Here is a 72089-nt window from a genome sequence, read left to right on the forward strand (position 1 = left end):
AAGATGCAATTAGCAGCCAGGTGAGGCTGAACACATGGGAACAAGCTGCAATTACACAGACTCACCAGCGGCAGCAGACAAGAGTATTCTAAAACAGAGCAACGGGAAATCCTGGCATGCAAGACAACTTTATAAACATAAAATAGGAATGAACCACTACCTGTGGTTCATAACAGTATCCCCTCCTTAAGGGTGAGCTCCGAGCACCCCATGACACCCACGGGGAACATAAACAGAAGTATAACATAAAATACAGAACAAAAATGCAAAACAGGAATGAGCCACAGCCATGGCTCATAACACTTCCTATGTGAAGGCACAGGGGAAATGTCTGTCGATTGGCTGCATTAGGTCATACACTCATGATACTTTCTAAATATTGAATGAGCCGGCATGTCCGACCAATCGATATTATCGGATCAGTCATCCGCATACATGCCGAAATTATGTGCCCGATCCGCCAGATAATTGTAGATTGTATGCCCAGCATTAGAAGCATCTACAGATGATGGCAGAGGTGTCCATCAACTGGAGAGCTCCGTGTCCCGGTCAGTCCATTATCCACTCTGAGAGATTAAGAAGTCGTTTTCCAGCCTCATAAAAGGTCACAGCAGCAGTGTCAGCAGAGGTGTGGTGGGTGCTACCTAACTCTCTGAACCGTGCTGAACTATATTATAGTAAGCTTAAAGTTTACACCTTACTCTCCATGCAGCAGACACAGTTTCAACTGTGTAGGACAGACATGTCAAACTCGCGGCCCACAACGCATACTTTTGCGTCCCAAGTTTAATTTTTTTTTAAACAATGGAATGCGGCCCACCACCACTGAATGAGTTACTGTTGGAACGTCTGCCATGATAAGGAGCTTAGCAATGATCGGGCAGCATTCACCGTTCTGCACATGCACAAGAAGATAGTGATGCAGATGGGGAAATGTCCACGGGAGGAGCTGCTGGCACAGGAGGCACAGAGGGCTTGTGGCTGGAGAGGACAAAAGGAGCAAGAGAGGATTCCAGGGGACATGTGGCTGGACTGGGACAGAGGGGGCTAGAAGTGACACATTTACTAGTTCACACTGATATGTATTATACTGGAGAGGGGACTGAACAGTGATATATGAGGGAGAATAACACAGCTCCCAGCTCACACTTATTTATGGTAGTAGTAATATATAGAGGAGAGGGGACCACACAGTGATATATGAGGGGTTAATAGCACAGCTCCCAGCTCACACTGATATGTGGTAGTAGTAATATATAGAGGAGAGGGGAGCGCACAGTAATATATGAGGGGGAATAACACAGCTCCAGACGCACACTGATATGTGGTATTATTAATATACAGAGGAGAGGGGACTATACAGTGAAATATGAGGGGGAATAACACAGCTCCCAGCTCACAGTGATATGTGGTTGTAGTAATATACAGAGGAGAGGGGACTATACAGTGATATATGAGGGGTTAATAGCACAGCTCCCAGCTCACACTGATATGTGGTAGTAGTAATATATAGAAGAGAGGGGATCGAACAGTGATATATGAGGGGGAATAACACAGCTCCCAGCTCACACTGATTTATGGTAGTAGCAATATATAGAGCAGAGGGGATTGCACAGTGATATATGAGGGGGAATAACACAGCTCCCAGCTCACAGTGATATGTGGTTGTAGTAATATACAGAGGAGAGGGGACTATACAGTGATATATGAGGGGGAATAACACAGCTCCCAGCTCACACTGATTTATGGTGGTAGTAATATATAGAGCAGAGGGGACCGCACAGTGATATATGAGGGGTTGATCGCACAGCTCACAGCTCACACTGATATGTGGTAGTAGTAATATATAGAAGAGAGGGGATCGAACAGTGATATATGAGGGGGAATAACACAGCTCCCAGCTCACACTGATTTATGGTAGTAGCAATATATAGAGCAGAGGGGATTGCACAGTGATATATGAGGGATTAATAGCACAGCTCCCAGCTCACACTGATATGTGGTAGTAGTAATAGTAGTAGTAATATATAGAAGAGAGGGGATCGAACAGTGATATATGAGGGGGAATAACACAGCTCCCAGCTCACACTGATTTATGGTAGTAGTAATATATAGAGGAGAGGGGACCACACAGTGATATATGAGGGGTTAATAGCACAGCTCCCAGCTCACACTGATATGTGGTAGTAGTAATATATAGAGGAGAGGGGAGCGCACAGTAATATATGAGGGGGAATAACACAGCTCCAGACGCACACTGATATGTGGTATTATTAATATACAGAGGAGAGGGGACTATACAGTGAAATATGAGGGGGAATAACACAGCTCCCAGCTCACAGTGATATGTGGTTGTAGTAATATACAGAGGAGAGGGGACTATACAGTGAAATATGAGGGGGAATAACACAGCTCCAGACGCACACTGATATGTGGTATTATTAATATACAGAGGAGAGGGGACTATACAGTGAAATATGAGGGGGAATAACACAGCTCCCAGCTCACAGTGATATGTGGTTGTAGTAATATACAGAGGAGAGGGGACTATACAGTGATATATGAGGGGTTAATAGCACAGCTCCCAGCTCACACTGATATGTGGTAGTAGTAATATATAGAAGAGAGGGGATCGAACAGTGATATATGAGGGGGAATAACACAGCTCCCAGCTCACACTGATTTATGGTAGTAGCAATATATAGAGCAGAGGGGATTGCACAGTGATATATGAGGGGGAATAACACAGCTCCCAGCTCACAGTGATATGTGGTTGTAGTAATATACAGAGGAGAGGGGACTATACAGTGATATATGAGGGGGAATAACACAGCTCCCAGCTCACACTGATTTATGGTGGTAGTAATATATAGAGCAGAGGGGACCGCACAGTGATATATGAGGGGTTGATCGCACAGCTCACAGCTCACACTGATATGTGGTAGTAGTAATATATAGAAGAGAGGGGATCGAACAGTGATATATGAGGGGGAATAACACAGCTCCCAGCTCACACTGATTTATGGTAGTAGCAATATATAGAGCAGAGGGGATTGCACAGTGATATATGAGGGATTAATAGCACAGCTCCCAGCTCACACTGATATGTGGTAGTAGTAATATATAGAGGAGAGGGGAGCGCACAGTAATATATGAGGGGGAATAACACAGCTCCAGACGCACACTGATATGTGGTATTATTAATATACAGAGGAGAGGGGACTATACAGTGAAATGTGAGGGGGAATAACACAGCTCCCAGCTCACAGTGATATGTGGTTGTAGTAATATACAGAGGAGAGGGGACTATACAGTGAAATATGAGGGGGAATAACACAGCTCCAGACGCACACTGATATGTGGTATTATTAATATACAGAGGAGAGGGGACTATACAGTGAAATATGAGGGGGAATAACACAGCTCCCAGCTCACAGTGATATGTGGTTGTAGTAATATACAGAGGAGAGGGGGCTATACAGTGATATATGAGGGGTTAATAGCACAGCTCCCAGCTCACACTGATATGTGGTAGTAGTAATATATAGAAGAGAGGGGATCGAACAGTGATATATGAGGGGGAATAACACAGCTCCCAGCTCACACTGATTTATGGTAGTAGCAATATATAGAGCAGAGGGGATTGCACAGTGATATATGAGGGGGAATAACACAGCTCCCAGCTCACAGTGATATGTGGTTGTAGTAATATACAGAGGAGAGGGGACTATACAGTGATATATGAGGGGGAATAACACAGCTCCCAGCTCACACTGATTTATGGTGGTAGTAATATATAGAGCAGAGGGGACCGCACAGTGATATATGAGGGGTTGATCGCACAGCTCACAGCTCACACTGATATGTGGTAGTAGTAATATATAGAAGAGAGGGGATCGAACAGTGATATATGAGGGGGAATAACACAGCTCCCAGCTCACACTGATTTATGGTAGTAGCAATATATAGAGCAGAGGGGATTGCACAGTGATATATGAGGGATTAATAGCACAGCTCCCAGCTCACACTGATATGTTGTAGTAGTAATATATAGAAGAGAGGGGATCGAACAGTGATATATGAGGGGGAATAACACAGCTCCCAGCTCACACTGATTTATGGTAGTAGTAATATATAGAGGAGAGGGTACCACACAGTGATATATGAGGGGTTAATAGCACAGCTCCCAGCTCACACTGATATGTGGTAGTAGTAATATATAGAGGAGAGGGGAGCGCACAGTAATATATGAGGGGGAATAACACAGCTCCAGACGCACACTGATATGTGGTATTATTAATATACAGTGGAGAGGGGACTATACAGTGAAATATGAGGGGGAATAACACAGCTCCCAGCTCACAGTGATATGTGGTTATAGTAATATACAGAGGAGAGGGGACTATACAGTGAAATATGAGGGGGAATAACACAGCTCCAGACGCACACTGATATGTGGTATTATTAATATACAGAGGAGAGGGGACTATACAGTGATATATGAGGGGTTAATAGCACAGCTCCCAGCTCACACTGATATGTGGTAGTAGTAATATATAGAAGAGAGGGGATCGAACAGTGATATATGAGGGGGAATAACACAGCTCCCAGCTCACACTGATTTATGGTAGTAGCAATATATAGAGCAGAGGGGATTGCACAGTGATATATGAGGGGGAATAACACAGCTCCCAGCTCACAGTGATATGTGGTTGTAGTAATATACAGAGGAGAGGGGACTATACAGTGATATATGAGGGGGAATAACACAGCTCCCAGCTCACACTAATTTATGGTGGTAGTAATATATAGAGCAGAGGGGACCGCACAGTGATATATGAGGGGTTGATCGCACAGCTCACAGCTCACACTGATATGTGGTAGTAGTAATATATAGAAGAGAGGGGATCGAACAGTGATATATGAGGGGGAATAACACAGCTCCCAGCTCACACTGATTTATGGTAGTAGCAATATAAAGAGCAGAGGGGATTGCACAGTGATATATGAGGGATTAATAGCACAGCTCCCAGCTCACACTGATATGTGGTAGTAGTAATATATAGAGGAGAGGGGATCGAACAGTGATATATGAGGGGGAATAACACAGCTCCCAGCTCACACTGATTTATGGTGGTAGTAATATATAGAGCAGAGGGGACCGCACAGTGATATATGAGGGGTTGATCGCACAGCTCCCAGCTCACACTGATATGTGGTAGTAGTAATATATAGAGGAGAGGGGATCGAACAGTGATATATGAGGGGGAATAACACAGCTCCCAGCTCACACTGATTTATGGTAGTAGCAATATATAGAGCAGAGGGGATTGCACAGTGATATATGAGGGATTAATAGCACAGCTCACAGCTCACACTGATATGTGGTAGTAGTAATATATAGAGGAGAGGGGATCGAACAGTGATATATGAGGGGGAATAACACAGCTCCCAGCTCACACTTATTTATGGTAGTAGTAATATATAGAGGAGAGGGGACCGCACAGTGATATATGAGGGGTTGATAGCACAGCTCCCAGCTCACACTGATATGTGGTTGTAGTAATATACAGAGGAGAGGGGACTATACAGTGATATATGAGGGGGAATAACACAGCTCCCAGCTCACACTTATTTATGGTAGTAGTAATATATAGAGGAGAGGGGACCGCACAGTGATATATGAGGGGTTGATAGCACAGCTCCCAGCTCACACTGATATGTGGTAGTAGTAATATATAGAGGAGAGGGGAGCGCACAGTAATATATGAGGGGGAATAACACAGCTCCAGATGCACACTAGTATGTGGTATTATTAATATACAGAGGAGAGGGGACTATACAGTGAAATATGAGGGGGAATAACACAGCTCACAGCTCACAGTGATATGTGGTAGTAGTAATATATAGAAGAGAGGGGATCGAACAGTGATATATGAGGGGGAATAACACAGCTCCCAGCTCACACTTATTTATGGTAGTAGTAATATATAGAGGAGAGGGGACCGCACAGTGATATATGAGGGGTTGATAACACAGCTCCCAGCTCACAGTGATATGTGGTTGTAGTAATATACAGAGGAGAGGGGACTATACAGTGATATATGAGGGGGAATAACACAGCTCCCAGCTCACACTGATTTATGGTGGTAGTAATATATAGAGGAGAGGGGACCGCACAGTGATATATGAGGGATTAATAGCACAGCTCCCAGCTCACACTGATATGTGGTAGTAGTAATATATAGAGGAGAGGGGAGCGCACAGTAATATATGAGGGGGAATAACACAGCTCCAGATGCACACTGATATGTGGTATTATTAATATACAGAGGAGAGGGGACTATACAGTGAAATATGAGGGGGAATAACAGCTCCCAGCTCACACTGATATGTGGTTGTAGTAATATACAGAGGAGAGGGGACTATACAGTGATATATGAGGGGGAATAGCACAGTTCCCGACAAACACTGATATGTGGTAGTATTAATATATAGAGGAAAGGGGACTGCACAGTGGGCCTAATTCAGACCTGATCGTAGCCGTGCAAAATTTTGCACGGCTACGATCAGTTACGCAGACATGCGGGGGGATGCCCAGCACAGGGCTAGTCCACCCCGCATGTCAGGCCCCCCCACTCCCCCCACACAGGTACAAAAGCATTGCGCGGTGACGATGCTTTTGCACCTGAAGAGTAGCTCCCTACCAGCACAACTCCTGTGTGCTGGCAGGAAGATACCCGTCACTGTCCGGGTCACAGCAGCTGCATGTGACATCGTGCAGCCGCCGCGGCCCGCCCCCTGCATGGTCCGGGCATGCCTGCGTTTCCCGGATTGTGGCCCTAAAATGGCAGCCAAACACTGCCAGCCCGCCTCCTCTCGCCCAGCAAACGCCTCTGCCTGTCAATTAGGGCTAAGATGGTCATCGTCTGTCTGGCATGCACAGCTGCACTACGGTGTCAGCCCATGCGCAGTTAGGACCTGATCGACTGCTATGTGTAAAAGCCACAGCAGCGATCAGGTCTGAATTAGGACCAGCGATATCTGAGGGAGAATAACACAGCTCCCAGCTCACACTTTTAAAGTTGTTTTCTTCCCGATACTTGACATCTCTTTGATTATACTTTATTGTTGGTTTTTCTAATAAACCTTTCAAAATTGTATATAAAACTTTTTATTTTATTTTTTTGTGACCCACACAAGACTTAGACCTTGATTATTCGGCCCAGTTGGGATTTTGAGTTTGACATGTCTGGTGTAGGAGATGAAAGAAAAATAGTGGGGTGATAATTGTCCCACTTGTAGGAACACTCCCTAAGAAAGAAGGAAAAATTAGATAATACTGTAATAAATAGATCTGCAAAATAGAGTTATTCATCAACAAAGTCAACTCATACCAAAGATGGAGATAGCTAGAAAGATCAAATTGGAACTTTAAGTAATTAGTTACAGCTGCAGCTATCAAACCTAGAAACCATCTAATAGCTTAGTAATACATTGATATTCAGTAGCAACATCTTCCAGCTCAACTCAACGCAATTTACGCTATTTTTATAGTTCTCAACTGGCTATTGCTCTGCGACTGCTAAGAGGAAAAAAAAAAGTGCATCAACAAGCTCATAATTAAGGGTATATTTACTAAGGTGCAGGATTTTTAGAAGTGGAGATGTTACCCATAGCAACCATAGTTTCTTTGACATCATAAATTGAAGAGACGTTGGCTGCTCTCATAAAAAAGTTGTCTGGTTGGCTGGTCTGATGAAAAGTTGGTTAGGTGTGTGGAGAAGTGTTTTAGTTGGACAGACAAGTTGGACAGATGGTCAGTTGGATGGTTGGAGGAAAACTGGTCTGGTGTATGGCCAGCAATAGGCTGTGTGGCCTAAAGCTGGCCATACACATGACCAACTTTTATCCAACCATCCCTTGGAATAATAATCTGGTAATGTATGGGAGCAAATGATAATCAGCCTTATGCCCCCACATCCCAGAAAACAGGCAAGTTGTTTAAATCAGATTTAATCAGTTTTCCAGCATTTAGGAGCAAAGGCTTATTGTCATTTGCTCCCATACATTACCAGATTTTCATTCCAACCAACCATATAGTTGGATGAAAATTGGTCTAGTGTATGACCAGCTAATACTGTATACTCCTAGGGGTAAATGAACTAAGAATCATGTTTGGTCCGAGTTTAAACACAATCAGCATTGTTGGGATGGCTGCCTCACCTTTTGCATGCTCCTGATCATCTCCATAAAACAGCTGAAATTCACCACAACTGACCTATAAATCATCATAAATATCCAAGGACTTACCTTTAACTTGTACTACTCTACGCGGACATCTCATCAAAACCAACGGATTGCATTCCTGCGCTGAGATACACACTAGATTGAAACCTCTGCAACTCTCCACTGAGAAGCACTTCAGTTTGGAATCTACTGTGCTCTGCATTTGACATCCCAGATAAGGTACTGTGGACTACAACCTATATTTGGCTCCATCCAGCCCCTCACTTGACATCATTCACCTCTGTTCTCTGAGCAAAAAATAACTGACTTCTTGCATTAATCAACTAATATACAGCATATTCAGGCTCTGAATCACTGAAGGGTCACTGCTCATTTCAATTTGCAAGAGCCATTCCACAGGACACATGTTATTACTACCCCCACAAGAAATCTACTTCAAAGGCCTCTCACACTGAGATCTTTCACACCTACACAACAGGAATTGGATTCTAACACCTCTTGACAAGCCTGCTTTTGACTAAATCAGCAACAGAAAAAGCAGTTATTTTATTTACAGTATCACTTGTTTCAAATATACCCATTGTATTAAGGAGCAGCAATAGGTTACAGCAACAACAATTATAGCGATTACAATCTAAAATGGCGTCGCAGATGGCTGCCTCGGAGCTACGCAGCTCAGCCAAAATACCTGTTTCCCCTTGTTTTCCCGTGCCCTTGTCTACCCCACCGGTGACCAAATACAGCAGGGAAGCCCTCCTAAGTTGGAGCGCTCCCGAGGTGCTTACCACACATTCGGACCCGTCGGTGGGTGGATCAGCGGCCCTTGCAGCCCTCGCTGTCCTGTGTGGCAGGGATGCAGACGTCGTGGACACCGAAGTGGATGACCGAGCAGGCGCTCCCCCCCCCCCCCCGCAGCCCTGGTGGCGACTGGCGGGTGGATCGCCGGCCCCAGAAAGAGAATGACGGAGGCCCTCATGTCGGCCCTAGTAGAAGGTCCTGGGCTCAGAGGAGAGGCTGTCGCGCAGGCGCCCTAGTGAGGTGGCGGCGGCGAGGGCACCGGTCTGCACTTCCCGCGATCCTGCTTTCGAATGTACGCTCACTGGCAAACAAGTTTAACGAATTGTCCCTCCTTCTGGGCAACGCAGGGTCAGGCATTACAGGGTCGTCCATCCTTTGCTTTACGGAGACGTGGCTGGACGACCATATTGCGGACAACCCGATGTCTCTGCCGGGCTTCAGTCTATTAAGGGCCGATTGCTCCAAGGTTCTCTCAGGAAAAACAGATGGTGGTGGCATCTGCTTCTACATCAACGACGGATGGTGCACCAATGTCACGATCATAGGCAAATCATGTAGCCCTCACCTGGAGATGCTGAGTATCAACTGCAACCCCTTCTATTACCCCCGGGAATTTGCCTCAATTGTCCTTGTGGGTGTGTACACCCCCCCCTTCGCCTGCGCGAACGAAGCCCTGCACCACCTGGCCGTATGTATATCCGACATAGAACAAAAACACCCAGACTCTCTGCTTATAGTACTGGGCGACTTCAACAGAACTAACCTGAGCAAGGAGCTACCCAAGTACAAACAACAAGTCACGTGTCCCACTAGAGAAGGGCGCACCCTTGATCACTGCTACACTACCCTCAAGTCTGCCTTCCGGTCTGTCCCGCGTGCTGCACTCAGCCTATCTGACCACTGCCTCGTCCACCTACTCCCTACCTATACACAGAAGCTGAGAGCGGTTAAGCCTGTCGTCAAGACTGTTAAGAAATGGACCAATGAGGCCAAGATGAAGCTCCAGGCCTGCTTTGACTGCACGGAATGGGAGGTCTTCGAAGCCTCGGCAACCGACCTGAATGACCTGACAGACACTGTCACATCCTACATCAGCTACTGTGAGGACATGTGTGTACCTACCAAGACTTACCGCATTTACAACAACAACAAGCCCTGGTTCAATGCCCAGCTCAGGCAACTTCGTCGAGCCAAAGAGGAGGCCTATAGCAGCAGTGACAGAGCACTATACAACCGTACTAGGAACTCTCTGACTAAAGGAATCAGGCTAGCAAAAAAGCAGTTCTCGGACAAGCTGACAAACGATCTCTCCACCAATAACCCCATATCTGTATGGAAAGGAATGCAATCCATAATCAACTATAGGAAAACATCGACGTCCACCACCATGCACTAAGACCTAGCAGACGAACTGAACCACTTTTATTGCAGGTTCGCAAAAGAAGTCCCCTGCAACCCAAACAATCACCTCTATGATGCCCCGAACACCGACGGCCAACCCCAGGCACTGCAAGTCGCCCAAGAAGATGTGGAGGCATTGTTCAAAAGGGCCAAACCCTGGAAAGCTCCGGGTCCTGACGGAGTGTCACCATCTGCCCTAAGAGCATGTGCGGGTCAGCTCGCCCCCATATTCACCAAGATCTTCAACAAATCGCTGGAGCTACAGAAAGTCCCTTCCTGCCTCAAAAGGTGTACTATCATCCCTTTCCCCAAGAAACCCTCTATCACGAACCTAAACGAGTACAGGCCGATAGCACTAATGTCTGTGGTCATGAAAACGTTCGAGCGTCTGGTTTTGAATCACCTGAAAACTGTGACTGGCCCACAACTGGACCCCCTGCAGTTCGCCTACCGATCAATTCGGTGTGTCGAGGATGCAGTCAACCTGGGCCTGCACTACATTCTACAGCACCTAGACTTTCCTGGTACCTAAGCGAGGGTCCTGTTTGTCGATTTCAGCTCGGCCTTCAATACAATCGTCCCCAGCATCCTCCACCCCAAATTACTTCACCTAGGGGTCCCAGAAGCTACCTGTTCCTGGATAGTAGACTTCCTGACAGATAGGACACAGGTGGTGAAAGCGGGGGAATTCACTTCTCAAGCGCAGTCCATTAATACAGGGGCCCCTCAGGGCCGTGTCCTCTCACCCCTGCTCTTCTCCCTGTACACAAATGACTGTACCTCAGAGGCGCAATCAGTAAAGATCATCAAATTCGCCGATGACACCACCGTCATCGGCCTCATCAAGGATGGGGACGAATCGGCCTATAGACGGGAAGTAGACCTGTTGGCCCAGTGGTGCATCCACAACAACCTTGAGCTCAACCCCCTCAAAACTGTCGAGATGATAGTGGACTTCAGGAAGAAGTCATCTAGTGCACCTCGGCTAACGATTGCTGACAGTGTGGTATCGCTAGTGGACTCCTTCAAGTTTCTAAGGACCACAATCTCCCGGGACCTTAAATGGGGGTCCAACGCTGACACCACTGTTGGGAAAGTGCAGCAGAGGTTGTTCTTCCTCAGGCAACTAAGGAAGTTCAACATCCCACAGAAGCTTCTGCTCCTCTTCTACTCCGCGATTGTGGAGTCGGTACTGTGTTCCTTGATACTCGTATGGTACAGCTCTGCCAGCGCGAGGGACAGATGCAGGCTTTAAAAGGTGGTCAGAACCGCAGAGAAGATCATCAGGGCCAACCTTCCCTCAGTCCAGGACCTGTACCTGTCCAGAGCTACAAAGCGGGCAATGAAGATAGTAAAAGACCAGCTACACCCCGGCCACAGCATGTTTAACTTGCTTCCTTCAGGCAGGCGTTACAGGACCGTCCCTGCCTGGTCCACTAGAAGCCTCAAAAGTTTATTTCCCCAAGCGGTCCGGCTGCTGAACTCCTGAACATTGACTGACTAGACGTACATGTAACTAACTTGTGTCCCTACGGTATACCGATCTGTGTGACTTTACATTGGTGTGTCCCCCCACCACCACCACCACCTGCTTATCTGTTACCTACTTGGCTGTTGTATAGCAAACCGAAGACAAATTCCTAGTATACGCAAGTATACCTGGCCAATAAAGCTGATTCTGATTCTGATTCTGGGATACATAAGAATTCAAGATCAAACACTCAAATTTACTAAGAATCACGTGTGACAGAATTGTGTTTTCTGAAGGAATATGAAATCGTGTTTAATAGTGTGCATGTTCAATCATGTTTGTGCCCAATTTTGAGAAGCCTGCACAGATCAATAATGTGATCTGTGCAGTGCTTCTCTATGTATAAATGTAGAAAAAGTAATATTTAATGAACCAGAGCCATGCTCTTGAAGCCATCACTGGCTGAAGTGTGTTTTGTCCCGAATTTGCACTGTATTTAGAAACATGATTTATAGTTAATTTCCATGTTGTATTCTTTGCTATTGAAAGTACTTGTGAGTTTAGTCGATGGTGTATTGACTTCTATTTGCAGATTTGTCTGTGTGTTGCAGTTCAAATCGTGATTTTACTCCTGTGTTTGCCTTTAGGAAAACTCCACAATAAAAAAAAAAAAAGGCTAAGTATGCCCAAGAATGCAAACTTGAGCAAACCCAACTCTTATAGTCACCTACTGCAGAAGTGCCAATAACAAAGAGCAAAATATCTTACATACAGTACATAATTGTGGTGAAGTTCTATTACTATTTTATATGTGTTCCTATGTACTGTGATCAATAAATTGTTATATTTTATAAATTGTCATCAAATCCCATATACACTATGTTAATGTGAATGTTATTGGTTGTGCTCTCTTAGGAACAGTGAGTATCTGTACATATTATTTCTTGATATTCCCATTTCTGGCTGCCACTGCCAAGGCCAGTTATTCCTGAAATCCACCAAAATTTAGGGAAACACGGATCCCATTATATTAATAATTTAGAAGGTGTTTCTGAGGTTATAGTTCTCACCCACACCTAGTTACTGCAAACTAAAGTTTTTTGAAGTTTGACCATGAGAATTTCTAGTTCTTAAAACTCTAGAGGTTAGTTGAAGGTATCCATTTTAGCTCATGTAGCTCTCACTAAAAAAACTGATATTAATGAACATGTTAGTCCTCCTTGAGAGGAGCTAATGCCTTCCAAGTTTGGTATGTCAGCTAGGTATGGTAGTACATTGCTTTATGGATGCCCCTAAAGCCAGTTGTTCCAGACCTCCACCATATTTTAGAGGTGTGTTGAACCCTTTATACCACCAATGAGCTCTCAACTGCATCTTGGTACTGGTACTCAAAGTTTTTAAACTTTGACCTTGTGTATGTTTGGCTCCTGGAACCCTAGAGGCCAGCAGAATGAGTTTTCTAGACCTTTACTGGAAGAACTAGAGCCTTCCATCTGTGGAATGTCAGAATGACTCTACTAGCTAACTGGTTCCAGATCACTAGTAAGTTGATCCATTTTTATGGGGCCACTACCAAGGCCAGTGGTTCCCAAACTCTATATAATTTTAGGGGGCATAGGCTTATTTAATAGTATAATTTTTGAAACTTTGACCCTGAATATCACTTGTTCCTGGAACCTTAGAGAGTAGCTGAATGTACCCCTTTCAGGGTAAGTCCACCTACCAGACTCAGTTATTGCCATATTGTACATATGGCAATACATATATACATATACATTTGTACAATACATATGTACAAATACATTTGTACATATGTACAAATACAACCATATTGTATTTCTGGTTCCTGTAACTCTAGAGGCTAGTTAGCCACTGTATTACAAAAATGATTATATTCATTTATAGGAACAAAATGGCTTTGGTATACTACTCTTACATATACTTCTAATAGTTAATTACAAACTGCTAATTTTTTTAATGACAGTTAAGACAACTTGTGTCTTTTGTACTATTTATTTCGGTAATGGAGAGCAGGGTGACTATATATATCTGTATTTCTGTACATTCATATTAGCTCACTGAAGAGTAAATCCTCAAATAGCCAATCAATGGTGGACAACTAGTTAAGTCTTTTGTTCGTTATTAGTATCATCACTATTAGTTACAAAAGGGATCATGCAACCATGTAACATATTTGGCATATGGGTGGAGTCAATCGTTGTGTGAACATATTCCTTACAAAACTATGGGGGGAATTCAAATGTTTGAAAAGTCGGTTAGGTGTCTGTTTTCTCCTGTCTATTAGATAGGAAAAACAGACACCCAACTGACTTCAAACAATTGAATATCCCCCTATGTATTTGTCATAATGCACCTTCCAATTTTTTACTGGTGTGGCAGTGCTGGGACGATGATTCCCTGTAATCAGATTTCATGCAATCCTGAATCTTTTTACTCCCTTGGTTATGCGTGGTCAGAAGGACATATGCTGCAGCCAATGCCTAGTTTACTTAATTCCTAAATCTTAAAATAAAAGCAAATCGGTTAGTAGTCCCGAGTAAAAGATGGGACTATATGTCAGTATTCATAGATACTGGATATCAGTACATCATCCCCTATTTTGTTGTCTCATTCTATCTGTAGGTCAAGATACAGTAGTAGCCAGTCTTATAGAGGCTAATACATGAAGGTGGAAGTAGCTGTACCTGTCTTAATTCCTCCAGATCTGTCTCCCATTCTATTGTGTACATCTCTCATAGTTGTCATGCTGTGGTTTACAAATTGATGAGAACTCATTTTTGATGCTTGTTTCCAACACACCTGCTATTGCATTGATAGGTGCTATTGGTATCACCAGTGGCAAGGTTAAGTCAAGAAAAGTAACTTCATACTGTATATACTGCCTTATATGGCTTATACACGTCATGAAAATCATGTGGCTATTTGTGTCTTATACTGTGTCATTGCCTCATAGCACATTTGTACTATTCCTACTCCCATGAATCCATAATCAAGGCCAGAGACCATCATTATTTAAGCCATACTGTATGTATGTCCAGTAGTGTTTCAATGGCCTTGGTTTCTATATTATTTTTAGGACCGTCTATGTGGAATATTGGGCGTAAAAGCCTGAGTAAGGAAGGTACAGCAGATTGTGGACCCTATTCAGGTTTAGTCGCTAATCTTGCTAAAAAGCGATCAAATAGTTGCTGCCCAAAAATAGAGAAAAAATGCCCATTGCTGAAATTACGGATGTATTGCAATGTGCGTTCTGATCGCAAAACCATACGCAAATACCGGAACATCGAAGAGTTTTTCTATCTGTGCCAGAAAAGGTCGTCCACAATTAAGCATATGCACGAGGCTGGAAGTGATCATCACTGACGTTAGAGACCCACCCGAAAAACGCTTTGCCACACCTGCATTTTTTTAAACACACCCACAAAATGCCATGTTTCATCCCCTAAACGCTGGCTTCCTGTCAATCAAAATGCAATTGTGTTGAAGCACAATGCGTTCACATAAATAATTGATATTCACAGCTGCGCACGCACAATGCGAACGCTGGGTATACGCAGTCATAATCGCCCGGATTGTGATTCGCAACTTTTGCAATCCAACCTGAATAAGGTCCTGTGTGAGGAAAGTAAGCATGTGATATGAATCCAGGCAAGCCAGAGGCTCTGAGTAACACAGAAGATACGAGCAAGAAAAATAATCTGAGGGAGGAAGTTTAAGTAAAATTGTATTTAACCACTGCATTATTTAATAGTAGTGGAGATATAACAGTGTAGAGGGAGAGACTACACTTGTTAATTACATACGACGGTTGTCGAAAAAGTAATGCCTAAATGCTCATAACTCTGAAATAATATGCAACTTTTATTTGAAACTTTGTCAGTTAGTAGTTTAATATGTCTGCTAGCTATATATGTATTTTTGTTTAGGTAGTCCAAGAAATACCATAGAATCCAAGATGAAACAAAGAGCCATCATTGATTTTATGGAAAAAGAAGGCTGCAGTACTACAGAAATCCACAGAAGACTGAAAAAAGTGTATGGTGAGCATACAATTGACTATAGCAATGTCAGAAGGTGGATGAAGTATTTTCAATAGGGAGAATTGTCCATTTGCAACAAACCTCATGCTGGCAGACCATCAACTGCAGTGACAGCAGAGAACCGACACAAAGTCGATGTCATGATTCCGAAAGACCGTTGTGTGACCATCAGAGATATCAGTGATGAACTTGAATGCAGCCATGGCACTGTAGAAACACTAAGCAATGATTTGGGATATCGTAAAGTGTGTGCTAAATGGGTTCCAAGGCAATATACCAGGGATTATAAGGGCCAGAGGGTAAAAGTGTGCAATGACATTTGCAAAAACTGTCTCCAGGGTCAACATTTTGATGACATTCTTAAAAACGCTATACGTTACTGAGTCAAACACCAATCCCTGGAATTTTTCCAAAGTGGCTTCACAGTTTGGGTTGAGAGGTGGAGAAAATGTTTGAGGGCAGATGGTGTTTTATTTTAGTAGAGTCATTCTGTTACTAAGACTTCAAAGTATTTTACTGCAAATTTTCAAATCTGTATCTATAATACATTTTGAGTTATGAGCATTTAGGCATTACTTTTTGGACAACCCTCTTACATAGATATGGGTTGAGCATGAAAGAGAAAATAGCTGTTTTATGGAGGGTTAGTGTTCAGCAAACATCTGCTACTGTGGGAGGATATAAAGAGCTTAGAGTCTTCATATTTTGTGGGTGGTAAAGTAAACATTGTGGGCTGATTCTGCGTCGGAAGCACTGTTGATGTTGGAGGCAATTAAGCACTGCTCATGAGTACCAGTTGTGATCTCAGAAATATCTTAAAAATATATTTCTTGTTGCAGGGCAACGACAGGTAGGTAGATAAGTGGGTGCACGGAGATGGTCTGTCTTATGGGTGTGTTATGGGAGAGTCATCAGTGTGTAGCTGTAGTGGTTGTGAATTCAGATGCATAATTGTTCACATTGGAAGCCATACTCTGATTAAGAATCTGCACCTAGAATCGGGCTGGTGCAAGTTTCATTGGTGCAAAAGACACACCAAGTGGTATTTGAACATCTAAGTATGTTCAAAGTGGGCATGTCAGTCTTTGCATATTTGGATGCAGGGCTGAACACAATGGTAGGGCTTGTAGTGCCTGTGCAATTGGTAAAAGACACAGGCATAGCCAAATTAACGGGGAAAGGAAGGGAGGTGAGAGGGGGGCTTAGGGGATACTGTTCAATTTAACTATAAAGATAGTAAAGACATTAGAGAACTAGAGGGGTTTGGAGTATGAAGCAGTTATATGGATAATAGGGTTTGATGCAAAGGGAGTGTTGGATTCTGTAATGTTTATGTCTACATACTCTTCCAATGGATAGTCAGTCAAACATGTGTGCACAAGAAGTGACCCTTTATTTATACCCAGTAAGATTATAAACATTATGCAAGCAAATCATACCAACAGAACTTAATGTTCATGCTACAATTTGACATTGGATAGATGCTTTATTACAAATGACAAAGTGGCATAGAACTTCAACTTTCCAAGCAGTTGATCTACTAAAATAATCTACAAACCTCTTAAATAAAATACATATATTATAAAGAAATGCACTGTAGTCATATAATATCTCATCAGAAACAAAAACAAGGAAATAATATAGTTAGAGGACATTAATCATAGACATCAGTTAATGATTGATTGTAGATTATAAATGCTACTTCTTATTTACTGCATTATTTGGAATGCCTTTACCACTCAAATATACTGTAATGTAATAAAAAATAGTTTATCGTCTGTTTTATATACTATAGATAATAGAAGTTTCTGTGTCGTAAAATATGAATCATAATATGTCTATTCAAGAATCCAAACTGTGGAAATAGACATGAAATATGTTATATATTCATAGTCATATGCATGTTTCCAATACTCCTTTACATGGTAAATTTGCACCAGTGTGTCTACTGTTACCAAGCAAATTTGCATTGCTCAGTAAGAAATAGCGCACTAATGGGCCGTACACACAGCACGTTGTGCTGGGGGGGGGTGTGATGGGGGAGTGCAATTTCTTCACTCCCCCTATCACACGACTCCATAGCACTGCATGCTAATATGGACAAGATTGTCCATATTAGCTTGCACGTTTAAACGAGCCAGCAACAACGATGAACGAGCGCGGGGGCCGCGCATCGTTCATCGTTGGTCCCTACACACTGAAAGATATGAACGATATCTCATTCATTAATGAGCGAGATTGTTCATATCTTTCAGTGGTATGAGCCAGTGTTTAGGGCCTATAAGCCATGATTAATGTCAGTGTATAGCTCATATGTAATATTGTACAGATGTGTTACTGTATGTATGCGCTATATTATAATATTGCTTGACATTGTCAGACAGTTAAGGTACATACACACTAGGTGATTTTGAGTTCAAAGTAGCTCACATTTGGCATTTTGAGCTACTTTGAGCTCAAAATCTCCTAGTGTGTATGGCCGGGTGATGAGCAGTGAATGCTGATGCACGCTACCGCATAATCGCCGGCCGCCGCCAGCCATCTGCTTGTTTTACCGGCCAAGTGATCCACTTTCCACAGTCACCTTCTTTGGAAAGTGGTTCACCCCCGTGAAAATCGCTGGGCCAGGTGAAAATCGCTTAGTGTGTATGCACTGAGCGATTTTCCAGCCAGCGATTTTTACATCATCGCTCAGCATACACCCTGGGCAGTGTGTATGCACCTTTAATCTGCCAAAATTTGTGAAAATGTTTCTTACATCTTTTGTTTTATGCAACCTTTGAGCTTATGTAATAACCTGCAAGATGCAGAGTATGCCAAGACTCCAGGGAGGTTGCCCATATTTTTAAAGCAGCAACTATATAAAAGACATCAGTTTCCTGGTGTTATGTAAATGCAAGCTATTACATAAGCCCCCTTGAATGTAACCGAATTGCTTTATAAAATCTTAAAATAACATTAACTTCTAATTTCTAACATATGACAACAGTATTTTGCATAAAATAAAGTAAAATCTCTTTATATACCATTTAGTAAGGAAGAATAAGGCATCTTTTCAGTTATCATAAACATTAAAAAATAATTTTCGTCATTGAGATATAGCAACATTATTAGTTAGCACAGCTCTTGGAGAATCCATCAGGACCTAGCACAATGACTTCCTCGGTGGTGGTAGTAGTGGTTGTTGTGGTGGAAGATGATTTGTCTGAGAAACAGATGTCTTCAGCATTGGCAGATGTCTCTGTGACTGTGTTGATCTTTGCTGGTTTACTGCAGTAGTCCCCAGGATTAAAGTGTTCTTTGTTTGGTATTGTGATTTCACTAGTGGTAATCAAAGTATCTGTGTGGTCACTAAAGGTTTTAGGTTCTTCACCACCAACATGAACGAGGATTGAAGTGGGGGATATGGAGTTTGTGGTTTTAATGTATATTTCACTAGCGCAGATGGATATCATCTCAACATTAACAGTAGTGGTTTCATTTATTTCTAGGCTTTTTACCTCTATGTTATCTATTAATTGTGATGAAATACGGACACTTAGTATACTTGTGCTTTGTACTGTTGTGACAGTTATATTCTCTTCAGGGTGCATTGTTGTTGGTAATATCACATTTGTTTTTGTAGTAAATGGTGTGTCTGTGCTGTAAGGGGAAGTGGTTGTAATGCCTATAGAAGTTGGTGTTGTAGCAGTGGTGGTGGTTGGAGCAGCTGTGGTGGTTGGAGCAGCTGTGGTGGTTGGGGTGGTTGTAACAGCTGTGGTGGTTGTAAAAGCTGTGGTGGCGGGAGCAGTAGTAATTGTAGTGGTGGTGGTTGGAGCAGTAGAGGTGGTAGGGGTTGGTGTAGTGGTTGGAACACTGGTGGTGGGAGTAGGAGTAGATGTTGGTGGAGTGGTGGTTGTGGTTGGAGCAGCAGTGGTGGTTGTGGTTGTAGCAATAGAGGTGGTTGTGGTTGGAGCGGTGGTTGTGGTTGGAGTAGTTGTGGTTAGAGTGGTGGTTGTGATGGGTGGAGTGGTAGTTGGAGTAGTAGAGGTTGTGGTTAGAATGGTGGTTGGAGTGGTAGTGGTTGTAGTTGGAGGGGTGGTGGTTGGAGCAGTAGTGGTTGTAGTTGGACTGGGTGTGGTTGGAGTGGTTGTAGTTGGAGTGGTGGTGGTTGGAGTGGTAGTGGTTGTAGTTGGAGTGGTTGTAGTTGGAGGGGTGGTGGTTGGAGCAGTAGTGGTTGTAGTTGGACTGGGTGTGGTTGGAGTGGTTGTAGTTGGAGTAGTGGTGGTTGGAGTGGTAGTGGTTGGAGTGGTGGTGGTGGTGGTGGTTGGAGTGGTGGTGGTTGTAGCTGGAGTGGTGGTGGTTGGAGTAGTAGTGGTTGTAGTTGGAGTGGTGGTGGTTGGAGTTGTAGTGGTTGTAGTTGGAGTGGTGGTGGTTGGAGTTGTAGTGGTTGTAGTTGTAGTGGTGGTGGTTGGAGTTGTAGTGGTGGTGGTTGGAGTGGTAGTGGTTGTAGTTGGAGTGGTGGTGGTTGGAGTGGTAGTGGTTGTAGCTGGAGTGGTGGTGGTTGGAGTAGTAGTGGTAGTAGTTGGAGTGGTGGTGGTTGGAGTTGTAGTGGTTGTAGTTGGAGTGATGGTGGTTGGAGTGGTAGTGGTTGTAGTTGGAGTGGTTGTAGTTGGAGGGGTGGTGGTTGGAGCAGTAGTGGTTGTAGTTGGACTGGTTGTAGTTGGAGTGGTGGTGGTTGGAGTGGTAGTGGTTGTAGTTGGAGTGGTGGTGGTTGGAGTGGTAGTGGTTGTAGTTGGAGTGGTGGTGGTTGGAGTGGTAGTGGTTGTAGCTGGAGTGGTGGTGGTTGGAGTTGTAGTGGTTGTAGTTGGAGTGGTGGTGGTTGGAGTGGTAGTGGTTGTAGTTGGAGTAGTGGTGGTTGGAGTGGTGGTTGGAGTAGTTGTGGTTGGAGTTGTAGTGGTGGTGGTTGGAGTTGTAGTGGTGGTGGTTGGAGTGGTAGTGGTTGTAGTTGGAGTGGTGGTGGTTGTAGTGGTAGTGGTTGTAGCTGGAGTGGTGGTGGTTGGAGTAGTAGTGGTAGTAGTTGGAGTGGTGGTGGTTGGAGTGGTTGTAGTTGGAGTGGTGGTGGTTGGAGTGGTAGTGGTTGTAGTTGGAGTGGTTGTAGTTGGAGGGGTGGTGGTTGGAGTGGTAGTGGTTGTAGTTGGAGTGGTGGTGGTTGGAGTGGTAGTGGTTGTAGCTGGAGTGGTGGTGGTTGGAGTTGTAGTGGTTGTAGTTGGAGTGGTGGTGGTTGGAGTGGTAGTGGTTGTAGTTGGAGTAGTGGTGGTTGGAGTGGTGGTTGGAGTAGTAGTGGTTGTGGTTGGAGTTGTAGTGGTGGTGGTTGGAGTTGTAGTGGTGGTGGTTGGAGTGGTAGTGGTTGTAGTTGGAGTGGTGGTGGTTGTAGTGGTAGTGGTTGTAGCTGGAGTGGTGGTGGTTGGAGTAGTAGTGGTAGTAGTTGGAGTGGTGGTGGTTGGAGTTGTAGTGGTTGTAGTTGGAGTGGTGGTGGTTGGAGTGGTAGTGGTTGTAGTTGGAGTAGTGGTGGTTGGAGTGGTGGTTGGAGTAGTAGTGGTTGTGGTTGGAGTTGTAGTGGTGGTGGTTGGAGTTGTAGTGGTGGTGGTTGGAGTGGTAGTTGTTGTAGTTGGAGTGGTGGTGGTTGGAGTGGTAGTGGTTGTAGTTGGAGTGGTGGTGGTTGGAGTGGTAGTGGTTGTAGCTGGAGTGGTGGTGGTTGGAGTTGTAGTGGTTGTAGTTGGAGTGGTGGTGGTTGGAGTGGTAGTGGTTGTAGTTGGAGTAGTGGTGGTTGGAGTGGTGGTTGGAGTGGTGGTTGGAGTAGTAGTGGTTGTAGTAGTGGTGGTTGGAGTGGTAGTGGTTGGTGTGGTGGTAGTAGTAGTAGTAGTAGTAGCTGTGGTAGTTGTTAATATAGGGGATACTTCTGCAAGAACAGAAAAACATAAATTAAATAGTGCATTAATACCAATAATTCATTTCATATGATAGGAGTAGTAATGCTGACTTTAGTGCTAATTATGAGAACCAAGACAAGCATTTGCCTGTAACATGTACCTATTTATAATAGCTGCAGGTTGTGCAGTGCCTATGAGCCTCTGGATTCAGAAACTCGCACACTCTACATCCACTGCATATACTTACCTTTCCAACACATGCACTGCACATATTGAAAATATTGCTGGTGCCATTTTCTCTAAGATCTGCGCATATGCAGAAGAAAAATGTTGATACCACAAAGTTTACATTTAGGATATTATTATTTAATATTATTATTATTATTATTATTATTATTATTAGTAGTAGTAGTAGTAGTAGTAGTAGTAGTGAAGTAGTAGTAGCAGTAGTATCATCATCAGTTATTTATATACTGCAGCGCATAAATATTCTGCAGTGTTTTACAGAGATTAAGTAATTTATTTTAGTCCCTGTTATAGTAGAGTTTATCATCTATATACCCTACCACATGGACTCATCGTCTTTTATCAGAAGCTAACTTAATGTATGCTTTTGGTGTGTCAGAGGAAACCAGAGAACCCAGAGGAAAACCAACGCAAACATGGGAGAACATAAAATCTCCACACTCTGCACTTTGGTAAAGAATTGAACTCATGACCTCTTTGCTGTGAAGCGGTAATGCTAACCGAGACCTGAGCGCATATGCAAATGCCACGAAAGGCATCTTTTGGAATAAGATGCCCACCAATGGCTTTTCTGACCTGTTGTAAGCATTGGATCACCATCGTGTAAACCGTGTTGCACTTTTTCTGCTAAGTGCATAAGAGGTGTCACATTAAAACCAGACAAATCAGTGAGAAATAAACCAACACTAAGGCTGAAAAACAAATTGTGTGTTCACAAATCCCTGAGAAGAGTACAGGGGTGTCCACATTAGCTACACGTGAGTCTGAAATTTCTCATGCTGTACTTGTAGAGAAGCCTCCTTCCACTATTTCTGCACCATTTGCAAATGTAGGGATGAACAGTACAAGTAAAGATGGTGATGATGACATAAAAGAAATTGAGGATGCTAGTGTGGAAATGGAACAGGATGAGGGGGGGATATTTGTGTACTATCTGACGCTAATGAGGATGATGATGTTGATGATGTTGCTTTTGTAAGTCAGACATCAGTAGCAGTAGTTTTTACCCATAATAAAAAGAGAGCCATCGTGATGCCTTGGCATAATATCAAAAAAGCCTACCCAAATCCTGACAATGTTTGTGAAGGCTTATGCTCCAATTGTGAGGCCAAAATTCGTATAGGTAGGGACGTTAACAATCTAGGCACCTCCCCCATGTTACTTCATTTGCGGGGAGTTCATTACATTTATTTTACAAACTTATAATAATTTGTAATTAACACCCTCATCAACAACCTCCTCATTCGTATTCAGTGGTAGTCCAACAAAAAAAGTGGTTTGTAGGGGTCCAAACAAACCAAGCACTTCATACACAATAGTGGCAGTCCCTGACGTTGAAGTGCTTGATTTGTAAAACTGCATGTCTTTTTTTTTATATTTTGGACCACATTTTTAAACAGATATACATGTTGTATGTTTGTGCCTCTGTTTTGTTTAGTTTAACCAGCCAGAATTTTGCTAATATAGGAGAAGATTATTGTGAGCTGTGAGGTGATCAAAATTGACTCGAATTGACAGAAAATTAATGCTAATGAGGTTAATAATACTGTAGGAACAAAAACAGGCCCAAATCACACGATTTTAGCTGTTTTTTGCATTTAAAAAAAATACAAATTCAACACATGTGAGGGTGGTTTTGCAAAATTAGAACCAAAACACAAATTAACAAAGATCCAAAACCAAAACGCGCTGGTGTACATAAGTGATTAGTGCCAGGAATTTGGTATTGTTCACTATCTAGTGCATTTAGTAGAGATGTGCGGTTTGAATTCTGGTTTCCGAGTAAATCCGAGCCCTTGCTCAGGTTTTATGCCAGGCTCAGATTCCAAATTGAGGTTCTGTATTCTCATGGGACTCGGATGCTATATAAGTCCCTCCTACAGTGATTTGAGTGCCATTTGATTTCAGTAATGCTGCATTCTGTTGTGCTCTTCTGTGATCATCCACAAGTGTCTGTGCTGTATCCCTCATGTGGCTGTGCAGTGTCCAAACAAATGTCTGTGCTGTGTTAGTCAAGTGGCTGTGCTGTGTCTATCCACAAGTGGCTGTGCTGTGTCCATCAATTCCCTGTCCCTGTGTCCTACCACAAGTGACTTTGCTTTGTCCAGTGCCCTTAGTCTAATTATTCTGTCACACAGTGGTGCTGCACTGACTCTGCAGGCCATATCTCCTACTGTGTTCACATATAAGTAGTGTAACTCAGCAAAATCAGTTGCGAATAAAGAAAAAATTTAATAAACAGTTTAAACTTTTTTAAGTTTGTACAATTTTGTGTGGGCTGTACCTCAGTGTTCACATACATATAACAACCCTTTGAAGTGTGCGCTGAGCTGCAAATTGAAAAACAATAAAAAATACATTGTTCTATTGTTTGCACTGTTCTGTGCACTGCACCCAATTGCATTTGTTCAAATATATACAGTATAAGAGCCATTTGAATCCCCACAGTGTGAGCTGACCTGACATCTTGGCACTGTATAGCTTTTAGCTTAACTGCCTTAAGCAGCTTTTTTTGTGGGGTACCAAACAAACCAAACACTTCAGCACAAAAGTGGCAGTCCCTGTCACTGAAGTGCTTGATTTATCAAACTGTGCATATCCTTTTGAAAATCAAACAGAAAGGGTGACCCAAGGACAACTACATCTTCCACCACTTTTCATTTCTGCCGCTAGTATGTGGCAATGTTTCATAGATGTACTATAAACTGATGTGTGTTTGCGCCGCTGCTCTGTCGCTCTTAGTAACCAGCCAGCTTGTTGTAGCCTTTGGCCTAAACTGTAAGAAAACAATATTGTGAGCTGTGAGGTGGTCAAAATTGACTGGAAATGAGTGGAAATTAATGCTATTGAGGTAACAATGCTGTAGGAATAAAAAAAAGGTCACATTCTGTGATTTTAGTTGTTTTTTTTTATACATTTTTGAAAAAAAAAGATCTAAAACCAAAATCAGTGAGGCGGTTTTGGTAAAACCAAAACCTGATGACAAATTAAAACCAAATCCAGCAAAAAATGGGCCAGTGCATGTCTCTAGTATTTAGGGGGTAATTCAGACCTGATCGCTTCTCTGCGAATTTGCAGAGGTTTGCGATCAGAAAGTCATCTGCCAGAGTGAAAACCCACCCTGTGCAAGTCTGCATAAGCCTTGTAAAAATCTCTGCGAATGCCGGTCAGCTGCAAATCCATTTGCAACTCACCATCGAATGATGGGGGTAATTCAGACCTGATAACTTCTCTGCGACTTTGCAGAGGTTTGCGATCAGATCATCGCCTCCCAGAAAGAGTTAAAACCCACCCCGTGCAAGTCTGCATATGCCTTGCTAAAATCTATGCGAACGCCAGTCAACTGCAAATCCATTTGCAACTCACTAACCATCGAATGATTTTTCCAGTCTGTGCATTGATCAGGACCTACTCCTATAGTGCGATAGAATCAGGCTGATCGCCCCGGAGCTGACGTCACACACCCTCCGTGAAAACGCTTGGTATCGCCTGCATTTATCATGGCACTCTCAGAAAACGGCCAGTTACCACCCCCAAATGCCTGCTTCCTATCAGCCAACTATGCCTTGCTATCAAAAAAGTTGCCGGATTTTTTTCATAGTTTGGCCTCACGAGTGTGCACTACGATCTGTATACATGCACAGTTGAACAAAAATCGGCCCCCTTGCAAATTCACATAACAGCGATCGGGTCTGAATCGGGCCCTTAGTCTTTTCGAGGATATGTCACATAATTGGTTGACAAATCAGATGCTTAATGCTGCTTAAAGCAATTGCAACAGCGTGCAACTTTGAATCAGCACTTAAGAGTTTAGAAACTATCCACAGCCTTTTTTTTTTAACAAATCGCAATTTTTGTCCCTCATTCCATATTCCTTTTATACATAATTTTAATACCAATTTGCTAAAGCTTTTATTACATAACAGTACACTATCTAACGTGGTGATAAATAAGGCTTATCTGACTCATTGACCTAATAAATAATTTTTTCTCCCTTTTCTCATATACAGGTGTAATATGGCTGACCAACGGTCAGGAGACCGGCGTCGGGATCGCGGAGGGGGGGAGCGAGTGCAGCAAGCCACGCTGCGGGCTCGGTGGTGACCTATGGTCGCCACGTGTTCTATTTCCACTCTGTGGGTGTCGTGGACACCCACAAGTGGAAATAGTCCCTGTTGGTCGGCATGCCGACCGTCGGGATAGTGAAGGGGCGGGATGTTGGAGGAGGTCATGTGACCACCGGTCATATGAATACCATCCCTCATACACACCTGATATATGTTCACCCTGTGTGACTACAGTCTAATGTCTCTCCTTGTGTCTTAAACCTCATGTCCCCCCTGTGTCCTTTTCAACTTTCTGGGGCGAAGAGGTCCTGAGAGTACAGTAAGTGGAGTTGCTACTGATGGGGGATGTGGGTCATAAGAATAGGGGGGCATGGGAGCCACAGCTGTTGGGGTACTGAGGGTGCCATGAGTGTTGTTCTCTCTTGTATGTGAGGGAAGGAGGAGACCACACTGTATTGTATGCAGGGGTGGATTGGATAGAAAACTAGCCTGGGAAATTTATGAAAGCAGCCCAAATGAAGGATGGGGGGGGAGGGGGGTGGGTTGTTGATATCGATAGAGCAAGGTCCCTTCTCATAGAGCCTGGTTCCAAGTTGGAGGCAGTCATGGCCTTCTGGGCATTTTTTGCTTCTGTTTGGCACCTTACTACATTTCCAGGCATTGACAGCAATTACATATTTTTGCTCATTAGCTAATATAGGATATTTTCTTATTTGTTGGCAGCTATGCGACTGTATCACCCCCCCACCCCCCCACCACCACCACCACCCACTAAAGTGGCCATGGAAAATTTAGATAAGTGGTCTCATGTCGGCAGCACCAAATCAACTGTGCAGCACACACAGAGGGATAGGGGTGCAGCGTACAGAGGGTTGATGGTGCAGCACACATAGAGGGTTATATGTGCCGCACACACAGATGGTAAGTGGCGAAGCATACAGAGGGTTCCCAAACCACCCTTATGAGGTTTAATTCTAGAGACTGTTCTCGAGGGAGGTCACAGCCACCCGAAAGAGAAGAGAGGTGGAGCTGACTGAGAGCTCGGCCCTGGAGAGGAAGGAAGGTTGCAGCCACCCAAAGGAGAAGAGAGGTGGAGCTGGATGAGAGTTTGCCCTGGAGAGGAGAGGGAGGTTGCCACCATTCAAAGGAGAAGAGAGGTGGAACCCGCTGAGAGCTCTGCCCTGGAGAGGAGAGGGATGGCGTGGCCATCCAAAGGAGAAGAGAGGTGGAGACGGTTGAGAGCTCAGCTTTGGAGAGGAAAGGGAACTCACCACTATCTGAAGGAGAAGAGAGGTGCAGCCGGCTGAGAGTTCGTCCCTGGAGAAGAAGGGAGGCCGCCCCCATCAGGGGTGTATCTAGGGGTCAGAGCGCCCCTGGCAAAGTAAGGGACTGGTGCCCCTCGCCCCCCACACACATTTGAAATAAGGTGTGAGTACTGGAAATGGGGCATGGTCTTGTGGGGAAAGGGCATGGACACAATAGTACTTTCAGTTCAAATTATGCCAAACAGTAGTGTCCCTCAATCACATTACACCGCACAGTAGTGTTTCGTACTCACGTTACACCATCCCTCCCCCCTAACCCACCTTTCCCACAGCCTGACCCTACCCCCCCCCCCTTCCCCTCAGCCTCTTCGGTGGTGCCTAACCCTAACCCTAACCCACCCTTCCTAATTTCCCTCCCTGCAGCCTAACCCTAACCCTCCCATGCGGCTTGCCAACATGCATGAAAATCATGTAGTTTTCCAGGTACTACAGTCCCTTCTCCTCTGCCACTTTTTTATTATCTTTAACAACAAATAGATCTATAGCACTGTGCTATATAACAATTGCTGTGATCCTGGTGAGAGTCTGTTACTGCCGGTGCAGCACCAGTGTCCGTCAGCTCAGCACCGCACTGCACTAGTGATCAGACTCAAAATAAACTACAATTCCCAGCAGCCTTTGTTGCTGCCGGGAGCTCCCAGCAACAAGGGCTGCTGCGAGCTGTAGTTTATTTTGAGTCTGATTACAAGTGCAGTGCTGCTGGTACAGTAACAGCAGGTACAGTCTGACAGTACTACTTTTCTACCCTATGGCCGCGGGTGGCAGCGCTAGGAGGCGCCCCCTCTTTACTTGGCGCCCCTGGCGAGCGCAATCCTGGCCAATGGGTAGATACTCCCCTGGCCCCCATCCAAAGAAGAAGAGAGGTGGAGCCAGTTGAGAGCTTGGCCCTGGAAAAGATAGGAAGGTTGTAGCCATCCAAAGGACAAGAGAGCTCAGCTTTGGAAAGGAGAGGGAGGTTGCCACCAGGCCCGCCATCAGGGGGCTGCTGCGGGAACAGTCACCCCGGCACCAGTCTCTCTGACAGAGAGGGGAGGGCCTGGGCCGCTCATATTGCTGCCCACTCGCTGCCGTCTGCCCGCCGCCAACCTCCGTCCGCCGCCACTGCCTCTGTGTATGTGACCACTGCCCAGCGCAAGCAGGCTATTCAAAAAGTCCCTCTTAAGATGGCTGCCGCCTCAGAGGAGACAGTTATTAAAGATAATAGAGGAGGCTCTAGTATCTTTAATAACTCTGAGGTGGCGGACATTTTTGGAGAGACATTTTCAATAGTTGAACAGCCTGCTGCGGTGGCAGGGAAGGAAGGAGGATGAGCAGAACCACTGAAAATTATTAGAACCCCATTACAGGTACTGGGGCATTACTGTGTGGGGCATTGAAAAATATGATGATGGGGGCATAGGAATTATTATTATTATTATTATTATTATTATTAATAAATATGTATTTATTTGTAATTTATTTATATTTATTTATTTATTTTTTGGGGGCCCTGCCTATTTGGCCAGTCCCGGGCCCCATAATTTCCGATGGCGGTCCTGGTTGCCACCATCCAAAGGAGAAGAGAGGTGGAGCTGGTTCAGAGCTCAGCTTTGGAGAGGAGGAGAAGAGAGAAGAGAGGTGGAGGCGGCTGAGAGCTTGACCTTGGAGAGGAGAGGGAGGTCATGGCCATCCGAAGATGAAGAGATGTGGAGCCAAATGAGAGCTAGGCTTTGGAAAGGACAGGGGGTTTGCAGCCACCCTAAGGACAAGGTGTGTGTTATGTGGGGCGATCACCCTAATCCCTTGCCCCTCCCCCTGGATCCACTGGGGCAAAGTTTTGATCCCAACTCAGAATACTTTTTCTAGCACTTTGCTGTTTACACTTGTTCTACTATTGGTAATTAATTGCATTTAAATGGTTTACATTTAAATAAAAAAAACGAAAAATACACTATGGTGGTGTTTCAATGTTTTTTCCAGTAACGTATATATATATATATATATATATATATATATATACACACTTACATACTGTTGATGTATCTGGTATCTGCACTCAAGTCCAAAATTTTTCGAAGGTGCAAAGGTTTGGGGCCAAATCACATTGTTCTGCACGGGCTGCATACCCTGAACACTGCACCAGAGGCGGAACTACCGGCAGGGCCACAGTCGGCCATAGGCATAGGCAAACTAGGCAATTGCCTAGGGCATTTGATGTGCCTAGGGGCATCAGCAGCTTCTGCTGATTAAAATGATACGCGGCATGCCTATATTCTGTGTGTAGCATTTCATATGCAGATACAGCCACAGTCTCACACAGTATATAGGCATCTTGCATATCATTTTAATCAGCAGAAGATGCTTGTGCATCCTAGCCACATAGCAATGCAATAAGATGCATTTTCGTTAAAAAATGTGCCCGATGTTAGCATTGAGGCAACATCTGTATCCAAGCAGAGACAGAAGTCACAGTGTTAGTGGCAGTGTGAGTGCTGTGTGCATGTGAGTGGGTTGGTTGTGCAGTAGTGTTCGGAATATGTGTAAGGAGCATTATGTGTATCATGTAAAAATGCATTTAACAATATGCAACATATGTGTAAGGGGCACTATGTGTGTCATTATGTGTATAAGGGCATTAATAATGTGCAGCATATGTGTAAGGGACATAATGTGTAAAAGGGCATTAATAAAGGTTGTCATAATGTGTAAGGCGCATTATGTATATAAGGACATTAATAATGTGTCTCATATGTGTAAGGGGCATTACTATGTGGCATTATGTGTATAAGATGCTCTACTATGTGGCGTTGCATATAGAAAGGGCACTACTGTGTCAGTCTAATGTGAATAAAGAGCAATAGCGTGTGGTGTAATGTGAATAAGGAGCAATTCAGTGTGATGTAATATGAATAACGGACTCTACTGTGAGGAGTAACGTTTATAAGGTAAAGTGATACTACTGTGGGATGTAATATGAATTATGGACACTATCGCATGATCAAATGTGAATATAGTTGCAGTACTGTGTGGCGGAATTGGAATTGGGGTTACTATTGTGTAGCCATGCCCCTTGCCAGCAAAATCACACCCCTTTTTGGGCTGTGCACCAAATATGCGAACTGTTCCTATTTAAAATATAGGGGGTAAAAACACCAAAATAAGGACTGCTATGGATGAGGGGTGTTGGTGCTGGGAAAGAGGTGCAAGGTCAGAGGCGGAACCAGCTGTGGTGTTAGGGGGCACCAGCCAAAATCTTGCCTAGGGCATCATATTGGTTCGGGCCGGCTCTGGGCAGGGCAAGCAGTGCGTTGCACTGGGGCTCGCCTCTGTCCAGGGGCCCAAGCATGTAATGAGTCAAACTGACTCATTACATGCCGCTGTGCGCTGCGGGCAACTGCTGCCCGCAGCGCACAGCCGCCCACAGAGGAGAAGAGCAGCGGCACGGACGGGGGAAGGAGGAGGACGGAGGTGAAGGAGGGAGCCGCAGCAGCGCTTTGTTACTGGTGGAGGCGCTGCTGCTGCTGCCCCTCTGCTTCACTATAGGCTGTCTTCCGAGAACAGCCTATAGTGAAGCAGGGGGGCAGCAGCAGCAGCGCCTCCACCAATAACACAGCGCTGCTGCGGCTCCCTCCTCCACCTCGTCTACTGCCCGGGAATCGTCAAGCTGCACGAGAAGCCTGAGCCAGCGGAGAGAGTAAGTATAATTCTACTTTCTTTCTCTTTATTTCTTTCTTTCTTTCTGTCTCTTTCTTTATTTCTTTCTGTCTCTTTCTTTATTTATTTGTTGGGACTGCCTGCCGCTATGTGTAAAAATGGGGGACTGCCTACCGCAATGTGTAAAAAGGGTGGACTGCCTGGTGTAAAAATGGGGGACTGCCTGCCGCAATGTGTAAAAATGGGGGACTGCCTGCCGCAATGTGTAAAAAGGGGGGACTGCCTGCCGCAATGTGTAAAAATGGGGAATCTGCCTGCCGCAATGTGTAAAAATGGGGAATCTGCCTGCCGCTATGTGTAAAAAGGGAGAATCTGCCTGCCGCAATGTGTAAAAACGGGGGACTGCCTGCCGCAAAGTGTAAAAAGGGGGAATCTGCCTGCCGTAATGTGTAACAAGGGCACGCTGTCTGCCGTAATGTGTAACAAGGGCACGCTGTCTGCCGTAATGTGTAACAAGGGCACACTGTCTGCCGCTATGTGTAAAAAGTGTGCGTTGTCTGCCGTTATGTGTAAAAAGTGTACGCTGTCTGCCGTAATGTGTAAAAAGGGGACGCTGTCTGCCGTAATGTGTAAAAAGGGGGACGCTGTCTGCCGTTATGTGTAAAAAGTGTACGCTGTCTGCCGCTATGTTTAACAAGGGCACGCTGTCTGCCGTTATGTGTAAAAAGTGTACGCTGTCTGCCGTAATGTGTAAAAAGTGCACGCTGTCTGCCGCTATGTGTAACAAGGGCACGCTGTCTGCCGTTATGTGTAAAAAGGGGATGCTGTCTGTCGTAATGTATAAAAAGGGGGACGCTGTCTGCCGTAATGTGTAAAAAGGGGACGCTGTCTGCCGTAATGTGTAAAAAGAGGAATCTGTTCGCTGTAAGGTGTAAAAGGGTCTCTACCTGGTGTAGTGGTGCTACTGTGCGGCGTAATTTGAAGAATGGAGACTACTGTGCACCGTTTTAGGAATTGGTATTATTTTGTGGCCACACCCCTTCCCCACGAAGCCACGCCACTATGTATTTGGGCTGTCTCACACCTCTCACATCTCTGTATAAAGTTGTATATTTTATATTTTCCACCCTGCATCACAAATCCATTTTTCCTGCTGCAAATATTACACCCAGTTACGAAGGATTCTCTTCCAACTCGTAAATAGCCCCAATGGCTGTTATAATTGATCTCTGAACATGTATTTATTAAGAAATAATTTATACACTAATGTTAATTATTACAAGTATTAAAAGTCATTTTTGCTTGCTGTGTCTTTTTCAATTGCATTTTGTCTACAGTGTTGTTTTTTGTGCTTAAATACCTCCTTTATAATTAGTGATAAGCGGGTTCGGTTCGTCGGAATCCAAACCCCCCCGAACTTCACCCATTTTACACGGTTCCGAGGCAGATTCGAATCTTCCCGCCTAGCTCGGTTAACCCGAGCGCGCCCGAACGTCATCATCCCGCTGTCGGATTCTCGCGAGATTCGGATTCTATATAAGGAGCCGCGCGTCGCCGCCATTTTTCACTCGTGCATTGGAAATGATAGTGAGAGGATGTGGCTGGCGTCCTCTCAGTTTTATTCAGGTGGCTGCAAATATCTGTGCTCACTGCTTTATTCTGGGGACTGGGGACCAGCAGTATTATATAGGAGGAGTACAGTGCAGAGTTTTGCTGACCAGTGACCACCAGTATTATACGTTCTCTGCCTGAAAAACGCTCCATATCTGTGCTCAGTGTGCTGCATATATCTGTGCTCACACTGCTTTATTGTGGGGACTGGGGACCAGCAGTATTATAGAGGAGGAGTACAGTGCAGAGTTTTGCTGACCAGTGACCACCAGTATTATACGTTCTCTGCCTGAAAAACGCTCCATATCTGTGCTCAGTGTGCTGCATATATCTGTGCTCACACTGCTTTATTGTGGGGACTGGGGACCAGCAGTATTATATAGGAGGAGTACAGTGCAGAGTTTTGCTGACCAGTGACCACCAGTATTATACGTTCTCTGCCTGAAAAACGCTCCATATCTGTGCTCAGTGTGCTGCATATATCTGTGCTCACACTGCTTTATTGTGGGGACTGGGGACCACCAGTATTATATAGGAGGAGTATAGTGCAGAGTTTTGCTGACCAGTGACCACCAGTATTATACGTTCTCTGCCTGAAAAACGCTCCATATCTGTGCTCAGTGTGCTGCATATATCTGTGCTCACACTGCTTTATTGTGGGGACTGGGGAACACCAGTATTATATAGGAGGAGTACAGTGCAGAGTTTTGCTGACCAGTGACCAGTGACCACCAGTATTATACATTCTCTGCCTGAAAAACGCTCCATATCTGTGCTGCATTGTAGTATATAGTAGGTGTACAGTGCATAATTTTGCTGATTACCAGTATATAATATATAGCAGTACGGTACAGTAGGCCACTGCTCTACCTACCTCTGTGTCTTCAAGTATACTATCCATCCATACCTGTGGTGCATTTCAGTTTTGCACAGTTTGCTGACCACCAGTATATAATATATAGCAGTACGGTACAGTAGGCCACTGCTCAACCTACCTCTGTGTTGTCAAGTATACTATCCATCCATACCTGTGGTGCATTTCAGTTTTGCACAGTTTGCTGACCACCAGTATATAATATATAGCAGTAAGGTACAGTAGGCCACTGCTCTACCTACCTCTGTGTCATCAAGTATACTATCCATCCATACCTGTGGTGCATTTCAGTTTTGCACAGTTTGCTGACCACCAGTATATAATATATAGCAGTACGGTACAGAAGGCCACTGCTCTACCTACCTCTGTGTCGTCAAGTATACTATCCATCCATACCTGTGGTGCATTTCAGTTTTGCACAGTTTGCTGACCACCAGTATATAATATATAGCAGTACGGTACAGTAGGCCACTGCTCTACCTACCTCTGTGTCGTCAAGTATACTATCCATCCATACCTGTGGTGCATTTCAGTTGTGCGCAGTATATATAGTAGTAGGCCATTGCTATTGATACTGGCATATAATTCCACACATTAAAAAATGGAGAACAAAAATGTGGAGGGTAAAATAGGAAAAGATCAAGATCCACTTCCACCTCGTGCTGAAGCTGCTGCCACTAGTCATGGCCGAGACGATGAAATGCCATCAACGTCGTCTGCCAAGGCCGATGCCCAATGTCATAGTAGAGAGCATGTAAAATCCAAAAAACAAAAGTTCCGTAAAATGACCCAAATTTCAAAATTAAAAGCGTCTGAGGAGAAGCGTAAACTTGCCAATATGCCATTTACGACACAGAGTGGCAAGGAACGGCTGAGGCCCTGGCCTATGTTCATGGCTAGTGGTTCAGCTTCACATGAGGATGGAAGCACTCATCCTCTCGCTAGAAAACTGCAGTGCCACTCCCAGATGGGCCAGGTGTTTGTGTCGGCCACTTGGGTCACTTAGCTTAGTCACACAGCTACCTCATTGCACCTCTTTTTTTCTTTGCATCATGTGCAGTTTGGGGACTATTTTTTTGAAGTGCCATCCTGTCTGACACTGCAGTGCCACTTCTAGATGGGCCAGGTGTTTGTGTCGGCCACTTGGGTCGCTTAGCTTAGTCACACAGCTACCTCATTGTGCCTCTTTTTTTCTTTGCGTCATGTGCTGTTTGGGGACTATTTTTTTGAAGTGCCATCCTGTCTGACACTGCAGTGCCACTCCTAGATGGGCCAGGTGTTTGTGTCGGCCACTTGGGTCGCTTAGCTTAGTCACACAGCTAGCTCATTGCGCCTCTTTTTTTCTTTTCATCATGTGCTGTGTGGGGACTATTTTTTTGAAGTGCCATCCTGTCTGACACTGCAGTGCTACTCCTAGATGGGCCAGGTGTTTGTGTCGGCCACTTGGGTCGCTTAGCTTAGTCACACAGCTACCGCATTGCGCCTCTTTTTTTCTTTGCATCATGTGCTGTTTGGGAACTATTTTTTTGAAGTGCCATCCTGTCTGACACTGCAGTGCCACTCCTAGATGGGCCAGGTGTTTGTGTCGGCCACTTGGGTCGCTTAGCTTAGTCATCCAGCGACCTCGGTGCAAATTTTAGGACTAAAAATAATATTGTGAGGTGTTCAGAATAGACTGGAAATGAGTGGAAATTATGGTTATTGAGGTTAATAATACTATGGGATCAAAATGACCCCCAAATTCTATGATTTAAGCTGTTTTTGAGGGGTTTTTGTAAAAAAACATCCGAATCCAAAACACACCCGAATCCGACAAAAAATGTTCAGGGAGGTTTTGCCAAAACGTGTCTGAATCCAAAACACGGCCGCGAAACCGAATCCAAAACCTAAAACACAAAACCTGAAAAATGTCCGGTGCACATCACTATTTATAATTGACTATTTTGTGTGAATAATTGCATACATATAATTGTATAACATGTACAATATTGGGGGAAAAAACTGTATAACTAAGTTAAATCAAGATATTCAACTCACCTGTGCAGTAATCCTCGGCCAGCAGAAGCCCTGAAAACTTGTACACATAATATCCTCCAGGACAGGCTTTCACAGAAATATTTTGCCCAGTATAGCAGCCTGATAATGTATTAGAATACAGAGCAATTGATTTCACACCGTCGTAAATACTTGGGTGGCTACTTATACTGTATGGCTGAAGGGAACCACATTTTAAAGCTGCCACACAGCCTTGTCTCAGTCTTAGTCCATTTTTGTAGCGGTACCAACCAAGGTAATATCTGTCAGTGGAGAATCTTCCAGTAGAGTTCATAGTGTAGAGTCGGTTTGAGCCATCCAGCTCTTGGTAATTAGAACAAGGATCAATACATTGTCTTGTATTACTCTGACCTTTTATGCAGTCGTTACCGGTAGGACAGGCACTTGTAGGGCATGGCGGGTTAGCAGGGTCAGTACACCTGTATGAGCCAGGTGTATTTGTACAACCGGTGAGACACACATTTGTTGAACTACTGCTGCATTCATTTATATCTACACATGCTTTTTGTGCCGTATTCCAGGAATACCCTTGTGGACAGCATGGATAGTTGTCGCAAAATACTCTTTTTGTGCAGTTGAAACCATTTCCGATATAGTCAGCGGTGCAGGAGCAAATGACATAGCCTGATTGTTGGTTGCAAGAAGCAGCAACAGTTGAATTGCAGTAACTGCATGATTGTGCATCTGTGGAAATAAAATTCATAGGATGTGAGAAATACTCATGAATACAACATAACATTTAGACTATATTTTGCATATTTACACAATCAAATTGTGATGTATTTTCTAAAACAAGGGAATGATATTTTATGTTTTTTGTTTTCATTAACTAAGAGGTAAATAAAAGAAGTGTCAAAGAAATTCATATGAGTACTTATTTGCGAGAGTAAGGCTGGGGACACACATAGAGCTTTAGCAGGATGCAGCAGAACAGGACCTGTAGTTACACCTGAGCCAAAGACTGCCTGCTTCCAATACTGTGAGCTTCCGGCAGGTGGGTTTGCGGTTCTACCGCACTGTGTACCAGGGGCGTCCGGGAAGGTAAATGGCTCAGAAGGCAATGGCCAGTACCAGAGCCAGATTTACACACAATATATGAGCCAAAGGGTTCATGTGGGCATTATACAAAGGTGCAGCAGTATACAGTATACTGCTTGAAATTTGTAGAGTTTTGATCAGAGATGTATGGAAAAGTAAGCAGATGAGGCAGTGCCATAAATGTTTTCCACCACAGTTTTGTCTATAAAAATGATTAGAGTAATACAAAGAAGATATTTCTAACATATTCTTTATATTTTTCATCTACTTTATACAGTCAAAACTCTGGCGCAAACGGTATGACAGGAAAGGCTCTGCCTCACCCCACCACACGTCACTGCTGCATACACACATACATTCAAATGTATGTGTTGTACTTGTCATCGGGCCATCCTGTTATCCTGCTAAACCGCAGCATGCTGCAGTTACATCCGGTGGGTGCGGTTCAGCAGGACATGTGTAGATGGCCGCATAGAATACCATGTGCAGGCTCCTTCCTGCCAAGCTGAACTGGACCTGCTAAACCACTATGTGTGGCCCCAGCCTAATGCTGACCATTGACTGCATAATAGGGCAACCGGCAACCTGATATGGAAGAAGTGAGGAGCAATGGCCTGAAAATAAGAGCACCTCCGTACTCTGCACAATGGGGGTAATTCAGAGTTGAATGCAGTAGCAAATTTGTTAGCTAAATGGCAAAACCAAGTGCACTACAGGTGTGGCAGATATAACATTTGCAGAGAGAGTTAGATTTGGGTGGGTTATTTTGTTTCTGTGCAGGGTAAATACTGGCTGCTTTATTTTTACACTGCAATTTAGATTTCAGTTTGAACACACAACACCTAAATCTAACTCTCTCTGCACATGTTATATCTGCCCCCCCCCTCCCCTGCAGTGCACATGGTTTTGCCCAACTGCTAACAAATTTGCTGCTGCGATCAGCTCTGAGGGGGTCATTCCGAGTTGTTCGCTCGTTATTTTTTTCTCGCAACGGAGCGAATAGTCGCTAATGCGCATGTGCAATGTCCGCAGTGCGACTGCGCCAAGTAAATTTGCTATGCAGTTAGGAATTTTACTCACGGCATTAAGAGGTTTTTTCTTCGTTCTGGTGATCGTAATGTGATTGACAGGAAGTGGGTGTTTCTGGGCGGAAACTGGCCGTTTTATGGGTGTGTGCGAAAAAACGCTACCGTTTCTGGGAAAAACGCGGGAGTGGCTGGAGAAACGGAGGAGTGTCTGGCCGAACGCTGGGTGTGTTTGTGACGTCAAACCAGGAACGAAACTGACTGAACTGATCGCAGATGCCGAGTAAGTCTGGAGCTACTCAGAAACTGCTAAGAAGTGTCTATTCGCAATTCTGCTAATCTTTCGTTCACAATTTTGATAAGCTAAGATTCACTCCCAGTAGGCGGCGGCTTAGCGTGTGCAAAGCTGCTAAAAGCAGCTTGCGAGCGAACAACTCGGAATGACCCCCTGAATTAGGCCCATTGGTGCAAATGTATTAAGCCTGGAGACAGTATAAGGAAGTGATAAGCCAGTGATAAGTGCAAAGTGATAAACACACCAGCCATTCAGCTCCTAACTGTTAATTTACATATTGGAGCTGATTGGCTGGTGCATTCATTACCTTGCACTTATCACTGGTTTATCACTTCCTTATGCCTTCTCCAGGTTAATACATCTGCCCCAATGTATGGAAGTGATTTGCATACACAGCATGAAGTTGGCTTAACGATGGTCAGGTGGATCAGTAAAATGCTTGCAACACTTTTAGGAAAAATTAACTGTCCGTTTTTAGGAGTGGTTTCCAAACATGCTGTTTACTTTTTAGGTAGATAAAGGTATTCTGTTGTAGGCTAACTTTCCCCTAACTATAGGTACCTGTATATTCAGGGCCGGATTAAGCCTTGGGGGTGCCCGGGGCACTTAAGACAGGGGGGCCCCAGTAAAAGGTGGGGGATGTATATTAGATTGTGCATACCTCCCAACATGCCCCATTTCAGGAGGGCCAAAATGCTCTCTACCTGGACTTTCCTCTAAATATATGATTGATGTCACCTGTGTTGAACTATTTAATTGCTAAGAAAGGTATTTCAACACAGGTGTTTGCAATCAGAAATAAAGAAGGAAGTCCAGGTAGAAAGCATTTTGTCTCTCCGGGAATGGGTCATGGTGGGAGGTATAGATTGTGTATATTAAATTTAAATCAATGGTGTATATTAGTTTTAAACTAATAGTTTAATGCCTGGGTACTGTTTATACAGTAGCTCCACCTAATTGAAAGACAACTATTTTATAAAATTTTCTTGTAGGGGTACAAAGACAACTTAAACAACTTTAAAATACACATAGAAAAATTAAATAATGTATCTTGTCACATGCAATATTAGCAGCAGCCTCTGTACTACTTACACACCGGAACAGGACTATGGAGGACTCTCTGTGTGTGTCTCTAAAGCTAGACCCAAATGGTTTAGTTGCATAAATGTTTACACAGGACTCAAGACACCCTGGTAGAGAGGAGGAGAAGCTGGAATCCTTGTGTTACTTACAGCTCTCTCCAACCTCCTATTTCTCCACTGGTCAGAAAGCTCTGTCGGTAGCTCATGAAACATGATATTCCTGTATCTCTGCCTGCACATCATACTATCCTGCTCTCATTCTGACTCTCACATTAAGAGGGAAAGCTAGTGATATCAGTGTGCTTTGGCTGGGGGGCCCCTGACAAAGGGGGGCCCGGGGTACAGTATGCCCTGCATCCCCCCCTTAATCTGGCTATGTGTATATTGTTGCTGATTACTTCTGTCAGTGATTGCTTCCATTCAGCCACCACCACTGGTAAGAAGTTCAGGTGTCCTCTCTGCTGATATGCAGTAGCGCAGCCTCTGTCTATGCACGTGGAGTGCTGCCAGCTGGCCCCCTCTTTGTGTGATCCACCAGGTGCCCGGCGGTATGCAGCACTGAAATCACTTCTTTACCAGCGGCAGTGGCTGAATGGAAGCGATCGCTAACAGAAGTATACAGCAACATAATACAGGTGCTTTTAGTTAGGGAAAGTTAGCTGCATGTTTGGAACCCACTCCTAAAAACGGACAGTTCATTTTTCCTAAAAGAGCTGCAAACATTTTACTAATCTTTTATTTGCACAGGTTTGCATATACACATATATCACTGTCAAGCGCTCTATTTTATATGTATTATACATTTATTTTTTTTAACAGAGCTGCAGCATATATAGACACCATTAGCGTAGTTATCATTATTTTATAATCAGGTGGATCAGACAGGTTTAATAACCAAAGTAAGGGGCCTATTTATCACCATCCGCATCCAGGATGCGGATGTGAGGTGATAAAATCACCCCAACTCGCACTGCGATAATTGACTACATTGCAGGGATGTATCAATTATCGCATGCAGGGACAGAGTTTGCAGTCAAGCAGCATCATCGGGGTGTTTTTCCTAAAAAATACCTCGATGTCCTGCTATGCATGCGCCGCCCCCGCTGACATCGCTGCTACCGCCGCCTCCCGGTCCAACCCCACTGCCGCGACTACCCCCGCGTGCCGTGCCCCCCCCCCCCCCCCCAGAAGAGCAACATACTCACCTGTCCAGGGAGCCGGTCCGGGCTGCTTCAGAAGGCTGCCGGGCGCCGGGTCCTTCTCCTGCGCTGTGACTCCTGGTGCTGTAAAGTGCACTGCCGCTTTGCAGTATCACTTTACTGCACCGGGATCACTTTGCAGCACATGGGGACCCGGCACCCAGCAGCGCTCACTGGATCAGCCGACACCGGCTCCCTGGACAGGTGAGTATGGGTTTGTTTGTTTTTTACTTTTTTTTTTTTACACTGTGATCAGCTTGTGTGTCCATCGGACATACATAGCTGCTCACTCTGCCGGGTCCCTGCTCAGCTTTTTCTGCCAGGGGCAGAGAAAGCTGGGCAAAACGGTTCTTTTCGCAGTGCTGCTCTGTGAACTCGCCAGCCTGAGCTGGCGAGTTTATCACAGGGCACACTGCGGTATTTTTTCAAATTTTTTTGTAGTAAATTCGGCCATTATAAGTATGGGGAATGTGATGTAGGTTACTAAAAAAAAAGTGAATTAAAGGGTTTGGAGCAGTTTTTCATGAAAACTGCTCCAAATGCCATTTAATACATTCAGGTGATACTAAAATAATGTGAAAAAGGGTGTTTTCACACCCTTTTCACATTATTTTAGTAAAAATAATTTTAAGAAATAGAGCCCTAAAAGATTCAGACCATTTTCCAGCCATTTTCATCGGGCCCATACACTGAACGATAAACATTCAAACCAGTCTGGTTGACTGATTTGTACAATTACCGTGCACTATTTCCAGCTTAGAGATGATAAACTTTGCAACTTTTTTAAGAGCAATAGCAAGACAGAAGGAATTGATGTTAAATAGAGATCTGGATACCTGTGTCTAGCTCTTAAAAATCTTGAAGAAAGGTGTTAGCATTACTTGACAAAGCTAAGTGTAAGCAAGTACAATGGAAGAATTTTAGTTGATCAAAAAATAAACATACCGTATATCATCCCTATACTGTAAATATCAAACTTTCTTCAAAGCCTGTGTTGTAAAATTTATAATGGCCATCACAAGAATCTGATACCAGATTGCACAAATGTGTATTATAGTAACTTCTAATATAGATATTAATAGTTTTAAGAGTGCTGATCAAATGTGTACTAAACATAGTATAAACTGTAAAAGACAATCATAATAAATGTAACAGTTAACCAGTCTCCCTGGATGCCATAAGCAGTGTACATAAGCCATTAAACTATATTATACTTTGCCTCTACAGATGTGAGTCCACATTAATTATTGGGGCAGTTTCATAGCTGTACACAAATAGCACAGACGCTGCGTCTTTTTAAGCAGTGGCTGTGTTAAAATATGTAAAACAAAACACAGGAGGTCTCTTAAGTAAAAAGATGCACTCTGCCGGCTTCTGTGATACACTGCTGCATCAGCTGAGGGGTCGGGTGACACCAAAGTGCTGACTCCTCTTAAGTGCAGGGTGCTGCACTGTGACATTACGTGCAGGGCCGTCTTAACAGCAGTGTAGGCCCCTGGGCACAGCAATGCACTGGGCCCCCTACCAATCCTCCAGCGGTAGGGGTGGATGGTGCTATCAGCGCAGCTTTGAGGTCCTGTGAGCGGTAGGGGGTGTTCTATCTTCCGCTGAGCATGTAGGACCTGGAACAGAAATTTCTGCTAATTACTCCTTTACTGCACAGATGGGGCTAAACTGTAGAAGGGGGCATTGGGCTGAATGAAGAAGCCCAGGTATATGACTTCCAGGGTGGTAGGGGGTGTTTAATACGTAGGGGAGGGTGGATAGTGGAGTGGGCTTAATATTCATCATTTTCCGGTAGGAGGGCAGCTTGCTTGACTGCAGATATCTCAATTTCCTGAAAGCATATTTCTTAGCTTTGAATGGGATAAAAAACTAGAGAGTCCCACCTGTCAGAAGGTTCTGGGGACTTGGGATCAGAGTTCAGGAGCCAGAGCAATTCACCAATAAACATATAAAACTGCATACCAGGCGCGTGTAGCTGGAGCAGGGACCAGCTGCTGGAAGGCTGATATCTCTGGTTCTGGGCATAGTAGAGACAAGCTGCCAGTCTTCACCAAAAGGGGAGAATCCCAGCTTTTGGATTATACCCTCAGAAATACTCTAAGTCAGCAGAACCCAAGATATCAGACTGGGAAGAGCATTTAACAGGCTTGGTTGGGGACCACTGCTTTCAAGTCAGATATCTCCGGTTCCCTAGGGCCGATTTTCAAAAATCTGGTACTGCTGGAAAGAGGGGACCCTCAGCTATCAGCCTAGGCCCTTATACTCCTGGGGCCCTTGGGCAAGAGCCCATTGAGCCCATACAAAAAGACGGCCCTGATTACGTGCAGCACCTGGCCCTGCACTTGCACTGGTCCCCAGGGGCAGCCCGCATCTCCGGCACCCCCAGAGTAACAAAAATGGGTCCAGGCCACAAGGCCACGCCCCCTCCCTGTACCCCTTCCCCTGTCATCCTCAAAGACAACACTGGGACCATTTACTATCAACCCCCCTTCCTGCTGTCACAGTATGTGCACTACTACACTACTACTGAACACAGTAGCTGGCATGTCTATCCGCAATGCACTGTATCTAAACCACACTGTATGTGACCCGCACTATTCCCGACCTGCAGTGTATCTGACAGGCACTATAAACGACCCGTACTGTAACCCATACTTAATCCGACCCGCACTGTAACTTGCATTTATCCGACCCACACTGTATCCTGCACTTTAACTGACCTGCGGTGTGTGTCCCACACTATATCCCACACTCTATCAAACCTGCACAGTAACCTGCACTGCAGCCAACCTGCACTTTATCCGACCTGCAGTGTGTGTATCACACTGTAACCCGCATTGTATCCAACTCGCATTGTAACCTGCACTGTATCCGACCAGCAGTTTGTGTCCGCACTGTATCCAACCTGCACTGTAACCTGCAGTGCATCTGACCTGCACTGTATCTATGGGCGGATTGAGATGGAAAACCAGCCCGGAAAATTTATGGAAGCAGCCCTAATGGGGTCAGGGATTGTCAAGGGGGGCAGGATCCCTCCCTGAGTTGGATGCAGTTGCAGCCTCCTTGCATCTTTTGCTGCAGTTGTTACAATGCCATTCCCTTGTGCACCTGAATATGCAACGACTGAGACACCCACTTTCTGTATCTATTTACACTGTGATCATGATTTTTACTTTGTGCATCTTTAGATGCCACTATTGGTTGCAGAATTGATACTTTCATAAGTCCTATGCTAGGTACAGATCATCCATATGGCTTCCAATATGAGCAATTTAGCAATTCTATATGCAACCACTTTCAGCAGCACACCCATATCACTACAATAAGATGCACATATGTTACATATACGTCTGATTAGCCAACACCCTGTAACTGCCTATGTAAGCCCAACACATCTATCTATCTATCTATCTATCTATCTATCTATCTATCTATCTATCTATCTATCTATCTAAATGCAAAAGCCCTCACTCACTGACTCATCACTACTGTAATTCTCTTACTTCCCGATATGTTAGGAAGATGAAATTTAATATAGGTATTCTTCTGGTGGGAAATAGGAAAATCACATTATTAGAATTTTAATAAACCTTCCCTAGGGTGAGGAAAAGGGGGTTGACATAATGATGTCATTACTGATGCGTGGCTTACGTTGCGTGAACGATAACGCCCAAACAGACAATCAGATCAAAATAAAATGGTGCATGGCCTACATCACAAAACATACCCAGAAAGACTAAAAAATATCTCAATATGTATAGTTTGGAGCAGAGAAGGGAAAGGGGAGACATGATAGAAACTTTCAAATATATCAAGGGGTTTAATAAAGTCCAGGAGGGAAACATTCTCCAAATGAAGAGAAGCAATAGGACACGAGGACATGCACTGAGACTGGAGGGGGGAGGTTCAGGGAAAATTTGAGGAAAAATTACTTCACAGAAAGGGTAGTGGAAAAGTGGAATAGCCTCCCATCAGAAGACATTAGAGCAATTTAAACATGTATGGGATAGACATAAGGCTAGCCTAACGAAGAAATAAGGATCAAATAAGGTTTGAGATAAAAAAAAATATGACTATATGGCCCAAGTGGTTCTTATCTGCAGTCAAATTCTATGTTTCTAAAATTTGGATTGCACCTCCAGTGTTTACAATTTAATAAATTACAAAAATGGTCCTGTTACTTTTTATTCTTTAGGTGGGAAATAGGAAAACTATGTAATTAGAATTTTAATATACCTCCCCTAGGGGGATGAAAAGGGGGTTGACATAATGATGACATTACCGATGTGTGGCTTTTGTTGAACGGCCGATTTATCGCGGGTCCGTCGGCCAGTCTGTATGGGCAATATGTCTGAGAACTCCTTCGTTCACAGACATATCACGTCGGCCCCGCAGCACAGCCGACAGCCAATATATCTAACGATATATTGACGCATCGCTGTGTGTGTACGGGTGACCAGCCCGTACACACACAGCGATGTACATGCCCGCCCAGTTCATGATGTTAGTCCCCGACGTATCAGGCAGTGTGTATGCACAGCACACTGCCCGAACCGTCCATAGATATATCTGCAGATCAATTGATCTGCAGATATATCTATCAGTGGGTACCCACCAGGGGAGGATTGGCCCACCAGGACACCATGACAGATTCTGATGGGCTGGTCACATATCCCCCTCAGCCAAGCTGATCCACACTCAGGCTGGGCTGACTCACATTGCTTCCAGTACTCAATCCAGAAGTTAGGCTAACGGGCACTTCCGGGTGTCGCTAGCCGTGAAAAGTGGTGAACTGTCCTACCAACGGGGGTCCTGTAGAAAGTTAACCAGCCCAGCAGCATCCTCTCCCTGGCCCCAGCCAAAAGTCTCTTCAATGAGCTCGTGCCCAGCATAGCGATGGTCAGAACCGGGTTCACTATACCCGCCGCCACCTTAGCTGCCGCACTCTCACTGAACTGGCCAGAGCGGCGACTGAGCACTGAAGAGGACCCGGCAGAGAGGTTTTTTTTTAATAATTTTACATTATTTGCATTATTATGTTGGTGTAAGGGTTAGGGCGTCCCCGGCCACAGTGTATGGTTTGGGGACTGGACAGGAGCAGGATGTACTTTGTTCTCAGGATGCCAGCTGATCAGGCAGCACTCACAGCCAGCCCTGGGACAATCTCTAATGCAAAGTCCTTTAGCCCTAAAGCTGCTCAATGTTTGTCCATGATGATGGGCCTATTTATGTAATACAGTGGCTATGTATGTAATGTCATTGGCATTTCTATAATGGGTGCAATGTATGCAGTGCACATGGGCCCCTGGGTCCCCTCACCCAGCGTCGGGAACTGTGGTCGCGGTGAAAATCACCACCAAAATGGCCACCGAGCACGCGCAGTAGACAAATTGGTCTCTGGATCATGACGGGCATCATGTTTCCGGAGACCTGCGCATGCGAGTAGACTCTGGCACAATTCCGGAGTCTACAGCGCCATACAGAGGAGGGGGCCCACCCGGAGGTGCACATGGGTCCCCTTCTCTGTTGAAACTCCCCTGTGTGTGCATACCACACCCTTTTAAAACACAGCCTGTAAATATAAGGCAGAAGCTGAATGGCTGGTACCTTATCTCTCACAATTAAATCTCTCTCTGAGCTTTAATAAGTACCTCCCTTAGAAACATAATTTTGCAATTAAAAGTTGTCTTTTGATAAAATCTAAGTTTAATGGCATAGCTGCTGATTGTAATGTACTGTTAGAAGGAGACTGAAGTGCATATCATCCTATGTACTCTACTACACAGAGAGACTCTGGGGGGTATGCAATTAGCTCTGTTTTTTTCTGCCTAGGCGAAAAAGCTGAGCTATTCGCTATTTTTAGGGCGAATGGGGATTCGACCTATGCAATAGCAGTGTCGAATTTTCATGTGATACAATTTCTTGAATTGCTGATACTTGCACAGTTTGCCCAATGTATACATATCTAATGTCTTAAACATGGGCAGATCCAGTGGCTTTATCCAAGCATGTGTTCAACTGGGACAATCATCTCTGTGTATGGGCAGTTAAAACTAGAATGGAACAATTTATTTGCTCATTTGGATTGAATGCAGGCCACAAAATGAAAAAAATACCCCAGTTGGAGACACTCATTTAATGGTTTATTCTATGAAATCTACCAAAACTGCATTGGTCTGACTCTGTTAAATCGAATAAATGCAAACTTTCTTTATTGAAAAGATGAAAAACACAGCATAAAGGGGGTAATTCCAAGTTGATCGCAGCAGGAAATTTTTTAGCAGTTGGACAAAACCATGTGCACTGCAGGGGGGGCAGATATAACATGTGCAGAGAGAGTTAGATTTGGGTGTGGTGAGTTCAATCTGCAATCTAAATTGCAGTGTAAACATAAAGCAGCCAGTATTTACCCTGCACAGAAACAAAATAACCCACCCAAATCTAAAGGCCAGTACTCACGGCCCGATTTGAGAGAGATGTGTGCTGAGCGAACCGCTCAGCACACATCTCTCCCGGCACTCAGCACAGCGCGATCTGTGCTGAGCGTGTGGGGGGAGACGGGGGGGCCGCTCATTTCACCCAGCGGGTGAAGTGAGCGACCCGCTAGATTGGCCTGCATGCAGGCCAATCTTGCAGCAGCGATAGCGATGTGCGGGGCCGCGCATCGCTATCGCTAAGGGGGCTACACACGGAGCGATGTTGCTGAAAATCTAAGCAATCTAGTCAGATTGCTTAGATTATTGCTCCGTGTGTATCCCCCTTAACTCTCTCTACACATGTTATATCTGCCCCCCCCTGCAGTGCACATGGTTTTGCCCAACTGCTAAAAAATGTCCTGCTGCGATCAACTTGGAATTACCCCCAAAATCACAAAGTTTGAACACTAAGTGGACAGGTCAAAGAGGTGAACTTGTACTTTGTAAACCAATCATTATGATACATAAAACCTTGTGTAACCAATAATTTATGAAGCCGTGATAAATGGTAGGGAAATGGCTTATGTCAGCTTCTTCCCTAATGCAGCTTTACTCCGTTTAATGTGTGGTATAACTGGCCATAATAGGATTTGTGTAGTGGTAACAGATTTGTCTTATTACTGCACTGCCAACAAGTTTACTAGCCTTATTCTTTCCCTAGCTCAAGCCTTGGGGATGTAATTTTACTAATAAAAATGAATTGTGTTCGCTACTTAAAAGTGGAGCTGGGTGTGCAAGGAGATAGGAGGAGAACCAACCACAAGCTGTAATCTCTTGATTAAACGGTACAGTTAAATTAGGGGATGTAGTAATGTGACCGGCAGTCAGGTGACCGCCGGTCACATTACCTCTCCCTACATCCCGCCCCTTCACAATCCCGACGGTCAGCATGCCGACCAACAGGGACTATTCCCACCTGTAGAGTGGGAATAGAACCCGTGGCGACAGCAGGGGCTTCTTGCACCCGCGCCCCCCTTCCCGCCAGCATTTTGCGGCCATGATCCTGGCCACTGGTAAAACGATACATACCAATTAAAGTGTATAAAAAACAAGTTGGAATTCTATAGTTAACATGTGATTCAGAGAAATTCCAAACTAATCTACTAATAACACAACTTTATTCTCTTGGTCTTGGACCTCATACTCAAACCCACCAAATTAGTTTTCGGTTGTGGCTGTAAAAAAAAACCACCCAGGGGAGCCACAGGAAAACCATCTGTAAGGAGCAGGTCCCAAGTTTCTAGTTAGTGTGAGGTGAAGGTCAATGTATCTAGGCGATGTAGTATAGCATTAAAAACATTGGTACAGTACATGTATTATCTAAAAGTTATCAATTGTATACAGAGCCGGCCTTAGGCATAGGCAAACTAGGCAAATGCCTAGGGCATTTGGTATGCTTAGGGGCACCAGCAGCTTCTGCTGATTAAAATGATATGTGGCATGCCTATATTCTGTGTGTGACTGCGGCTGTATCTGCATATGAAATGCTACATTGCAGTGTATTCCTGGAAATCACTGTAATGTAGCATTTCGTATGCAGATACAGCCGCAGTCGCACACAGGATATAGGCATGCAGCATATCATTTTAATCAGCAGAAGCTGCATGTGCATCCTAGCCACAAAGTAATGCAAATAAAATGCATTTTCTTAAACAAAAGGCGCCCGACGTTAGCAGAGCTGCCAGCTGACTCCTGCCAGGCATATCCTGCAGAACTAGCGGCGGTGCTAGGGGGCACCAGCCAAAATCTTGCCTAGGGCATCATATTAGTTAGGGCCGGCCTTGATTGTATATGGCACAGTAGCATTTTCCAAACGTGCATTTTTTGTTAGTCTAGAAGGATTGGTGCATTCCATATAAGGTTAAATGATAGTTTTTTTTCCAGGAAAACATGCATCCATGAAATTAATAATTAGTACATTAATAAAAGTTAATTACACCTTTAGTTCAACGGAACATTTTAAAATATTATAGGATGTGCTGTACTTACTTTGTGAAAGACAATCATTGAAGCATATAGCCAGGAACAGTGCTCCGAAGAGAAACTTTACTGTGTTCATGATGATGTTTGTTCACCCTGCTAATAGACAGACTTTATTACATTTAAATAAAAAAAAACCATATAAACCATAGATGCTTTTACTGATTTCAAATTAAAATAAATTAACAAAATGTTTCAATGTTTCAATTCAAGTCTGTCATGAAAAAACGGTTGCATATTTTCTTCCATTGAGCTCAATGCGGCTGATGTAGAATTAATGAACACAGGTTGGCCGTACTTGATTACTTATAGCATGCATGGAACTAAATGCAGATTGCCCATATGAGGAGTGATATAAATCTATTTGGCCTCAAAGTGAGTGACACTAATATTAGTTGCAAATGAAGTCATGTGTTGCACTATTATTATTGCCACATTAAATTTTGAGGTCTAACTCACCGGGAAAAAAATAAGCTTGTAAAAGTCACTGCTTCATAAGTATACCCCTTGGTTTAACAGCCATAATCATTATCATTGTGCACTTGCACCAGCACTATCCCTGGTGTAAAAAGATCTGTCTAAAAACAGGAGTAATTACTCATACGCACAATTCTTCATAGTCCACAGTTCTGCCAATACACGCTCACTGGGATTCGGTATGAAATCCCAACTGTCGGGATCCTGGTGGTCAAAATACCGACACCAGAATCCCGACAGTCAGAATCCCATTGTCGAGTGCAGCGTGTCCCCACGTAGGCTTGCTGTGCTCACCACGCTTTGAGCCTGGTAGTGACTTAAGTTGCCACACTAATCTATTCCCCCTCGGGTGGTGGTGTGGATCACCACCCAAGTGGGGATTCCAGGCGGCGGTCGGGATTCCGGGCTGCAGTTGGCATTTCAACGGATGTCGCGATTCCGGTGTCAGTATTTTGACCGCCGGGATCCTGACAGTCAGGAAATTAACTGTGTCCCTCTCACTGATCTTTATCTACATGTATACAGTATGCCACATAATAGCCACAATTGAAGATGCAACAGAATCGAGCAGCTCTGCATCACCTACTTCTGGATTCCGAGCATAAACAGTCTGAATATATGCAAGATACAGTCGCACAAATGACTTACATACCACTCTGTAACTACCCAATGTGTTTTACAACTTCTGAGTTAACTGCTGAGTTTCACTCCAGTCCAGTACATCTAGGTATGGATCAAAATGCCAGGTAGTGCTGTTATACGTAGCTCCATCTATATAGATGTATGTGAGTGTGTGAAGTGTGACCAGAATGCCTTTTGATAAATACATGATTGTGTTATCCACCTATAATCCCTATTCTCTATTTATAAGTGTACCACCTGCTTTTCTCATGTCACTAATTGCTGAGTAAATGTCTTGGTTTTTCACCATTCTACCTGTATCTTTCGTCCAGCGCACTTAAATGTGAATTTCTCCAGAGATGCCAAATCCTTCCTCTTTATTATAATCGTTCAAGGTTTCCAATGATAATACTGCTCTGTTTAGTCTCCTTTATGGTTTACATGAATCATGACAGTGATGACTGTGATCATTAGACAAAATCACAGGAGAAAAACTTTTCTGTAGATGGATGAAGGGCACAATGTGTCGTATGTCCACCATACATGTGCGGGCACAATTTTTTTTAAAGATATGAGTCTCTACTTTCAAATAATGAGTCTGAATAGTGGTTATTTTCTGGTGATCACTGAACAATGACTGACACAAAAAAATAATCAACTCTTTTATAGATGGGGTGGGGGGAGGGGAATTAAAGCCCATATTGTTCATTTAAAAAAGTGGTCCCTCAATTAATGTGGTAAGTTGTCTAGTATATACAATGGTAGGCTTTGTTGGGCTTTCCTATTCTCCCTACACATAGTGGGGGTTATTCAGTTGTGCTTGGAGTTGCTTTCAGTGGCGACTTCTGCCCCTGGGCTGCAGTGCCGACCAAAGACTGCAGGTGGAGCCGGACAGCATATATAAACATACTTGTAAAGTTGTATGTAACATATATGCTGGGTTTCTTACACAAGGATCATCAACCACCGCAGCACGCGACACAGGCATATTGTGCTCAGCCTTTCTATTGTAAATAAGCCCACCGCAGACTACTGTGAAACAAGCCAATGGGAGTCTAGGGGAGGGCTTTTTGATGATAGACACGCTGAGCACTGTGTGCCTGTGTCCGTGCTGTGGTGGCTGCTGATCCCCGGGTAAGAAAGCCATATGTTACATACAAGTTCACATATATGTTTATATGTGCTGGCCAGCTCCCCCTGCAGTCTTTGGTCAGTGCTTCAGCACAGGGGCAACAGCTGCCGCTGGTTGCTATCACTGACTGCTGCGTCCTTGATAGTGCTATATGTTAATGCAGCAGGAGGTGTCTATTACAAGTAGAAGCCTCCTGCTGCAGTACTGATCCAACCTGCATCCAATGATGTAGCATGCAATCACTGACTCATCATCAGGTGACTTGCGGCACCCATTGGGACGCGCAAGCCACCTGATGCAGAGGCCCGGAAATCTCTGTGCATCCACGGAGATGCCTGGCCTCTTTCTTCCCCCTAAATGATGGTGACGCGCCTCCATTTTGCAAAATGGAGGCTGTTGCTGCCCTCTCTCTGCTGCCCAGACGGCAGCAGACTGTTAATCACTGACATTCTGCTGATGTCCTGCTTCTTACATTCCAGGACCCGTCTGCGCATTCACAGAAGGAGCTTACACATGACAAAGTGCCAATAATCGGTACTTTGCTGCATGAGAAGGAGCTGCGACCAGACCTGAATGAGATCCAGTAATCGTTCAAATTGAGATAGCGAAAATGAAAAAAAAAAAAAAACTAAAATATGTTTCATTTTAAGTACAGATATTTTTTTATCAAAACTTTCACATGGAATCCTGTTTTTTCTATTTTGGAAAGATGGATTTTATAAAACAAGATCCACATTTGCTTTTTGTTCTCTTTCTTAAATTTTGTTGAGAAAAACTGTTTTTTTTGGCCCTTTAGGTGAAAATGATATTGATGTGTTGGGAAAAAACCAAAATATAATTTGGAATGTTACAAGCTGAAATGGGAGAAAGTGACCAAAGCACAAGGATGAGCAAGCCCTCAGTAGTCAATATCTTGTGGAATTCTCTTTACTTCAGTCAAAGAATGGTAATAATAAATAACAGCAAATACAATGTTGGGAGTGAGCATCGGCAGCCTAGTTCATTTTTTATTTATATTTTGTTTTTGTATTGTCTTTGTAGGAGACCTGGTTTATGTATCAAGTAGCGAAAACAGAGAATAAGTGGACCAGCGGAGAAGTTGCCCATAGAAACCAATAAGCTTTGAGGTAGCATTTATCTTGTACATCCTATAAAATAATAGTTACTGTAGAAGCTGATTGGTTACTATGGGCAACTTCTCCTCTGGTCCACTTATCCACTCTTTTCACTGCCTGATACATCAAGCCCTTTTTTGTTATGTTTCTGATGTTATATCATCCTAAAAAAACAAAAAAACAAAGAGACTAAGAAAAACAAATGATTTAATATTCCTGATGGCAATAACTACATAAGCCCATAAATGTATCCTAATGTTGTCAACTAATCAAGCATTGGTGGCTCTCTAATGGTGTGGGCATTACTATCATAGCACACACATTATATTCACTGGCGCATCTATAATGGATGCAGTGTGATTCCAGAGGGGGCAACCACTGCACACATTTTTAAAATACCTAGCCCTCCAGAGTCCCACACTGTTGTCAGCAGCACTGTGGAATCACAGTGAAAATGGCGCAGTGTTCTGCGCATGCACAGTAGAGAATCACTGGGAAAATGGCTGCAGCACTATTTTCCCAATGACATGCGCATGTGCAGTAGAGTCTAAGAGGAACATTTACTAAGCAGTGATAAGAGCGGAGAAGTGAGCCAGTGGAGATGTTGCCCATGGCAACCAATCAGCACTGAAGTAACATCTATAATTTGCATACTATCAAATTATACAGAGCTGCTGATTGGTTGATGGGGCAACTTCTCCACTGGCTCACTTTTCTGCTCTTATCACTGCTTAGTAAATGTCCCCCTAAGCCCTCTAGTGCTCAGACTGTCCAGCGCTGACGGCAGAGAGAAGGAGGCCCAAACGAAGGAGGCAGAACACGGGCCTCCTCCTCTCTTAAAGCACCCCTGATTACATCCCATAATACAAGTAGGATAACATCTGTCATAGGTAATCTGAACATTGCAGCCATCCGTCAAGATCCTGATAATACTGCATGTCATAATAATACCAGGAAATTTCTACTATACTTCAGGAACATAACAATGAATTCAACTCAATGACAGCTGCCTCTCGGTCACCATTTTTAAGTCTATTCAGCTATAAATGGAGCTGGAGCAAATAATTAAGTAGGGGACCAGACAGAGTCAATATGGGACAAAATATTTGTTCAGATAGTTCATTCCAGTCTCATGTAACCAACTGCTTCTCCACCATCAAGCCTATAGACATGTTAATCATTAGTTTGACTTTGCTCCCTAAAATGCAATATGTCTGTTTTGCTAGTAAAATAGCAAGTAACATTTATCCTTAAGAAATACAGAACATGTAGCCTCTGCCAGAATCATAAATGTACGTACTGTATAGAGCCTTGCAGCTTATTTTAAAAAATGTTATGGCTTGTTAAAGTAAAATAAGGATTTCTCTGTATTTACCCCAACATATACAACAGATGCATACAGATCAGGATATCAAATAATAAACATACAGTAGGTGTTGTTAAGTGGTTAAAACACAGTCTAACAGGGAACATTAGGAGTGTAATTTAGATCAGTATGACCACATGTTATATTCCGGTTTTAAAAGATGATAAATAAACAAATACATCACTGACAAAATTACTCTTTCAAGACAGACAGACATACAGTAGGATCTTATTATTTTATTTTCATTTTACATCTGTTTTATTGAGATGTTTTAAATACAGATGAAAAATACATGTATGACAATGTGATGTTACACTCTCTATGTTACAATGTGATGTTACATAGAGAGGTTTAAATGATACTATGAAAGCTTTGATGATATAAACAATATCCATGTCAATGATAGCCATTGAAATAGTGAATACAGTATGCAGAGGATTTATAAAATGGAGAATGACTACATACAGTAAATAAAAGTAATGTTATAGCACCATACATATTTATTATTATTATTCATTACCAGTTATTTATATAGCGCACACATATTCCACAGCGCTTCACAGAGAATATATTGACCATTTACATCAATCCCTGCCACAGTGGAGCTTACACTCTATATTCCCTACCACATGCACACTTACACACTAGGGGTTCATTTTTATTGCGAGCTAATTAACCTACAGGTATATTTTTGGATTGTAAGAGGAAACCAGAGTACTTGGAGGAAACCCACGCAAGTACAGGGCGAATATACAAACATCCCACACGCCGTGAACTCGGGCGTCATTACATCCTGCACATAATGTGATCTGTCCAGAATGGGGGATGACAGTAAATTAAATCCCCACACACGATAAGTGGCTTAGCAAAGTGTATAGTCAATTTAGCCAACAAAATTAAATAAAGAAAAAAAAAATAGAATTTAAATTGGGAACATATACATAGAGATGTGCACCGGAAATTTTTCGGGTTTTGCGTTTTGGTTTTGGTTCAGCGGCCGTGTTTTGGATTCGATGCGTTTTGGCAAAACCTCCCTGAAATTTTTTTGTCGGATTAAGGTGTTTTTTTTTTTCAAAAACCCTTCAAAAACAGCTTAACTCATAGAATTTGTGGGTAATTTTGATCATATAGTATTATTAACCTCAATAACCACAATTTCCACTCATTTCCAGTCTATTCTGAACACCTCACACCTCACAATACTATTTTTAGTCATAGCATTTGCACCAAGGTCGCTGGATGACTAATCAAAGCGACCCAAGAGGGCGTCACAAACACCTGGCCCATCTAGGAGTGGCACTGCAGTGTCAGACAGGATGGCACTTAAAAAAATTGGCCCCAAACAGCACATGATGCAAAGAAAAGAGAAAAAGAGGTGCACTGTGGTCGCTGGACGGCTAAGCTAAGCGACACAAACACCTCAATATCACAGGAATTATTAATTCTAATCAATGGTATTATTGGTCCAAATCACTGCAAGAAAATGACAAAATCATGGAATTATTAGTTCTAATCAATGGTATTATTGGTCCAAATCACTGGAAGAAAATGACAAAATCACTGGAATTATTCGTTCTAATCAATGGTATTATTGGTCCAAATCACTGGAAGAAAATGACAAAATCACTGGAATTATTTACTCTAATCAATGGTATTATTGGTCCAAATCACTGGAAGAAAATGGAATGGATGGATACTTGCAGTGACACAGAGCTGCAAGAAACAGCAATGGCCTACTGTACACAACTATGGCCCTCATTCCGAGTTGATCGGTCGCAAGGCGAATTTAGCAGAGTTACACACGCTAAGCCGCCGCCTACTGGGAGTGAATCTTAGCTTCTTAAAATTGCGACCGATGTATTCGCAATATTGCGATTACTAACTACTTAGCAGTTTCAGAGTAGCTTCAGACTTACTCTGCCTGTGCGATCAGTTCAGTGCTTGTCGTTCCTGGTTGACGTCACAAACACACCCAGCGTTCGCCTAGGCACTCCCACCGTTTCTCCGGCCACTCCTGCGTTTTTTCCGGAAACGGTAGCGTTTTCAGCCACACGCCCCTGAAACGCCGTGTTTCCGCCCAGTAACACCCATTTCCTGTCAATCACATTACGTTCGCCGGAGCGATGAAAAAGCCGTGAGTAAAATTACTTTCTACATAGCAAAGTTACTTGGCGCAGTCGCAGTGCGAACATTGCGCATGCGTACTAAGCGGATTTTCATTGCGATGCGATGAAAAATACCGAGCGAACAACTCGGAATGAGGGCCTATATACTGTTGGGTCACCAAAATGCTGCACTGTAATACTATATATACTGCTCACAAAAATGCCGCACAGATATGGAATGGATACTTGCAGTGACACAGAGCTGCAAAATACAGCAATGGCCTACTGTACAACTATATAATGTTAGTCACCAAAATGCTGCACTGTAATACTATATATACTGCTCACAAAAATGCCGCACAGATATGGAATGGATACTTGCAGTGACACAGAGCTGCAAGATACAGCAATGGCCTACTGTACAACTATATACTGTTAGTCACCAAAATGCTGCACTGTAATACTATATATACTGCTCACAAAAATGCCGCACAGATATGGAATGGATACTTGCAGTGACACAGAGCTGCAAGATACAGCAATGGCCTACTGTACTGTACTACTATAATTATTATATAGATGACAGATATAAAGTTACATTGTGGGGGAATCCAGTATACGTTCTGTCACCAGGTACCAGTGAATGACCACATCATGTATATAGGTGACAGATATAAAGTTACATTGTGGGGGAATCCAGTATACATTCTGTCACCAGGTACCAGTGAATGACCACATCATGTATATCGGTGACAGATATAAAGTTACATTGTGGGGGAATCCAGTATACGTACCAGTGAATGACCACATCATATATGTGCACCGGACATTTTTTTGGTTTTGTGTTTTGGTTTTGGATTCGGTTCCACGGCCGTGTTTTGGATTCGGACGCGTTTTGGCAAAACCTCCCTGAAATTTTTTTGTCGGATTCGGGTGTGTTTTGGATTCGGGTGATTTTTTTACAAAAAACAGCTTAAATCATAGAATTTGGGGGTCATTTTGATCCCATAGTATTATTAACCTCAATAACCATAATTTCCACTCATTTCCAGTCTATTCTGAACACCTCACACCTCACAATATTATTTTTAGTCCTAAAATTTGCACCGAGGTCGATGGATGACTAAGCTAAGCGACCCAAGTGGGCGGCACAAACACCTGGCCCATCTAGGAGTGGCACTGCAGTGTCAGACAGGATGGCACTTAAAAAAAATTAGCCCCAAACGTCACATGATGCAAAGAAAAAAAGAGGCGCAGTGAGGTAGCTGTGTGACTAAGCTAAGCGACCCAAGTGGCCGACACAAACACCTGGCCCATCTAGGAGTGGCACTGCAGTATCAGACAGGATGGCACTTCAAAAAATAGTCCCCAAACAGCACATGATGCAAAGAAAAAAAGAGGTGCACCAAGGTCGCTGGATGGCTAAGCTAAGCGACCCAAGTGGCCGACACAAACACCTGGCCCATCTAGGAGTGGCACTGCAGTGTCATACAGGATGGCACTTCAAAAAATAGTCCCCAAACAGCACATGATGCAAAGAAAAATGAAAGAAAAAAGAGGTGCAAGATGGAATTGTCCTTGGGCCCTCCCACCCACCCTTATGTTGTATAAACAGGACAAGCACACTTTAACAAACCCATCATTTCAGTGACAGGGTCTGCCACACGACTGTGGCTGAAATGACTGGTTGGTTTGGGCCCCCACCAAAAAAGAAGCAATCAATCTCTCCTTGCACAAACTGACTCTACAGAGGCAAGATGTCCACCTCCTCCTCATCCTCCGATTCCTCACCCCTTTCACTGTGTACATCCCCCTCCTCACAGATTATTAATTTGTCCCCACTGGAATCCACCATCGCAGGTCCCTGTGTACTTTCTGGAGGCAATTGCTGGTGAATGTCTCCACGGAGAAATTGATTATAATTAATTTTGATGAACATCATCTTCTCCACATTTTCTGGAAGTAACCACGTATGCCGATTGCTGACAAGGTGAGCGGCTGCACTAAACACTCTTTCGGAGTACACACTGGAGGGGGGCAACTTAGGTAAAATAAAGCCAGTTTCTGCAAGCGCCTCCAAATTGCCTCTTTTTCCTGCCAGTATACGTACGGACTGTCTGACGTGCTTACTTGGATGCGGTCACTCATATAATCCTCCACCATTCTTTCAATGGTGACAGAATCATATGCAGTGACAGTAGACGACATGTCAGTAATCGATGGCAGGTCCTTCAGTCCGGACCAGATGTCAGCACTCGCTCCAGACTGCCCTGCATCACCGCCAGTGGGTGGGCTCGGAATTCTTAGCTTTTTCCTCGCAGCCCCAGTTGCAGGAGAATGTGAAGGTGGAGCTGTTGACGGGTCACGTTCCGCTTGACTTGACAATTTTCTCACCAGCAGGTCTTTGAACCTCTGCAGACTTGTGTCTGCCGGAAAGAGAGATACAACGTAGGTTTTAAATCTAGGATCGAGCACGGTGGCCAAAATGTAGTGCTCTGATTTCAACAGATTGACCACCCTTGAATCCTGGTTAAGCGAATTAAGGGCTCCATCCACAAGTCCCACATGCCTAACGGAATCGCTCTGTTTTAGCTCCTCCTTCAATGTCTCCAGCTTCTTCTGCAAAAGCCTGATGAGGGGAATGACCTGACTCAGGCTGGCAGTGTCTGAACTGACTGCACGTGTGGCAAGTTCAAAGGGTTGCAGAACCTTGCACAACGTTGAAATCATTCTCCACTGCGCATGAGTCAGGTGCATTTCCCCTCCTTTGCCTATATCGTGGGCAGATGTATAGGCTTGAATTGCCTTTTGCTGCTCCTCCATCCTCTGAAGCATATAGAGGGTTGAATTCCACCTCGTTACCACCTCTTGCTTCAGATGATGGCAGGGCAGGTTCAGGACTGTTTGCTGGTGCTCCAGTCTTCGGCATGCGGTGGCTGAATGCCGAAAGTGGCCCGCAATTCTTCGGGCCACCGACAGCATCTCTTGCACACCCCTGTCATTTTTTAAATAATTCTGCACCACCAAATTCAATGTATGCGCAAAACATGGGATGTGCTGGAATTTGCCCAGATGTAATGCACGCACAATATTGGTGGCGTTGTCCGATGTCACAAATCCCCAGGAGAGTCCAATTGGGGTAAGCCATTCTGCGATGATGTTCCTCAGTTTCCGTAAGAGGTTGTCAGCTGTGTGCCTCTTATGGAAAGCGGAGATACAAAGCGTAGCCTGCCTAGGAACGAGTTGGCGTTTGCGAGATGCTGCTACTGGTGCCGCCGCTGTTGTTCTTGCTGCGGGAGGCAATACATCTACCCAGTGGGCTGTCACAGTCATATAGTTCTGAGTCTGCCCTGCTCCACTTGTCCACATGTCCGTGTTTAAGTGGACATTGGGTGCAACTGCATTTTTTAGGACACTGGTGACTCTTTTTCTGAGGTCTGTGTACATTCTCGGTATCGCCTGCCTAGAGAAGTGGAACCTAGATGGTATTTGGTACCGGGGACACAGTACCTCAAGCAATACTCTAGTTCCCTGTGAATTAACGGTGGATACCGGAAACACATTTAACACCGCCCAGGCTGACAAGGCCTGAGTTATCCGCTTTGCAGCAGGATGACTGCTGTGATATTTCATCTTCCTCACAAAGGACTATTGGACAGTCAATTGCTTACTGGAAGTAGTACAAGTGGTCTTCCAACTTCCCCTCTGGGATGACGATCGACTCCCAGCTGCAACAACAGCAGCGCCAGCAGCAGTAGGCGTTACACTCAAGGATGCATCGGAGGAAGCCCAGGCAGGAGAGGACTCGTCAGACTTGACAGTGACATGGCCTGCAGGACTATTGGCTTTCCTGTCTAAGGAAGAAATTGACACTGAGGGAGTTGGTGGTGTGGTTTGCAGGAGCTTGGTTACAAGAGGAAGGGAATTAGTTGGTAGTGGACTGCTTCCGCTGTCCTCCAAAGTTTTTGAACTTGTCAATGACTTCTGATGAATGCGCTCCAGGTGACGTATAAGGGAGGTTGTTCCTAGGTGGTTAACGTCATTACCCCTACTTATTACAGCTTGACAAAGGCAACACACGGCTTGACAAATGTTGTCCGCATTTCTGTTAAAATAATTCCACACCGATGAGGTGATTTTTTTTGTAATTTGACCAGGCATGTCAATGGCCATATTCGTCCCACGGACAACAGGTGTCTCCCCGGGTGCCTGACTTAAACAAACCACCTCACCATCAGAATCCTCCTTGTCAATTTCCTCCTCAGCGCTAGCTACACCCATATCCTCATCCTGGTGTACTTCAACAGTGACATCTTCAATTTGACTATCAGAAACTGGACTGCGGGTGCTCCTTCCAGCACTTGCAGGGGGCGTGCAAGTGGTGGAAGGCGCCACCTCTTCCCGTCCAGTGTTGGGAAGGTCAGGCATAGCAACCAACACAATTGGACTCTCCTTGGGGATTTGTGATTTAGAAGAACGCACAGTTCTTTGCTGTGCTTTTGCCAGCTTAAGTCTTTTCATTTTTCTAATGGGAGGATGAGTGCTTCCATCCTCATGTGAAGCTGACCCACTAGTCATGAGGAACATAGGAGAGGGCCTCAGCCGTTCCTTGCCACTCCGTGTCGTAAATGGCATATTGGCAAGCTTACGCTTCTCCTCAGACGCTTTTAATTTAGATTTTTGGGTCATTTTACTAAACTTTTGTTTTTTGGAATTTACATGCTCTCTACTATGACATTGGGCATCGGCCTTGGCAGACGACGTTGATGGCATTTCATCGTCTCGGCCATGACTAGTGGCAGCAGCTTCAGCACGAGGTGGAAGTGGATCTTGATCTTTCCCTATTTTACCTTCCACATTTTTGTTCTCCATTTTTTAATGTGTGGAATTATATGCCAGTAATATATTAATAGCAATGGCCTACTGTACCGTACTGCTATATATTATATACTGGTGGTCAGCAAAATTATGCACTGTACTCCTACTATATATACTGCGCACAACAACTAAAATGCACCACAGGTATGGATGGATAGTATACTTGATGACACAGAGGTAGGTAGAGCAGTGGCCTACTGTACCGAACTGCTATATATTATATACTGGTGGTCAGCAAAATTATGCACTGTACTCCTACTATATATACTGCGCACAACTTAAATGCACCACAGGTATGGATGGATAGTATACTTGACGACACAGAGGTAGGTAGGGCAGTGGCCTACTGTTCCGTACTGCTATATATTATATACTGGTGGTCAGCAATATTATGCACTGTACTCCTACTATATATACTGCGCACAACTAAAATGCACCACAGGTATGGATGGATAGTATACTTGACGACACAGAGGTAGGTAGAGCAGTGGCCTACTGTACCGTACTGCTATATATTATATATTGGTGGTCAGCAAAATGATGCACTGTACTCCTACTATATATACTGCGCACAACAACTAAAATGCACCACAGGTATGGATGGATAGTATACTTGATGACACAGAGGTAGGTAGAGCAGTGGACTACTGTACCGTACTGCTATACATTATATACTGGTGGTCACTGGTCAGCAAAATTCTGCACTTTCCTCCTACTGTATACTACAATGCAGCACAGATATGGAGCGTTTTTCAGGCAGAGAACGTATAATACTGGTGGTCACTGGTCAGCAAAACTCTGCACTGTCCTCCTACTATATAATACTGGTGGTCCCCAGTCCCCACAATAAAACACACTGAGCACAGATATTTGCAGCACACTGAGCACAGATATGGAGCGTTTTTCAGGCAGAGAACGTAGATATTTGCAGCACACTGAGCACAGATATTTGCAGCACACTGAGCACAGATATTTGCAGAACACTGAGCACAGATAGTTGCAGCACATTGTACAAAGAAAGAACTGAGAGGATGCAGACACGTCCTCTCGTTATCATCTCCAAAGCACGAGTGAAAATGGCGGCGACGCGCGGCTCCTTATATAGAATACGAATCTCGCGAGAATCCGACAGCGGGATGATGACGTTCGGGCGTGCTCGGGTTAACCGAGCATGGCGGGAGGATCCGAGTCTGCCTCGGACCCGTGTAAAATGGGTGAAGTTCGAGGGGGTTCGGATTCCGAGGAACTGAACCCGCTCATCTCATATATATATATATATATATATATACTGTATATATATATATATATATATATATATATATATAGTCTCCAAGACTTGAAAAAATATAACCACTCCCCCGGTGCACATCCAAATTTAACCATATCCAATATTACACTTACAGACATGCATCATTTCCTGGTTTGGATGTTACATGTAAAAAAGCCACAAGCTGCGTGTTGCCAATGCCAATGTTTAAGATGTTTAAATATGTGTTTTGACAAAAGATGTTATTAAACATCAGAAATGTTGGCAACACGCAGCTTGTAGAACCTTTACATGCAATGTGCATACTAGGGAGTGAGTACTCCCTATCTGTGTGTATATATACAGTATATACTGTGTATATATATATATATATATATTAGTGATGAGCGGGTCGGTTCCTCGGGATCCGATCCCCCCCGAACTTCACCCATTTTACACGGTTCCGAGGCAGACTTGAATCTTCCCGCCTTGCTCGGTTAACCCGAGCGCGCCCGAACGTCATCATCCCACTGTCGGATTCTCGCGAGATTCGTATTCTATATAAGGAGCCGCGTGTCGCCGCCATTTTCACTTGTGCTTTGGAGATGATAGCGAGAGGACGTGGCTGCGTTCTCTCAGTTTCTGTGTTCAGTGTGCTGCAAATATCTGTGCTCAGTGTGCTGCAAATATCTGTGCTCAGTGTGCTTGCAAATATCTGTGCTCAGTGTGCTTGCAAATATCTGCGTTCTCTGCCTGAAAAACGCTCCATATCTGTGCTGCATTGTAGTATATAGTAGGAGGACAGTGCAGATGCAGAATGTTGCTGTGACCAGCAGTATATATATAGCAGTACGGTACAGTAGTCCACTACTCTACCTCTGTGTCGTCAAGTATACTATGCATCCATACCTGTGCTGCATTTTAGTTGTGCGCAGTATATAGTAGGAGGGGACAGTGCAGAATGTTGCTGTGACCACCAGTATATATATAGCAGTACGGTACAGTAGTCCACTGCTCTACCTCTGTGTCGTCAAGTATACTATGCATCCATACCTGTGCTGCATTTTAGTTGCGCGCAGTATATAGAGGGAAGGGACAGTGCAGAATGTTGCTGTGTCCACCAGTATATATATATAGCGTACGGTACAGTAGTCCACTGCTCTACCTCTGTGTCGTCAAGTATACTACAAAAGTTCAGTAAAATTACCTAAAAATCAAAATTAAAAGCGTCTGATGAGAAGCGTAAACTTGCCAATATGCCATTTACGACACGGAGTTGCAAGGAACGGCTGAGGCCCTGGCCTATGTTCATGGCTAGTGGTTCAGATTCACTTGAGGATGGAAGCACTCATCCTCTCGCTAGAAAACTGCAGTGCCACTCCTAGATGGGCCAAGTGTTTGTGTCAGCCACTTGGGTCCCTTAGCTTAGTCACACAGCTACCTCATTGCACCTCTTTTTTTTTTTTGCATCATGTGCTGTTTGGGGACTATGTTTTTTTAAATCTGCCATCCTGTCTGACACTGCAGTGCCACTCCTAGATGGGCCAGGTGTTTGTGTCGGCCACTTGGGTCGCTTAGCTTAGCCATCCAGCGACCTCGGTGCAAATTTTAGGACTAAAAATAATATTGTGAGGTGTGAGGTGTTCAGGATAGACTGGAAATGAGAGGAAATTATGGTAATTGAATTTAATAATACTATGGGATCAAAATGACCCCCAAATTCTATGATTTAAGCTGTTTTTGAGGAGTTTTGGTAAAAAAAAGACCCGAATCCAAAACACACCAGAATCCGACAAAAAATTTTCAGGGAGGTTTTGCCAAAACGCGTCCGAATCCAAAACACGGCCGTGGAACCAAATCCAAAACCAAAACACAAAACCCGAAAAATTTCCGGTGCACATCTCTAATATCTGGCACTGTGGGGAAAAGTATATCTGCACTGGACACACTCCGCCTGTGCATTTCCAGGATAGTGCTAGGTGTAATGTGCAGGGAGCAGCCATGACGGGATACACTGTGCAGGGCCAATGGTACTCATCCCAGTGCCGGTGGTGTGTCGCTGTTTCTCACCGCTGCAGCTGCCCTCACTGGTGTGGCCGGAGGAGAGGAACAAGCAGCAACGCAGGTGCAGGAGTTGGGGATGATTCTACTTTTCTCCATGCTCCACCACCAGCAGCAGCACTCCCAGCAACTGCCGCTGCTGTTGGTGGTGGAGCATGGAGATAAGCAGAATCGTTCTTGTACAGCAGCTTCAATCGGGAGGCCCCCCAGAGAAAGTGTGGCCCTGGGGTTCTTACCCCATGACCCCCCCTTAATCCAGCACTGCGTGTGACCCCTAAATCTTATTTGTTGATCCACCTGAGTAGGTACTAGATGAGTTTCCTGGATAAAGATAGTGTCAATATTCATGCTTAGATAATTATAGACAGGGCTAATAGGCTGATCAGCCTGCAGCCTGGAACTCTGGGTCCTGGGGGGGTGCAGATTAATAAGGTTTCTTTTTTTTCTTTTTTTTTTTACTGTGCAATCCTGCGGCAGGGTGGCTGCGCCTAACGCTGGCACTGTAATTGTCTTTGCCACTCACCTACTCACTGCTGCAGACAGTCTGAAGTGCTGCGATGACTGATTCAGTCATCATCGCTGCAGAGTACTGCCTGAGTTGCAGCATCTTCCGCGTCTGTCCCCTCCTCACTCCGTCCTGCTTATGCTGCTGTGGGATGACAGAGAATCTGACATGCGCAGTAGGCATTCCAGGACGCTGAGAGGGCCATCAGAGTGCAATTTTCAGCAGCAGAGCGCAGTGCCTCACAGGGCCTGATTAACTAATAGGTAGACTGCCCGTTGGACCTGGTGTGTGTGTCCCGAGACTGAGGGCGGCTGTGTCAAGGTCCTGACTCCAGTCCTTTAGGTAGCACTTTATTATTATGGGGACCCAGAGTGGGGACTGTCTGGTCTGGTGCACACTTCTGGAACCCTTAATGAGGCCCTGATTATAGAAGAACCTTATGTCTCTTGACAGGGAAGATGATACCACCAATATGCCATGTCCCTATGCTATACCAGTAATATATCAAGCGCAGCAGGGAGACACAATAAGACATTATAGAAAAGATGACCATCAGATAAGGGGAAGAGATGGATTGGGGAATGGTGGAACAAAAGGAAAATAACAAAACTAGACAAAAAGGAGTGGGGACCAACAAGGAAGAAGTAAGAGGACTTACAAACCAAAGGCCCAGTCAATACAGAAAGAATGGATTTCAGGCATATCATCATCAAGTATAAACAAGCAATAAATTAACTGAATTAACAGTATCAATATCCCGGTGAGTAGCTCCTTTGAGCAACTCGGGCAATAACATGTAGGGTTACCATATCCAACTTACTGGAGTATAGCACCCTACTGACGGTATACATTTACATAGAAATAAAACAATATGAACAAAAGAAACATGAAGAGAAATTAATGCAATTAAATTGAGAAAACACAGCAATCAAAACACTGCTAATAAAATATGTGAATAGAGAAAATTATACTGCTGTTCTGAGTAGTATATAAAGTTTTTGTTGGCACACATTGCACCCATTATAGAAACGCCAATGCACACGATCTTTAACAAGATCCCGACATTCATCTATGTCCAGCAATGCAGGCTAAGTGTTATGTACAAATTGGCCAAAGCAGGACCCTTTACTGATTCATGCAACCTCACCAGCCTAATGTTGCTCCTGCATTTATTATCTACTCTAAACCATCAAGCTTGTTCCACAACTGATGTTGTTGTTTTTTTTTATCTTAAGAATGTCACACTGCACCTCTGCAAGATCATGACATACAGCTCCTACTCTCTGCTCTGTAACCGTTACTCTCTGGTAGAGTTGTTGTAGCTGTGTAATGTTGGAGACTCATGCTAGTATTAATCTCTTCTACCACATCTCCATATGACACTGGGACATCAGGGGATTTGCATACCTGCAGCAGATCTATAAACTCAAAAGTCGCTGCAGCTTTCTTGGATGCTGGGGAGGAAGCTTGTGTGTGCTTGCCCGGTACCATATCTGATTGGATTCGGTATGATATCCCGATGGGCGGGTATGCCGTCGGTCAAAATACCGACAGCAGCATACTGACCATCAGAATCTCGACAGCCACCCAGAAAGTATCCCTCCCCTGCCCACTACCTATAACCCTAACCCTCCCCGAGAGTGCCTAACACTAACCCTCCCTTCCCAGCTGCCTAAACCTAACCCTCCCCGCTTGGTGCCTAACCCTAACCCCCCATTCCCGGTATCTAACCATCCCTGGACCCTATCCCCCCTTCTAATGCCTAAACCTAACCTCCAACTCCTCGGGGCAGGACACGAGCGCATCCCGCTAAAAGCACGTTTAGGATTCCAGGTTTCGGTATTTTGATGCTAGGATCCCGAGCTCCGCCTGGATTTTGATGCCAGCATTATGCCATTGGTTAGGATTGCAGCATTGGTATTTCGACTGCTGGGTTCCCGTCTGGTAGCATTTTTACTACATCCCTTCTGATTCAGCCAGGTGCTTCCTCTGGAGTGGCTGTGATGGCTTGGGGTGCATCTGTAAGTAGGATGCTGGTGAACCCTAGTTGGAAGCTGACTAGCATAATTGAAAAGGTGAGAACCTGGGTATGCAGAGGAGCTATATGGGGGAGACATTCACTCCATAAAGCCAGAACCGGTAGTCCCTAGGATCATATTATTTTAAAGAATTAAACCAAAAGAGATTTGCTTTTTTGTGTAATTTGCAAGTAACGTTAATGCCTTAATTAGATTATTTGTGTTTCTGTAGCTTTGTGACAACTAGCATTGTCCAGTTCTTGTCAGATATAACATATATTGTGTTTAATGATTATTTGGAAAAATGTGTTATTGCCCGAGGCAGAGGTTTCCAAATGTGGTCCTCAGGTGCCCTAATGGTCCATGTTTTAAGAATATCCATGCTTCGCTACAGGGACTTACTTAGTACCTCAGTCAATTTGATTTAACAATCTGTGCTGAGATATCTTTGAAACCTGGACCATTGGGGTGCCTCGAGGACTGTGTTTGGGAACCACTGGCCTAATGGCAACAGCTCCTCACACTTGTATGCACATTTGTACTTGCTGCTGAAATGGTACAATTTTTCAAAACACGTTTTAAAATATGTTAAAATAAAAATGGAATAAAAAATATTTAATACATCATTATTAGCTGAATTAAAGGCTCACAAGCTAAGTTATCAAACAGAAAATATTGTAACAACAAATGTAATTAACTACTGTTGTTTTATCCCTTTTCTTTGACAAATCTGACCTGTAGATTTTTACAGTTCCGCATTTTCTATTTACAACACAGGTTATAAATCTATTTTATACATAGCATCAGTTTCATTCTGTAAACTGGCACATTTTCAGATATCTTGTTTACCTTACCTCTTCTTCAGTTGTTACTGTCACCTGGAACTCCTCAAATCTGATCAAGGACTGAAATTTAAGGAAGATGAAACAATGGCTCTTAAACAATTCACAAATCATTGTTGTAGCCACGCCTGCAATAGAGGAAATAGTACAAATTGCATTCTACTGCATTTAGCCTAAGGCATTTGTTTAGAGAATGTGGAATATATCAAACAATGTCAATTTTAAAAAACTGACCTTCATTTTATGTGAGCAAAGTGTCAAATTTCTCACAGATCTCTAAGGTCATTCTATTAAAATAGTCTCTATAAAATCTCTTCTCAATGATCTAACAAGTATGGGTTGGGTGTTACTGTTCAGTGAACTTCTCCAGAATTAGCTAATACTCCTTTCAGACATGACTGTGGAATTTGTCGGGTCTAGAGATCAGCAAATTACCGGATTTCAGCCCTGACACTGGTAACAGTGACTTTCGGTGAGGTGAGGCAGAGCGTTTCCTGTCATATTAACGCATATGCCAGAATTCTGACTATATAAAGTATGTGAAAAATACAAATAATAAAACACAAATAATATATTAGAAACATGTTCTTTGTATTATTCTAATAAGTTTTATAAAACCAGGAAATTAATTGCGTTTGATTTACTGACAGTTTTGCCAATTTTTTACTCTATGCATAGAAATATGTTTGGATACATTAAATAAACGAGAAACTTGCTTTGCATAAAAACTTTTTTACTGTATTCTTTTAAATGCACTTTGAAATAACAATTATAACAATTATAGTAACATAAAATCACAAATAGAATATGTTTCAAAATGTATTTATTATTTATTAAAAAAATGTATTATCTAGTATGTATTATGTATTATTTATTATTTCTATTTCTGGAGCCAAGTGATGTCAATAGAATATATAATACTACTGTGGAGAGATCAGCTTTTATGTAGCTTTGAGCATATCTTGCAGAGCATATTTGTGGTATCTGAGAGATACAGATAGGTGTTTACTAAGATGCTTTGCCTGCGAAAATGGGTATATTGGAATGACATATAATATGTATATATTAACTATATTTTCTACTTTTATTATCTATATATGTCTTTATTATGGATGCCATTAATTGAATATGAAATAATATTATTATGGAGAAACTTGCTTTTTGTATTTTTAAATGTATTCTGTAGAGCATATTGTGTGCCTTAAGAGGAATATACAGGTGTCTGTAATATTAATTAAAGGCGGACCCTGTAAGGGATATAAAAGGGGTTAAAGTCAATTAACCCAACTGTCTTGAGGAAGTCCCGAGTTTATACGGGACGAAACGCATTGACGTCATCCCTATCGATTGAGCTGGATACCTTTGAGTCACGGACCGCTTCAGTGCTGAGACAATTCGCGGCTAATTTAGCTGATTACAGGAGCAACTATTCCCTGTATGCTGAGACGGGTTACATGTGCAGCAGCCGTTAGTGGAAATCAGGTTCCACAATACCGTACCTATCTGGGTGTCACTGTGCTGAAAGCGATGGCTAACTGCAGTTAACATCATCACTGCGGGTGTCTCCAACGGGAGAAAGGTGTGCCATCCATCCCGCATTGGATTCTGACAACTAACCTATTACCAGCGACTTCTGTGGAGTGCACACACAGGGTGAGCATATAATGGACATTTGTGTCATCATCTCTGATATTATTCATAATCCCGCTGGATCGGGTAAACATCATACAGAGTTATTTCCTGCACCGTGACGCCGGTGGCAGGTGAACTATAACTACTATTTATTGAATATATTGCAGGACTCCAGCACCTCACTGCGTGTGCACACAATTTGTAACAATATCACCTTTCTATTATTAATACGCGTTTGCCTCTACTGAAAGGAAACACATTGTTGCTATTTAGCAATCAACGTGCGGAGCCTACAAAAATCTTTAGCTTGGGCCCAGAACTGACAATTAATATCCAGCTTTTTTCTGATTTTTAAACATATTCTATTTGTGATTTTGTTACTATAATTGTTGTTATAATTGTTATTTTAAAGTGCATTTAAAAGAATACAGTAAAAACTTTTTTATTCAAAGCAAGTTTCTCGTTTATTTAATGAATCCAAACATATTTCTATGCATAGAGTAAAACATTGGCAATACTGTCAGTACATCAAGCGCAATTAATTTCCTGGTTTTGTATTTGTTTTTTTTCTGGGGCTCCGCAAAAGCTCTCAATTACTTACAGCTGATGAATATCTGACTTTGGTAATTATTTAGTACAATTGCGCCGGGAGTCAGGGTGGTTTTCTCACCTTATACAATAATCATTTTTATAGCCAAAACTCTGGCGTAAAAAGTTTATGGCATCTGAAAAGCTTGCCTTGTATGTGATTGCCCCTTTAAAAAAAAGTCTGTGTTCAGCCAGCATTCCGGTAAAGAGCATAGTAAGGGACCCGGGCTTAGGAACACAGACTGCCAAAAATCGAGAATGAGCGATTTTCGGCAATCTGCACATGCCCCACATCCGCATAGCGAGTGTGGGTCATCAAAGTGCGGTTGCATCGCGGAAGAATGAGTTCACACTTTGATTGAGAGTGGCGGCCATTTGAAGGCGTCAGCACAACATTGCAGGAGTGTGGTGGTTCGAACGCAGGTGGGGCCGGACCGTTTTTAGCATTATGTCACATGCAGTCACTCCCATGAAAAAGATGGTGGTGTGTCGCTGCATACGTAGCTATGCTGTGTATGAAGGGGGACATCCACTATTCCCTGGTCAGTGATGCGATCGCAATTACTGTAGATTGCGATCGCATCGCTGGGCCAAACTTGGCATGCTGGATGGCCTTGGCCTGTGCTTGATGGCCCCCAGCATGTGATCACAAGCAGTAATAGATTCTGCTTTTTAGCAGAATCTTCTACTGAACCTGAATAGGGTACTAAAGGTGCATACACACGCACCGATGCAGGCTAACGTCCGGTATTGACTACGTTGTGCATGAAGGCATGTAGTTAGTTTGGAAAACACTACGAGAAAACTTCCCGTTTTCTGGGAGTGTTTTTCAAACACTCACAGAAAATGGTCAGTTGCCACCCACAAATGCCCTCTTTCTGTCAATCACCTTGCGTTCGGCTGTGCAAATGGATTCTTCACTAGAACCAGTGCCCAGCAACGATCCGCTTTGTACAAGTACAATGCGCCTGCACATTGCGGTGCATATGCACACGCAGTAGTTACCTGATCACTGTGCAGCGAAAAATGCTAGGAGCGAACAGATCTGAATTAGGCCCTGTGGCCACATCGTTGAGTGTGCCATTTCAAGTTTCAACAGTGAAACTGATTGAGCCTGAAGCTGTGCTGTAAAGCAAGGCTGATGCAAGACAAGAGAGACGCAGCCACAACGCTGTTGAAGGATGATGATGATGATGATGATGATGATGATCATCACCCTTCATTTGAAATGATTTCCCGGCTGCAGCTCTCCACCGTCCAGTGCCCTCCTCCCACCCATCGTCCGGGATACACACAGCGCGCAGAAGGAGCTGAAACATTATGCAAGCAGGGAGGATTTCCAATGTGCCGCCATTTATACTGTACTTGTCACCAAGCTTTGACGGTAGCCGAGGGGGTGTATGTGATGACGACCCAGTGACGTTCTAGTGGGAGGGGGCTTGGAGCGGCTGATTGCTGACTTGCTGTGCTGCTGGAGACTGGAAGGAAAATACATTTTTCTGTCTCCAGCACCACAGCACTCCTGTGGGCCTATTTTGATGGGGCGGCCTGGAGCTGCAGCTCCATCCGCCCCATTGTTAATCCGGCCCTGACTGGAAGGGAAGGTTGTTGAACAACCAATAGAAAGATACTTTAAGGAAGAGCGTCATTTGATAGCCTCGCTTCGTTATAAATTGATTAACCATGTTCCCCCTAAGGTAAGGGGTGGGGACCACAACAAAAAGTTGCTACAAAAGGAGGCGAAATGGATTTTTGAATTCAATTCAGTTGCCTCTGCAGGCTTGAATGAGAATTTGTCTTTATTGTGCTTTTTGTAATATTATGCTCTGCCTCTTTAAGAAGCCAAGATATTACAGTTTTGTGATAGGGATTTGGCATAATGTTTAAATACTGGTACAGTATGATAACGTTGGGGCAGGAGTTGTTACCGTGGTGATGAGGCCGTAGGATATCTCCTCTTAATCTATATTCAGCATGAATTCTATTAAGGAACTGCCATTTTTCTAGCATTTGTTTACTTAGTGTTAGATGACATTAATATTTCTCTAACTCAGGTACCACTAGTACCTATAAAGATTAAGTACTCTGTGCAGCGTTTTTTTGGGGTCATTCTGAGTTGATCATAGCTGTGCTAAATTTAGCACCGCTACGATCGTGAACATAGACATGCAAAGGCATCAGCTATCGCCCCCCCCCCCCTCCCCGCGCGCGCACGGTCCAGCCACGCCTGCATTGGCTGGAGCACGCCCACGAAACGGCGGCCAAATGCCGCCGTTCCGCCCCCCCTCACCCAGCGACCACCTCTGCCTGTCAATCAGGCAGAAGCGATCATAGAGCTCCGACGCCCATCGGCTGTCTGGCATGCGCCGGCACACTGCGGCGGCGGCGCATGCGCAGTTCCGACCTGATCAGCTGTGCAAAAACGCACAGCACCAATCGGGTCGGAATGACCCCCTTTGTCTAATTACATATTTGAAACCTACTTCCAGTACTCTCCGATTTAGATAATGTCTACCTGGTATAAATTTGATAAGACTTATATAGTCGTTTTAAGGCTTTTATTATGTCCCTGTAAGAGTTAGCAGCACATTACCTAGTGTTTATGTATTGTTGTAACTAGGTGATGGGATCACACTGGCTACGCCCCCCGCCGCCAGATGTGCGATATATGACATCACTCCGCCCGCTTCCGGAAGTG

The 72089-nt window shown here is 43.9% G+C and overlaps 1 protein-coding gene across 1 annotated transcript; it reads right to left on the reverse strand.

The window, feature by feature from the left end:
• Positions 1-17355: 17355 nt before the first annotated feature.
• LOC135039584 (mucin-2-like) lies at positions 17356-48897 on the reverse strand. Its single transcript, XM_063954742.1, has 3 exons — positions 48815-48897; positions 35687-36388; positions 17356-21922 (listed from the first exon to the last, which is right to left on the reverse strand). The coding sequence occupies exons 1-3, from the start codon at positions 48882-48884 to the stop codon at positions 19092-19094; spliced, it is 3603 nt and encodes a 1200-aa protein (XP_063810812.1). The 5' UTR covers positions 48885-48897; the 3' UTR covers positions 17356-19091.
• Between the last annotated feature and the right edge of the window lie 23192 nt (positions 48898-72089).

Source organism: Pseudophryne corroboree, chromosome 2 (genome assembly GCF_028390025.1).
Source record: "Pseudophryne corroboree isolate aPseCor3 chromosome 2, aPseCor3.hap2, whole genome shotgun sequence".
In the NCBI taxonomy this organism is placed as follows: Eukaryota; Metazoa; Chordata; class Amphibia; order Anura; family Myobatrachidae; genus Pseudophryne; species Pseudophryne corroboree.

Coding starts and splice junctions, on each gene's coding strand:
- LOC135039584 (XM_063954742.1), bottom strand. CDS start 48,884: ATGAACACAGTAAAGTTTCTCTTCGGAGCACTGTTCCTGGCTATATGC. Junction 36,389..48,814: donor CAATGATTGTCTTTCACAAA/GTAAGTACAGCA, acceptor TTATTTCCACAG/ATGCACAATCATGCAGTTAC. Junction 21,923..35,686: donor GGCCGAGGATTACTGCACAG/GTGAGTTGAATA, acceptor CTGTTCTTGCAG/AAGTATCCCCTATATTAACA.